The sequence below is a fragment of the Castor canadensis genome, chromosome 1, assembly GCF_047511655.1.
Source record: "Castor canadensis chromosome 1, mCasCan1.hap1v2, whole genome shotgun sequence".
Taxonomy (NCBI): domain Eukaryota; kingdom Metazoa; phylum Chordata; class Mammalia; order Rodentia; family Castoridae; genus Castor; species Castor canadensis.
In genome coordinates, this window is record NC_133386.1 from 143,104,151 (window position 1) to 143,165,098 (window position 60,948).

The 60,948-nt window shown below is 34.8% G+C and overlaps 1 protein-coding gene and 1 pseudogene across 1 annotated transcript; both read right to left on the reverse strand.

Moving 5' to 3' along the window:
- Positions 1-29,048: 29,048 nt before the first annotated feature.
- On the reverse strand, positions 29,049-32,375 carry LOC109676163 (olfactory receptor 56B2-like). The gene is made up of 2 exons (XM_020152662.2): positions 32,368-32,375; positions 29,049-30,009 (listed from the first exon to the last, which is right to left on the reverse strand). Exons 1-2 carry the CDS (start codon positions 32,373-32,375, stop codon positions 29,049-29,051), a joined length of 969 nt encoding a protein of 322 aa, XP_020008251.2.
- A 5,588-nt stretch (positions 32,376-37,963) lies between these two features.
- Positions 37,964-38,917, reverse strand: LOC109676162 (olfactory receptor 56B2-like; annotated as a pseudogene).
- Positions 38,918-60,948: the final 22,031 nt, after the last annotated feature.

Consider the following 60,948-nt stretch of genomic DNA (forward strand, 5'->3'; position numbering starts at 1 on the left):
TTCTGTACCATACTAGGTTTAAAATCCGCCTTGGTGTCTCACTGGACTGTTGTAAACAACCACGTCAGTACAAACAGTGTGGGTGTGGCACTTGAACTCAAGGCTCTAGGAAGTCTTTCCCATTCACTGCAGCACGTAACGTTCATTAGAGCAATTACTGTGAAGAATCTTCTGTTAGGGAGCATTATTGGTACTACTGCTAATGGCATTGATTAATATTTAATTTTTAAGCAAAATCTGGTTATCTATGAAAAATTACCAAAAAAATAGACTATCCTTACTAATAAGATGCTTGCTTAACTATTTTTTTTGGGGGGGGAAAGTATTTTTTGTTATTATTTTATACATTCATTAATTTTGTATCTTGTTACTTTTTTTCAGTTCATTTAATAGTTTAACAATTTGTGAGTGTGTGTTTTTTGTCTGTAGTTATTAGGGTTCCATATGGATAACAACATATTATCTGTTTAAAAAGGTAATTCTACTTCCTTTCAAATATGGGTGCTTTTTAATTTGCTTCTCTACCTTATTGCTCTGAGAGGATTTCTAATAATATATTGAATCAAAGTAGTGAGAAAGGGTAGGCTTGTCTTGTTCTTGATCTTGAAGAAATGCTTTCAACTTGTTATCATTTAAGATGATATTAGCTATGGTCTTTATTGTGTTGTGTTACGTTCCTTCTCATTTAATTTGGTGCATTTTATCAGAAAAATTGAGTTTGCTAAATGTTTTTCCTGTATCTATTGAGATACGATGATAAGGTTTTTGTCCTTCGCTCATATTAACTACATTACATTTGTTGACTTGGGTATGTTGAAACATCCTGCCATTCCTGGGCGAAATCCCACTTGATCATGGTGAATGATCCTTTTAATATGTAGGTGAATAGAGATCTCACGCTAGTTCTCTAGTATTTCACTCAGGGATTTTTGCTCTATATTCATCAGGATATCAGTCTATAATTTTTTTTTCTTTTTTCTTTGTCTGGCTTTGGTGTCAATGTAATATTGTCCTCATAAATAAGGTTGGAAATATTCTTTCCTCTTCAAACTTTTGGAAGAGTTCAAGAAGGATGGATATTAGATCTCCTTTAAGTGTTTGTAGAATTCACCAGTGAAGCCTAGATTTTCGCTAATGGGAAACATATTACTGATTGAGTTTCCCTACTCATTTGTATCTACCCAGATTTTCTGTATCTTCATGATTACTATTATTCTGCATCTCTCTAGAATTTTAGACATTCCTTTCAGTTTATCCAATTTCTAGGTGCATAAATTTTGACACCTGTCTTGATTCTTTGTGTTTTTGTTGACTTAGCTGTACCCCTGTTTATTTTTTCTCTCTTTTCTTAGTGTAGTTTAAAGTTTAAAGTTTGTTAGTTTTCTTTATCTTTTTAAAAGAGCAGGTTTGGTAATACACACCTATAATCTCAGCACTTGGGAAGCACAGACAAGAAGTTATCACTTTGAGGTCAACCTGACCTCATGAGAAAATAAAACAAACACTAATAGATAAGTTTATCTATCTTTCTGTTTTCTAGTATGTAGTTATTACTGTAATAATATTGCTTTTCTTTCCTTCTACCAAAATGGGCCTTTTTTTTTCCATTTTTGGTGGTCTTTAAAGTGTGTCATACAATTTTTTGTATATAGGTGTATATTTCTTTATATGCATATGTGTGCATATGTGTGTGTGTGCTTTCCTGTGTTGTGTTTCCAGTTTTGGTTATCTAGAACTATTATATAATTTCCATTTTAATTTTTTCTTTACTATTGGTTATTCCACAACACGTCATTTCCAAATATTAGAGAATTTAATAATTTTTGGATATTTTCTCCTCTTACTGATTCCTAGTTTCATAGCATTGTTGTCTGAATGGATACTTCATATAATTTTGATATTCTTAAATTTGTAAAGACATGTTTCATGGACTCAAGTGTGATATATCCAAGAGAATATTCCATATGCACATAATCTGTACTGGGATGCTATTGAAATGAACATGGAACATTCTCCACGATGGATAATAAAATAAGTTCCAAAACAAATTTTAAAAAATTGTAAAAATTGAAATTAAAAATTCTAAAATTCACATGCAAACACAAAAAGTCCAAATAGCCAAAATAATCATGAGCAAAAAGAACAAACTGATCTTTTGTTAATCAATATCTGACTTCAAATTATACTACACAGCCATAGTAACAATAACAGCCTGGTACAGATACAAAAACAGACTTGAAGTCCAATAGAATAGAAGATCCCAAAACAAGCCCGCAGAGCTACAATTGTTTGACTCTTGACAAAGTTCAAAAACATCCATTGGAAAAAAAAAGATAGCCTATTTAAAAGCAGTGTTTATTGAGAAAACAGCTATCCATTTGTAGAAGACTGAAACTAGATCCCTCTCTCTATCCATGTACAAAAAATCAATTTAAAATAGATCAAAGTCCTTGAAGTAAGACCTGAAACTACTAGAGGAAAACATAAATAAAACTCTTCAAGATTTGGTCATAAGTAATGAATTCCTGAATAGTACTCAAATAGCTGAGGAAATAAGAGCAAGAATTGACAAATGGGATTATAGTAAATAAAAAAGGTCTCTACACAGCAAACAATCAACAGATAAGGAGACAGCTTACAGAATGAAACAAAATTGTTGCCAGGTATTCATCCAAAGGTATTAATACCTAGAATATATAAAGGACTCCAAAAGTTAAACATCAAAAAAAGCAAATGATCCAATCAATATATGCGCAAAAGAACTGAAGAGATATCTTTCAATGGTAATGGCCCATAAATGCATGAAGAAATGTTTGATGTAAGGACATCAAACTTCAGGGAAATTTAAATCACGACCATACAGAGATTATACCTTATCCCGGTCAAAATAGCTGTCATCAAGAAAACAAACAACAAATGATGGAGAGGATGGGTTGGGTGAGGATGAGAGCAGGAACTTCATTCCTGGGGAATGTAAACTATCTCAGCCACTGGAAATCAGTATGGAGGTTCCTCCAAAAGTTAAAAGTAGAACCTCTTTATAATCCAGCCACATCACTACTGGAACTACAGACATACATTTATACCCATGTTTATTGTGACACCATTCACAATAGACAAAGTATGGAACCAGTCTAGATGTCCATCAATAGATAAATGGATAAACAAAATGTGGTGTACATATACACAATGAAGTTTTACTCAGTCATATAAAAAAGTGAAATTTTGTCATTGCTGGAAAATGCATGGAACTGGAGATAATCATGTTAAGTGAAATAAGCCAGCTCCATAATGACAAACAGCACCTGTTGTCTCTCATTTTGGGACACTAGAAGACAAAATGAAAACAAAAACAAAAACACAGTCATGAAAGTAAAAAGGAACTATTGGGGATGTGGAAGTGGAGAGGAATTTAGGAGCATGGGGTTTAAGAAATAGTGATAGAGGGAGTGAACATGACAAAAGTGCATTATATATGTATGGAATATCACAAGGAAACCTGTTACTTTAATATTTATTTAAAATTATTAAAATTTAGAATATTTGTTGAAAGAGAATCATGTGGGAAGTGTAAGGTGGTCAGTGGGAGGAGCTAGACATTGCAGCAGAGGGTAATGGGGGTTATTACAATGATTACGCATTATATTCACGTGTGATGATGCCATATCTACACCCATTGTTCCATATCTTTAGCATATGCTAACAAAAATATTTTTAAGGCCCAAAAAAGGTTTTTAATGTTTTTATCAGAAAAGCATGATAAATATTTGAGGAGTTAAATATGTTTATTTGAGGAGTTAAATATGTTTATTTAACCTGATTAGTGTATAATGTACATTCATATGGAAATATTACCTGATACCACATTAATATAGAAATTTTTAATATTTTGTGTATTAGGTAAAAATAAATTCTAATATTTAAAAAATAAAAGCCTAGATATATGCAAAAAAATGAATAAACATTAACTTGTGTTACCCAGTTAAGGTAATAGATATGTGAGGATAAAACAATGGGATGTAAGATGAATCAAAGTTATGTCAAAAGGAACAATGAAGACACTCACATTTTGAAGGCACTGAGATTTCAGTGTCATACAGATGAAATCAAGTAAAAAAGAAGAATGCATGTTCCTGACAAGTGAAACAGAAGGAGAGATTACATTCCATCTGGTCTAGTACTCAGCATGAAAACAGTACACCAAGCTGCAGAAGGTGGGGACTAAGGCAAAACAAAGAGCAAATGAAAGCCAAGGAAACATGCACTGTGGCTAAGGTGTGAAAAGATAGAATCTTATTTCAAATGAAAAACAAATGTCATGGGGAATGGAATGCAGAGAATAAAAGCTTCAGTGAGTGGTTTGGTCAGAAGCAGAGGGAGAGAGCAGAGATGAAAGAAAAAATTCTCTGAAAATATAAGTAATACTGGATTTGGTACCAATCAGATACACTATCAAGGCAGAAATGGGTCCTGGAGTTTGCATATTGCAGAAAATTCTCATGTCTTCATGTCATGGCCACCAGTGGCAACCCATTGTGTAAAAACCCTGAAATGGCAGGTTCAGGAAGTTTGAAGTCCCTGTACTATCTCTTCTCTGGAACACACAGTAAGGTGTCTCTTCACTGAGTACCGGCCAGGATAAGTGATTTAGTTAGAGCCAATTCTAAGTTAGAGATTTGGAAAGTTCCACATTGGAGTCATCACATGGGGAATCACTTCCCATTTGGCCAGAGCTCCAAGAAGCTAAATTTCTCAGACCATCCCCACAAAACATGTCCTCTGGTTGCTAAGTGAACACAAAGAAAATCAGAGGGAGCTGAAATACCAAACAGACTGCCCTCAGAGAGTGCTTTCACTGGGTAAAGAAAACCTGGTAGGCACTGATTCTGAGTTTGCACTGATGCTCTCAAGTTTGGCACTCTTGCAGACCTGGAAGACTTTTTTATTTATTAAAAGAAATCCTGTGAGATGAAGGAAAATGATAGTGGGAGTGGAATTACAGGCATGTGCCACCATGCCTAGCCCTTAATATCTAATTTCTTTGACCTGTCTTGCATTCACTCTTTTTGTGTGGGTGTTTTTGTTTGTTCTGTTTTCAAGACAGGCTTTCCCCAAAGAGCCCAGGCTGGCCTGGTGCTTCTATAATCCTTGCCTCTCCTTCTCAAGTAGTGTAATTGTAACATCCAGCATTCAACATTAAATTTTCAATCCTCTCTTTTCCCCCCTCTCCTTTCTCCTTCCATCCATTTTTTTCTTTCTGTGTTCAATTATATTAGTTTTCTCTCTGTGTTACATTTTCCTCTTTCTCTATTCCCTCTTCTCTAATTCTTCTTTATTGTTGTTGTTTTAGTTGATAATTTGTTTGCTGGGTTTCATTATTATTTTCTCCTTTTCACTTTACTAGTATCTAGATCTTCTTTATTCCCTTCTCTTGTTCATTCACCCCATTTATTTACTTCTCCATTTTCCTCCTGTATTTATTTATCTATATTTCCTTTTCTGTTCAAAAGCATTATTCCTCCTCTTTCCATTCCTTCCATTATTAATTATTGTCAACCTAGCTCATGTAATTCTATATTTGATCCTTTATGACTCTAGGTTATTGGGATTAGGGAAGAAATATTTTTAATTCATTATCACTGTGTTTCCATTGTGGTTTGCCTATCAACTGTTTACTTTTGCAAGTTTTCTCTTCTCTGAGTTATGCTGGAGATTGGGCTTGGTGCTTTGAGCATGCTGAGTAAATATCTAGCTACTGAGCAATGACGGCCAGTCTAGTGGTGAGAAATAGCACCTCAACTATGTCACCTTGTCACAAACCAGTCCTGCCTGAACTTGTGAATTCTAAATCTGAAAGAATGCAGGAGATTAAAACACTTGTTCTATTAAAAGACTATCTGAATGTTCATGGTCTCATTTGTTCTGTTAAAGACACAGGCAGGCACAGTAGACAAAAACCCCAACCATTTGTTTGGATGAGAAATGCACTCACTGACAAAGGCAAACACAGCCTTAAGTATAAGAATGGAAAAAGATATTTCAAGTAAATGGAGTGCGAAAGCATGCAAGAGTAGCTATACTCACATGTGGCAAGGCAGACTCCAACCAAAATTAGTCAAAAAAAAACAAAGATGGTTACTTCATATTGATAATGTGAACAATGCATCAAAAAGATGTAACAATTGAAGCTGATCCTAACTACTTGGGTGATGAAGGCAAGTTCAAGGCCAACCAGGACAAAGTTAGTGCCCTGATATCAAAATTAAAATGAAACAAAAAAAAAAGCTGGGGATATAGTTTAAGTTGGATAGAAGTTGCCTAGGAACTGTGAGGCCTGGAGCTCAATCTCTAGTATCACAAAATAAGAATGTATAACACTTGTAAACTTACACACAAAATATCTGAACTCCGGTTTCATCAACACTACAGGACATAGAGAACAGAATAGACGTGAACACAATAACAGTATGGGACTTCAATGATGACTGTGCCCGTGCAATTGGAAATAGTTCTCCTCAAACCATGATGTTCAGAATGAATGAGAGTTGACATTAATAGCACATAAAAAGAGCACAGCTTATAAAGGTTTAGTATATAACAGAAACCATTCTATATCATTTTAGGATAAGCATTAGAACATTTGATAACCTAATACATGATTGCAGAAAGATATTCTTGCCACATTTGAAAATATATGGAAATTGGAATGTAAAGATATGAATTAGCCTGTCAAAGTCTAGTCATTAGAAATTAATGGACAGATGATTTAAACCTTGGGACTGAGTCCAAACTCATATAATATTTACCCTCATCCTACCTACTAACTTCTGCTTTCTCCACACTGGGTCCATTTTTGTCTCACCTCTTTTTTTTCATATGGGCATCTCATGATTCTCTGGTTATAATGTACATACTCAATACACTGAGTCTTGCAATATGTCATATTCAATTCTGCCTCCCTCTCATTAAATTCAAGGTATGATTAATGATATTAACACAATTAGCAGAAGAGAGATCCAAGATGGATTATTCATCCACTTATGTTTGCATTATTTTATTTATTTCAACAATGTTTAATCATTTTAATTGTACAAACATCTTCCTTCTTTGTTTACTTCCTGATCCTGATACTTCTTGAAAGAATTTTATTCTTTTTGATGCTATTGTGAATGGAGTTGTTTTCCTTTTAAAAATTTATTTGTCATAAATTAATTATACAAGGGGGTTTCCTTGTGATATTTATATACATGCATGTAGTACATTGTAATTGTTTTCCTTATTCCATTTTCAGATCTTTTATACTTAATTCATAGGCACCCAAATGCTATACATTTGTTCATATTCATCTTTGTCCTTTGTCCAATTCATTTATTAGATTAATAATTTGTGAGTGTGTATTTCTGTATGTAATTATCAAGGTTGTGTACATATAATAATGTGTCATCAGTTTAAAAGTTAATTCTGCTTCCTTTTCTGTTTGAATGCTTATCTTTTTCCCTACCTCATTGTTCTGGGGGGATGTCCAGTAATGTATTGTATCCAAATAGTGAAAGAAGGCAGGCCTGTTTGCTGCAGATCTTATGAAAGCTGAAAGACATTCAGCTTTTCACCATTTAAGATAATGGTAGCTATGGTCTTCATTCTGTTCAGCTACATTCTATATTTGATTTGTTGAGTTTTTATTCTAAAATATATTGAATTGTTAAATGCTTTTTCTCTATCTATTGAGATGATGATGTGATTTTTTTTACCTACCTTCATGTAATTTATATCACATTTGTTGATTTGTATATGTTGAAACTTCCCAGGATGAACACCATTTTGTCATGGTGAATGGTTCTTTCATTCTGGAATTGAATTGAGCTCTCAGTTTCAGTAGTATTTGGTTCATGGATTTTGCATCTGTGTTCTTCAGGTTATCTTCCTATATTTTTTTCTTTTTTCTTTGGTTTTGATGGCAATGTGATATCAGACTTATAAGGTTGGAAATATTCTCTCTTAAAAGTTTTGGAAGAGCTTGAGAAGGATTGGAATTAGGTCTTGTTTAAGTATTTGTAGAATTCAGAAGTGGAGCCATTGGGTCATGTATTTTCTCTAATGGGAGTTTCATTATTGATTGAATTTTCCTTAGTCATGAATTTCCTTACTCATATTTGTTCTACTCAGATTTCTGTTTCTTCATGATATATTATTATTGACTATATGTGTCTGGGATTTTATACATTCATTTAGTTCAACCAATTTTAGGTGCATAAGTGCTGATAGTAGTCCTTATGATCCTTTGTGTGTGTGTGGCTTTAAGTGGAATGCCTATTCTTTGTCTTCTATATCTGTTCTTTGTGTAGCTTAAGGTTTATATATTTTGTTTATTCTTTTAAAAACTCCTACAGGGTAAGTTTGATGAAACACACTTGCAATTTCAGCACTTGGGAAGCTGAGGCAGGAGAACCACCAATTTGAGACCAACCTGTGCTAAACATAGAAAACATGATTAAGAAAAACTACTGGTGATCCTTCTTTTTTAATATCTATTTCTGTCAAGACATTTTTCCCCTCTCTTCTAACAACATGGGCTTGTTTCTTTCTTTTTTTACATGTACCATTCAGGTTTTTTTCTGATATCATTTTCCTTTTTTATGTAGGTTCATATTGCTGTAAATATTACAGCTGCTTTACTGCATTCCCTAAGTTTCCTTGTGTTGTATTTTGATATTTTTGGGAATTGAGATATTATGAAACTTTACTTTATATTTTGTCTTTACAGTTGCTTGCTCCAGAGCACATTGTTTAATTTCCACATATTAGAAAATTTACCTTCAATAATGATTTTTGGAAAATATCTCCTAAATTGAATCCTAGTTTCATAACAATAGAGTCAGAATGGATACTTCATATGATTTCATTCTTCTTAAATTTGTGAAAACGTATTTTATAGATTAATGTATGATAAATTCTAGAGAATGGCCATGTGCATTTAACTGAATAAATACTGTGATATTGTTACATTGTATATACAATTACCTAAAGCTTGCAGAAAATATGAATATGGTATAGTTTTTTTTTGACAAGTAACCTACTATTATGAACAATCCAAATCTGGTGATATTACCTTTTGTTTACAGTTTAGTTTAAGTATTAAAAATAGATGTTTACTGTCTAATTCTACAAAGTGTGCAATATTTACCTTTCCTCATTTTTAAAGGTTTCTATGTTAAAATGAAATTAATGTAAGATTTTAAATATATAGTGGGCTAAAATGATCGAAACTGTAGAGTAGAGAGTGTCTAGACATGTTCAATGACTTTATCTGAACTCAAACAATGACCTCAATTTTCATTAAAATAGGTCAAGACATTAATAAAGATATATGAAGATAAATATTTACTTTCCTTCAAATGTATTGTTTCAATTATGTCTATTTTTTAATAATTAATTTTTAATATATTTGGTTTTGGAACTTTTGTTTCAGCATTGTTTCTCAAATGTCTGAGTCAAGTAAATATCTCCTCATCTTGAACTATTAGTTCATACTTAAGAAGATGCTCTTTAAGTATGCTTACGTATGTGGGTAAGAATACCTGTGTGCTTACCCACATCAAGACTGTAAGTGTGACTCAGTTGAGTGGATTAACTGAGATTGTTCGTTTGTCTCCTTTACTTCTTCATATTTTTAATTACCATTGTTTCGCAATCAGTTTTCACTATTTAAGAAAAGAATCTACAAATATATACTTTAGGAATAAAGACCAGCTGCCAGTAGAGTAAGAGATGGCTATTGTAAAATAGAGGGTTACTGGGAATCTCACTTTTTAAGTATGAATGCTGGATTCAGTACTCCATCACTTAAGAGGCTTAATCTTTGTCCTTGTTAGACATAATGTGTATGCATTCATAGTGTTTGTTAAATTTGTCTTTCAGATGTCCTAAGTAGACATTTAACATTGTTTAGGATGATATATAAATCAATGATGTCAAGTTGTTCATTGTTCACTTTTCTACCTACTTCCTTGTTTTGTCCTGAAGCTACACACTAACCACATAAACCTATCAAAGTATGCTGCAAAATTAAATAGAAAATATCAATGTCAATTAGAAACAAAATTAGAAACAAAAGACAGTATATGTTGTGTTAAGACCACTTTTAGAAACAATAGATAAAATGGTTGTCTCAGGGTAATTAAAACTCATTGCATAAATTGTTTCATCTCCATGTTTAGTACAGATTTCCACAAGTAAAATAACCAGAAACCTTCATACTGCCTTCCTCGTTCTATGAAAATTAGCACAAAATTGAAAATTGGAGATTGTACTTAATCACAACTTATTGACTAATTCTTGGTTTCCTATTCAGTAACACTGGTATTACTGTATCAATAATTTCAAGGTTAGAAAAGTCATACAGCTTTTACTATGGATCAAAGAATAATGAGTTATAAAATAAAAAGTATTTCCTTCTATACCAAAATTGTCATCAAGTTTTTTTCTATTTGGCTGGAAATAAATATTTGCATTCAATATTACTTTTAAATTGTTTAGTGTAACTTTTCTTTAACTAAACAAACAACTGCTTTACATTTCTGTTATTCACTTTTAAGGACTAGGTTTTATATATGAGAAGAACATACAAGGTTTGACTTTCTCAGTTGGAGTTATTTTGCTTAACATGATGATTTCTAGTTCCATCCATAAAATGGAAAAAAATAAAATAAGAATTTGTACGTGCATGCAATCAAATAAACATTTAATATCATATTCATCTATAAGTTACAACCAATTACTGTGGAAAAAACTAGAAATGTTTTTTAGTAGTTGAAGTACTTATTATTGTAAAATAGGCATACACAAATGCATGTACAAAGTTAACTTGGATTAAGTTCAATGATAAACTTATAAAACCAAGAACCTACTTATCTCATGCTCTCTGATAGTCAAATTCTGCTTCTTTTCTTCCCCCAATTATCAAAGATCTCAAAAGGCTAACATTGTAGATTAATCTTGTCTTTTAATGAAAGTGTTTTATTACAAAAAAATTAAATATATACAGAACAATCAAAATAGTATACTAGAACTCCCTCTTAGCTTGGTTTTTAAAAATTCATTTAATCATATGTGCACACATTGTTTTGGTCATTTCTCCAACCTGACCCCTGCCGCTACCCACTCCCCCCGCTCACTTCCAGGCAGAACCTGTTCTACACTTTTCTCCAGTTTCACTGAAGGTTAGAAATAAGTAAGAATAAGAATGACACAGCGTTTTTGCTAGTTGAGATAAGGACAACTATTCAGAGAGATTCCTAGCATTACATTCATGTACAAATGTGTTACAACCCAGGTTGATTCATCTCTAACTGATCTTTACACTGGTTCCTGATCCTCTTCTCATGTTGACCACTGTTGTTTTAAGGTTTCTGTATTAGTTCCTCTGGAATGGGGACATCAAATGCTTTCATGTTTTGGGTTTTCTACCTATCCCCATACTTCCCGTATGTGTTCTCCCCTTGTTATGTGACCCAAGTCCAACAACATTGCTGTTTTGCCCTAGATCTAAAGACTACATATGAGGAAGAACATACGATTTTTGGTCTTCTGAGTCTGGCTAACCTCCCTCAGAATGATGTTCTCCAGTTCCATCCATTTATTTACAAATGATAAGATTTCATTCTTCTTCATGGCTAAGTAGAATTCCATTGTGTATAAATACCACATTTTCTTAATCCATTCATCAGTAGTGGGGCATCTTGGCTCCTTTCATAACTTGGCTATTGTGAATACCACTGCAATAAACATGGGTGTGCAGGTGCCTTTGGAGTAACCTGTGTCACATTCCTTTGGGTCTATCACCAGGGGTGAGATTACTGGATCATATGGCAGATCTATGTTTAGATTTTTAGGAAGCGTCCAAATTTTTTTCCACAGTGGTTGCACCAGCTTGCATTCCCACCAGCAGTGTGCGAGTGTTCCTTTTTCCTCACATCTTCGCCAACACATGTTGTTGGTGGTGTTTTTGGTGATGGCTATTCTAACAGGGTGAGGTAGAATCTTAGTGTGGTTTTGATTCTAATTTCCTTTATGGCTAGAGATGGTGAGGATTAAAATGATCACAAATTGTTGAAAAATTCAGTTCATTACTTGTTTCTACCTCTCAAAATTCTGAACAAATATGAGTTATGTTTTTGTCCCACATTAGCAAGCAGGAAAATTATGGATAACATGGATCCCATAAGCAGGGAAGGGGATTTATATGCCTGAAATGACCTGTGTTTTGTTCTAAAGGTATACCTCTTAAAAACAAATAAACATTATATTTATGTCTCTTGGTTTTTTTTATAGCTATGAATTTAATTAGAAAGTCTGGCTTTATTGTTACATTAGAAGCTCAGGTCTCATCTTTGATATGTTTAGCATCTTTCAACTAAGGTTATAAGCTCATATCGTGTAATGGGGTACTAAGGAAAATTAAAATTACACTTTTCCATTACAAATTTAAAATATATTCAATTCTATATTACCTTACTTTTCTGAAAGCAAAATAGACTCATAAAGCTGTAAGTAAGTAAATCTACTGAAGTAATAATACTAAATAAGAATAACACCATTAAAACTACAACTTAGAAAACATTGTCTTCCCTTATCCCATAGAGAAGTTTCATTCTTCACTTGACAATCCTCAAAGTTTACAACTTATGTTTCTCTCTCAATATTCCAGATGTGGCACAAATTCTATTTTGCTATTTAACCATGATCCATATATACCTGAAATACCAAGGCAAAATTCCCTTTGAACAATCAATATACACTATTAAAAACTGAAGGACAAGAATGTAAACCAGGTCCTATCTGAGGGTAGGTAGCCATGGGAGAGAGGAGGGCAAAAGGAGAAGGTGAAAAGGGTAGATGTATTTTGTATTTGTGTATGGAAATAGAATGATGAGTCCTGTTAAATTGTTCTAAGAAGGGGTGAGGAGAGATGAGAGAGAAGGCAGAGGGGTGAACCTAATTAAGACATGTTGTAAAAGCATATGTAGATAGCACAATGTATCCCCTATGTGCAACTATTATATGCTAATATGTTGTTTTTAAAAAGAAAGTAAATGGAAGAAGTAATAACTAAATCTCCCCAGACCTGAGGCGAGTGAATTACAATCTCTTTCTGAATGTCCAAGGAGATAGGTTAGAAGAACCAATGTTCTGAAATGATCGGGAAGTCTTCTCCAACCATTTCTGCTGCTTATGTGGTGATTAACTTGACTTCCAACATTTCCAATGATTCCTTGTACGTCAGGAGAAGTGTAGATATTCATAATCATCACTAAAAATGACAGTGAATTGTAGTCTGAGAATTTGGTAAATAAACTTTTCTTTAGAAAAAACAAATTTACAATGCTCATGCCTTTCAGCTGGATTTATCAAGTCAGATCTATATCTCTGAAAATATTAGTCAACTAGTATGTATTTGAACCCAAAGTGCATATTAACAAAACATCTCTCTTACATATCTACTACTAACAACAAAAAAGTGCTGAGAGTCTCTATCTGCCTTTTAATTCTCTTTATTATCTAATTTCTGGATGTTAAAGCAGCAATTTGAATGCAATCTTCTTCAGGTGTTCAAGGCATTGGTCAAAAATACCAGAACCCTACTATGTATGTACATGCAGGGTCCTCAAGCCCTAAATCCCTTGATATCTGTCCAACTGAACTGAGCTTTTAAAGGAATACCCAAGAGGATATTTCAGAGTGCTAGTGTTGCAATGCTGGTATAAGAATCAAGATGAATTATAAGGGAGGAAGAAAAAAAGTGGATCTTTCAATCTTTACCACCTCTAGGATCTGCACAAATAAGTGAATAATTTCTTCTGCACATGCCAACAGACATACTTTTGTCCCATGTACATATAGGGAAAAATAGGATGAAATTATGCTTATTTGAAAATTTGTGACTTTAATATTTTTTCAGAGTTGTTTTTTTTCTGCTAAAACCTTGTGGTACACAAAGGCATACACACTATCACATGTTCCTTTACTCATCTATGACTCGATATGCCTATTTGATCAAACTCATCTAATGTTGAGTACTCGACAAGCCAGATTAGTAACTAGGAGAAAATCATTAGATAGCATGACTCTGACTTTCTGGAAATATATTTTCAAGTGAGATGAATGATGAACATTATGATATCACAGACATACATCAACAGTTCATGTTTATTTTAATTAGTGTGTATCAACTCTACAAAGAGCTTTTACAGTGATATTTCAATATATGCATATAATGTATTCTGATTAGAAATTCATATTTATTATACATAATGAATAAATAAGTTAGTAAGAATAAGATGCCCTAATTTTGAAGTAGTAATGCGATGTGGAAAACTGCAGTGACACAAAGAATGATTCTAACATCAAATACCTTTAATTAGAAAAAAAATCCCTTATGTATTTATTAAGCATAAAATTGAAAAGAAGTTTTGATAAAAAATAGATTTTCAAATTCAATAATCTATAACTCTTGCATTTCAGAACAATTTCTATGTGTCTTTATGACAGAACATTCATGTAACAATATTTTATTTAATTACTTTTTATTTTGGTTTTACTTTTACTAAAAGAAATTATCTCTACAAAGGGTTTTCATTGTGATATTTCCATAAATAGATAGTACATGCTTAAATTAAATTCATACCCTCTGTAACTCTTCACTGTTCCCTTTTACCTGGGTAACACTATTTTAAAACATACACTTCATTATTTTCAATTGATATCATTCATCAAGAAATTGGTAAGGGTATTATTTTGCCTTATTGTGGCAGAATAGTACAAAGTACATTGTATAGTGACACACTTCTTTATCCATTTTCCTAATATTTGAAATCTACTTTTATCTCAAAGAAAACTACAGCAATTTAGAGAGAAAAAATTTAGCACTTCAAATTTTTAATTTATTTAAAAATCAGATACCATAATGTTAATCATTTTGATAATTTAAATGTAAATTTGAGTGGCTTTCAGTATCTTCAAGAAAATGTGCAAGCATCAATGGTATAAAATTCCTGAATATTTTCCACAACTTTCAATTCAATTAGTTTACTGATTGGATTATATTTGGTATTAAATATTTTTGAGCTCTCAAATAATCCGAATGCACTTCCTTTGTTAAATGAATAACTGGAAAAGATTTTCACCCATTCTATAGGATGTTTCATCATGACAATAATTGTTTCCTTTGCTGTATAGGAGCTTTCTAAATTGATGCAATCCCATTTATCATTTCTTGCATTACTTCAGATCTACTGGATTTCTTTTCAGAAAGTCATTGCCTATGCCTATTACTTCAAGTGTTTTTCCTGTTTTCCTGTAGTATTCAGATGAAAGACCTTTACATTTAGGTCTTTGATCCATTTTGGGTTGCTTTTGTAAATATTGTTCTATATATTGAGGTCCAGTTTTCCCAACACCACTCGTTGAAGAGGCTGGCTTTAACCCAATGTACTTATTAGCACTAATCTAAAAATTCAGAAGGCTCTAGCAGTGTGAGCTTAATTCTGAGTCCTCTATTCTATTCCATTGGTCTATCCATTGGTAGCCAATACCATGCTATTTTTGTTACTATGGCTCTGTAATGTAATTTAAAGTCAGATATTGTAATACTTCCAGCATATGTCTTTTTCCCCACTCTGGAATGTATAGGCTCTTCATTGTCTTTTCCACTTTTATATGAATTGTGGGATTGTTTTTTCTATTCCTGTGAAGAATGTCAGTAGAGTTTTAATGGAGATTGTTTTGAACCTGGAGATCATTATTGGTAGTATATTAATCTTCACATTTAATTTTGCTGATCTATGAACATGAGGAAACTTTCCATTTTTTATGAACTTCTACAATTTCTTTTCCAATGTTTTATAGTTTTCATTGTAGAACTTTTTGTACTCATTAGCTAAGTCATTCCAAGCAATTTTACTTTTTTTGAGGCTATTGTGACTGGGGCTATTTTCCTTATTTCTTTCTCAGCATTTTTGTTATTGGAATATTAAAATCTGACCAATTTTTTACATTTATTTTGTAACACACTATCTTGCCAGAAGTGTTTATCAGATCTCAGAGTTTCCTGGAGGAGTTTATGGGGCCTTTTAAGTACAGGATCACATCATGGGCATAACTGGTGCAATTGTTATCATTGGACTTCTTCATTCAGAATTTTTATACTTTTAATTTCTTGCTTGCATTATTACTTTGACTAGGGATTTGATCACTGTATTGAATAACAGTTTAAAGAGTGGACACTCTTGTCATGTTCCTTACTTTAGAGAAAACACTTTTAAACTTCCATATTTGGTATGATGTTGGCTATAGGTTTCTAATATATTGACATTATTATATTGAAGTATATTTCTTCTATCCCTAGGTTAGAAGAACCTATCTTCTAGGTTCAATCATGAAGTTATGTTGAATATTGTCTAATGCTTTTTCTGTATCTAATGAGATGTCCATGTCATTTTTCTTCATTCTATTCATGTGTTGTATTAAATTAATTCATATGTTTATATTATACCTCCTTTTTGTCTCTAGTATGAAACCAACATGATTTTGGTGTATGGTCATTTTAATATATTCTGAATTAGATTCACTATTTAATTGACAGTTTTGTATTTGTGTATATCAAGGAAAATGATCTACCATTTTCTTAAGTTGTGTATTTTTCTGTTTTTAGTGTCAGTGTAATCATGGCTTCAAAAAATAACATCGGTAGTATGCCTTCTTTTTTTATTTTATGGATCATGGACTTTAGTTTTTCTTTAAATTAAAGAATTCTTTAAAGGGAATTCAGCAGTGAACACATCTACTACTGGGTTTCTCTCTACTGGGAAATTCTTTATCAATGATTAGATATTGTTGCACAGTATAGATTTTTAAATTGTTTACAGCTTTTCAGTTCAACTTTGCTAAGTCATATGTGTATGGGAATTTATTTATACTCTTGAATGCCTTATGTTTTCGAATTTAGCTTTCAAAAATATTTCTTGATGGGAGAGGGACCAAAAGTACATATCTGATAGACCCCTGAATTCTTAAGTCTTCACAATTCTGACAGAGTTCTTCAGGTTCTGAGTAGCACAGGTAGAGGAAGCTGGCTATTCCATCAAGTAAGTGCCACCAACACATAGGCAGACCAAATGTACAAGGACTAACCTCAATACTAGCTTTTTATGCAAAAAACAGCCTCAGTAGCCTGAGCACTATGAAAGCCATTGTTTTGACTTTTCTCATTTTTTTCATTCGTCTTTCACTCTTGCCATAGACCAAAAAAAAAAAAAATAGTCAATGCAGAGCACTACAGAATGAGTTCTGCAAGCACCTGTGTTGTTCTGAACACACCATGATAATCTGATTGCCATCTGTGACCTGGACAGCCAACCCCAGATACCAATGGGAAGAAACTAAAAGCCATTCAGATGAGTTTTCTACACCTCCCCCCTCCCAGTGGAAATCATATACTATAGCACAGCTTACAGGGACTGAGTGCATCACTGTTGAACAAAGATGTTGGTCTAAAAAATGGAGTAAATTATCCTGCCCTCCTGGTGTCAGAGGGAAAGCACAGTCCACGACTTTATACAAAGTACTGAGCTGATCAAGTCTGTGTGTAGAAGGAACAGCCCAATCTTTGCAGCCTCTGCAAAATAATAATGCATTCAACCACATTGGAGAACCTAGTAGTGAGGTAAAACTAAGTGCCTAATGAGAGAAGAGCTTTTGGCTAAACAGCTCAACTCTAGCTCCCCGGTTTGCCCAGCAGGCAGGAGGGAGTGGCCATTGCTCACACATCAGCTCATCAGGGAACCACTTCGTTCAACCTGCCTACTCAAACAAGCTGACTCTGATTTCCCACCCCAACAAGAGGAGATTGGGCTTAAATACCCTGAGTGGAACACCTCCCAAAATGTTCGGTTAGAGTAGGCCACCATCAATTGCCAAACAGCCCAACATACAAATCCTAAGGAGGAGCAGAGACCCAGAGAAGGCCCCTGTCAAAAGGGACAACACCTAAATTAGATATTGGAGGAACCAGTGTATTCATTGAACTCAGAGGAAATCCACTCACCTCCTTAAAAAGGAAGAAATTTGGAAGAATCCAAGATGGCGACAAGGACACAGCCACAAACCTACTGACCTCCATGATCCAGGGACTTTGCCGAGAGGCTGAAAACACACTCAACTGAGGTAAAGCACCAGGGAGAGCTGAAACATCAGACTCTGAACACCTAGGTTGTGGAAGGCTTCTCCAGGTCATGATATACTAAAAGAATATTAGTCAAGCCCTTCCCCATAGGCCCACAGAGTCACTGCTCCACACGTTGTGGGATATCCAATCCTCTGGCCCTGATCCTTAGCCCTGCCAGGGCTGTGCTACCCCAAACTACCACCCCTCAGACCAGCACGATCTCCCCTGAATGAGCCCTTAAGGCCTGCCAAGCTGAGGATCTACAGAAATTCACGATCTCTTCCAGGACATGCCCTCAGGCCTGTACAGGTCTGCACAATGTCTGCTATGCTGGGCCAAGCCCCCAAGGCTGCCACACAGGAGATACACACACACACACACACACACACACACACACATGCACGATAACTGTTCTGCTGGGCCAAACCCCCAAGGCCTGCACAGGCCTCCATGATCTTCAATGGGCTGCTCCCCTCATGCCTGCACAAGACTGCAAGATCTCTGTGGGGACCATGTCCCTAAAGCCTGCCAAGCCGGCAATCCACAGACAGGCAGGATCTCTACTCTGTCGGCCTGTGCCCATCAGGCATGCCAGGCTCACACTCCAAAGGCCCACTGGTTCACTTTGAAAGGTCTCCACCTGTAGGCCCATGGGATCCCACCCACCTGCCACCCACCACAGGAGGGCTGGCTCCCAACCTTCCTAAGAGACACACACAGACAGGTTTGGATCCTAGAGGAGTGGCAGCACAACTACTAGGACTGCAATTCTGCTGTTCCAGAACTGGTGAATTTTTTTTTCCCTTCTTTAAAGAATTTGCTGCTTGGTTTGTTGTTTGATCACCCACCATCTCTCACATTCTTTTTCTTTTTCTTCTCTTTTCCTCTCTTCTCTCTTCTCTCTTCTCTCTTCCCTGTATCTTTCCATCTCTTTCTCTTTTTTATCCTTCTCGCTTGGTTTTGTTAGTGTTAATGTTGTTAACCAGCTAATACTAAATTACACATATCCAGGGATAGAAACGGTTCCTAGTGGAAATATGGGAAGAAGAATATAGGAGGGAAACCATTCTCCTCCCCAAAATAAAGTAATACAGGATTTAGAGCGAAATGAAGAAAATGGATATCCAGATCCAGACTCCAACAAAACAAAGATAAACTACACCAAGGAACACAACAAAGCCCACAAGAACACCCCAAAAGAAGAAATTCTACAAGGTATCAATGAGAATTTCATAGATATGTTACTAGACATGGTCAACCAAAACATACAGGAGGTACTCAAGAAGTTCCAAGACAACAAAAACAAAGAATATGTGAAAACCCAGAAACAAATATATAAAATCATAGAAGCCCTATATAAATGCCAAACTGAAACTGAGACCACCACAAACAGAGAGATAAATGAATTAAGGGCAAAAATTGACAGTATTAAACAGGAAGAAATCCACAACATGGAAAACCTCAGAAAAAGGAATGAAACAGAAATACAAAACAAAATGGAAGGCCATTCCAGAAGAATAGAACAAACAGAAGACAGAATCTCAGAACGTGAAGATGAAATGGCAAATAAAGGAAAAACAAAAGAACTATTAGTTAAATAACTCAAGACCAGTGAAAAGAAAATGCAAGAACTCACTGATTTCATCAAAAGGCTGAAACTGGGAATCATGGTCATTGAAGAAGGAGAAGAGATGAAAGCAAAAGGAATGCAAAACACATTCAACAAAATAATAACAGAAAATTTCCCAAATCTAGAGAAAACTATGCCCATTCAAGTAACCAAAGCCTCCAGAACACCGAACAGACCTGACCAGAATAGAACTACCCCACGATATACTATCATTAAAACAACAAGCACAGAGACTAGAGAAAGAATATTGAAGCCTGTAAGAGAGAAAAGACAAATAACATACACAGGTAAACCCATCAAAATCACAGCAGACTGCTCAACAGAAACATTAAAAGCAAGAAGAGCATGCAGTGAGGTCTTCCAAGCAATGAATGAAAATAACTTCAATCCTAGGATACTATACCCAGAAAAACTATCATTCAAAATACATGGAGCAATAAAAGTCTTCCATGATAAGCAGAAACTAAAACAATATATGACCACCAAGCCATCACTACAAAAAATTCTCCAAGGAATTCTGCTCAAAGAAAGTGAAAGCAAACAAAACCATGAAAAAGAGGGCAATACCAAATGACAGGAGAAGAAAAGGAAAGAAAGTAAAGAGTAACACTGATTCAGCTACACACATTCAAACCCTTAATCAACAAAGACAACTGCATGTCAGGGGTCACAGCATACCTATCAATACTAACAATGAATGTTAATGACCTAAATTCCCCCATCGAAAGACACTGATTGGCAAACTGGATTAAAAAGGAAGATCCAACAATCTGCTGCCTACAGGAGACCCACCTCATGGACAGAATTAAGCACTGGCTGAGAGTGAAAATATGGAAGAAGATTTACTAAGCCAATGGTTCCTGAAAACAGGCAGGGTTAGCAATATCTATCTTGGACAAAGTAGACTTCAAACCTACATTGATCAAACTAGATAAAGAAGGACACTCCATGCTAATAAAAGGGGAAATACACCAAAAGGAAATAACAATTATGAACCTATATGCACCCAATGTCAATGCCCCCAATTTCATCAATCACACTCTGAAGTACCTAAAAACATATATAAACTCCAACACAGTGGTAGTGGGAGATAGTAATATCTGCTATCACCAATAGATAGGTCATCCATACAAAAAATCAATAAAGAAATCCTAGAACTAAGTCACACCATAGATCAAATGGACCTAGCTGATGTCTATGAAATATTCTGCCCATTACACATTCTTCTCATCAGCCCATGCAACCTTCTCCAAAATTGATCATATCTTAGGGCAAAAAGCAAGCCTCAGCAAATATAAGAAAATAGAAATAATTCCATGCATTCTGTCTGTTGACAATGCATTAAAACTAGAAATCAACAACAAAAATATCAGTAAAATACATGTAAACAATTGGAAGCTGAACAACACATTGCTCAATGATGAATGGGTCATCGATGAAATAAAAGAGGAAGTTAAAAGATTCCTGGAAGTTAATGAAAAGGAAAACACATCCTACCAGAACCTATGGGACACAGCAAAGGCAGTCCTAAGAGGAAAGTTTCTAGTCATGAGTGCATACATTAAAAGGACAGAAAGATCTCAAATCAATGACCTAACATTACAGCTCAATCTCTTAGAAAAGCAAGAACAAGCAAATATCAAAACAAGCAGGAGGAAAGAAATAATTAAGAAAAGGGCTGAAATCAATGAAATAGAAACAAAAAAAATACAAAGAATCAATGAAACAAAAAGCTGGTTCTTTGAAAAAATAAATAAGATTGACAGACCTCTGACAAACCTGACTAAAATGAGGAGAGAAAAAATCCAAATCATTAAAGTCAGAAATGCAAAAGTACAGATAACAACAAATACCACAGAAATGGAGAAAATCATCAGAGACTATTTTGAGAGCCTATACTCTAATACATTTGAAAATCTAGAAGAAATGGACAGATTTCTAGAAACTTACAACCACCCAAAACTGAACCAAGAAGATATTAATCACCTGTATAGATCTATAACACAAAAAGTAATTGAAGCTGCCATTAAGAGCCTCCCAAAAAGAAAAGTCCAGAACCTGACGGATTCACTGCTGAATTCTATCAGACGTTTAAGAACTAGCACCAACTTTCTTTAAACTGAAAAAATTCTCACCATCTCTGGCCATAATGGAAATGCAAATCAAAACTACACTATGATTCCACCTCACCCCTGTTAGAATAGCCATCATCAAAAACACCACTAAAAACATGTGTTGGTGAGTATGTGGGGAGAAAGGAACCCTAATCCAAGGCTGGTGGGAATGCAAGCTAGCGCAACCACTCTAAATAAAAAGTGGGAAACTTCTTAAAAATCTAAACATAGATCTGCCATATGATTCAGCAATCCCACTCCTGGGGATATACACAAAGGAATGTAACATAGGTTACTCCAGAGACACCTGCACACCCATGTTTATTGCAGCACTATTCAATAGCCAAGTTATGGAAACAATGAAGATGCCCCACTATTGATGAATGGATTAAGAAAATGTGGTAATTATACACAATGGAATTTTACTCAGCCCTGAAGAAGAATGAAATCTTATCATTTGGAAGTAAATGGATAGAACTGGAGAACATCATTCTGAGCGAGGTCAGCCAGGCTCAGAAAACCAGAAATCATATGTTCTCCTCCTATGTGGACATTAGATCTAGGGAAAATGCAGCAATGTGGTTGGACTTGGTCACATGACAAGGGGAGAGCACACATGGGAGATATAGGAATAGGTAGAAGATTCAAAACATGAAAGCGTTTGATGTTCCCACTCCAGAGGAACTAATACAGAAACCTTAAAATGACAGATGTTATCATGAGCAGGAGATCAGGAACCATTGTAAAGATCACTGAGTTGGTGTTGAATAAACATGGGTTGTAACACATTGGTACATGAAAGCAATGTTAGGAATCTCTCTGTTTAACTCAACTAGCAAAAACCCTTTGTCTTTCTTATTATGGTTATGTCATTTCTTCAACAAAATTAGTGATAAAGGCAGAACAGGACCTGCATTGAACTGAGTGGGGCAAGAGGAGGAGAAAGGGAGGGTTGAGAAATGACCCAAACAATGTATGCACATGTGAATAAATGAAAAAAACCTATTAAAATATAACACTGATATTTTCAAAAAAAAAAAGGAAGAAATTTGGACAATATATACTCTTTTTTTTTACTTATATCTGTTTTCCTTTCTGTTGAAATTTTAATTTGCCTAGCCTTATCTTGTTCCACATTTTCTTCCCCCTGATATTTTCTTTCTTTTTTTCCTTCCTTACTTCTCTTTATCTTCCTCTTCTTCACCTCCTTTTCCCCCTACTGTCTCCTCCACACTACCCACTCACCAAGTAGTCTATTATATCTACTTTACACACTACTACCATTCTTCCTATCCTTCTGAATTTCCTGACAATACCACCATCCTCCACAATGAATGAATTACATATGTACATATTATTAACCCATAGCCCCCACATCTCATACCAATATTCTCCCTTTCCTTATCCCCCACTCCACATATCCTCTTCTATACCCAAAAGGATACAGGTGGGAAAGGGGAAAACAGAATTTCAATACTAAAAGACAAATAGATATCAAAGAAAAAAAATACAAATACTGAGAGAAAAAATGGAGGGGTTGTGAAAGGAATGTGTAAGAACTCTGCAAATCCATCAAATGGCCAAACCTATGAACCATGGGCATCAAATAAAAAGAACAAGCTAAAAGTATAGGAAACATAATCAACAAAGTAGCAGCATAAAAATTCCCGAATTTTGAGAAAGAGTTGCCCATCCAGGTACAGAAATTCTCTAGGACTCCAAACAGACATGACCAAAATAGAATCTTTCCATAGAATATAATACTTAAAACAACTAACACAGATAACAGTAAAGAATACTGAAGACTGTAAGAGAGAAAAATCAACATTTAAAGCTAAACCCATCAAAATAACAGGATTTTTTTTTCAACAGGATCCTTACAGCAAGAAGAGCTTGAAACTGAGGTATTTTAAGCACTGAACGCAAACCATTCCATCCTGCAATACTCTACTTGGTAAAGCTATGATTCAAAATTTAAGAAGAAATAAAAACCTTTCTTGAAAAACAGAAACTAAAATAATACATGGCCACTTAGCCAGCACTCCAGAAGATACTCAAAGGAATCCTACACACTGAAGATGAAAATGAGCATAGCCATGAAAGTATGGGAATTGCTAAACCTCAAGAGAAGGGTAGAAACATAATTAGAGGGTAGCATGTTATTAATTGCACTCACACAAATCCCTATACAACAAAACAACTAAATAAAAGGAATCACCACATACCTCTATATTAACACTTAATGTAAATGACCTCACATCCCCCATCAAAAGACATCAATTGGTAAGCATTATCAAAGAGAATGATGCAACAATTTTTTACTTACATGAAACTCACCTTATAAATAGAAACAATTACTTAAGATGAAAGGGTGGAAAAAGATTTACCAACCTATTGTAGACTTCAAACCTAAGTAAGTCAGAGGAGACAAAGAAGATCACTTCATACTAATAAAAGGAATAATGCATCAAGTGAAATAACAATTGTCAATTTATATGTTGCCATGTTAGTGCATCCAACTTCACTAAACATACTAGACTTAAAAACACAGATAGACTTCAACATAGTGAAAGTAGGAGACTTAGTACTCCACTATTCTAAATAGATAGGATATCCAGACAAAAACTCAAAAATGAAGCCCATGAATTGAATGCCACTGTAGGTCAAGTGGGACTGACAGACTTCTACAGAGTATACCATCCTGCAACAGAATGTAAATTATTATATTCTTCTCAGCAGCCCATGGAACTTGCTCCAAATAGATCATATTTTAGGTCACAAATCATGTTTTAATAAATATAAGAAAATTGACCTTACCCCTTGCATTCTGTCTGACTACATGGAATAAAGCTAGAACTCAACAACAAAAGACACAGCAGAAAATACTGAAACACTTGGAGACTGAACAATAAATTGCTCCATGACCAATGGATCAGCAAAGAAATAAGGAAGGAAATTATAAGACACAGTGAAGGTAGTGCTAGGGACAGACTTTATAGCCATAAATGCATAGATGAAAAACTAAGAAAACTAGGAGTTGCATATCAAACTCTTAGAAAAAGAAGAACAAGCTAAATCCAAAACTAGGAGAGAAATAATAAAAGTAAGTGAAAAAAACAACAAACTTGAGACCAAAAAAAAAAAACCATAGAATTAATGAAACAAAAAGTTGAATCTTTGAAAACATAAATAAGATTGATAAACCCTTTCAAATTTGACCAAAATGAGAGAGGAAAAGACTCAAATTAACACAATTAGAAACAAAAGCGGTGAGATCACAACAAACACTAATCTTTAGGGATTATTTTGCAAAGCTATATTCAAATAAATTGAAAAATCTAGGAGATGGATAAATTTCTAGTTACTGCTAACCAAAAAAATTGAACCAAGAGGTTATAAATGACCTAAACAGTTGTATAACAAGCTATGAAATTGAAGCATCAATAGTCTCCCAAAAAAGAGAAGTTCAGCACCTGATGGATTCACTGCTGAATTCTGCTACACCTTTTAGAAAAACTAATATCACCACTCCTCAAACTTTTCCATGAAATGCAAAGGGAAGGAACACTGCCTAAATCATTCTATGAAGCCAATGTTACCCTCATCCCAAAACTTGACAAGTACACAACAAAAAAGAAACTGTCTGTCAATCTCCTTAATGAACTTAGATGCAAAAATTCACAATATAATATTGGCACACCAAATTCAACAATAAAAAAACATCATGCACAACAATTAAGTGGGTTTCATCCCAAAGATGCAGTGATGGTTCAATATACACAATTCATTAAATGTAATATAGCACGTTAACAGAGGTAAAGACAAAACCACATGATCATCTCAATAGATGCAGAAAAAGCCTCCAACAAAAATCAACATTTTTTTCATGAAAGCTCTGATAAGATTAGTAATAGAAAGAGTGTACCTCAACCCAATGAAGGATGTAAATGACAAGCCTATAGCCAACATCATACTTGATGGGGAAATGCTGAAACCATTTACTCTAAAGTCAGGTAGCAGACAAGGTTGTCCACTTTCTTCACTATTATTTAACACGGTCTTGGACTGTGAGACAAAAAGAAGAAATAAATGGACTTTGATTAGGATAGGAAGAAGTCAAACTATCCTTGTTACAGATGACATGATCTTATACCTAAAAGACTCAGAAAACTCCATTAGAAAACTCCTGGACATCATAAACACTTTTAGCAAGGAAGTAAGATGCAAAATCAATTTACAAAAATCAGCACCTTTCTTTACACCAAAAATGAACATATTGAGAAAGAATATAGGAAAACAATTTCATTTACAATAGCCTCAAAATAAAATAAAATACCTGGGTATAAACCTAGAAAAGGAAGTACAAGACCCTCAACAATGAAAATAATAAACCACCAAATGAAGAAATTGAAGAAGACTACAGAAGATGGAAAGATCTCCCAGGCTCATGGAATCCATATTCTGAAAATGGCTATATTACCAAAAGCAATCTACATGTTCAATGTAATCCCCATAAAAATTCCAATGACATTCATCTTAGAGATTAAAAATCAACCCTAAAGTTCTTAAGGAGGCACAAAAGACCACAAATAGCTAAGGCAATACTGAGCAAAAAAGAGCAATGATATATCAAACAGCTTACTTCAAACTATACTACAGAGCCATAGCAATGAAAACAGTATGGAACTGAAACAAAAACAGACGTGAGGACCAATGGAACAGAACAAAAACTATGAATCCATACTGCTATGTTCACTTGGTTTTTGACAAAGATGTGCAAACAATATAATGGAAAAAAAGACAGCCTCTTCAAGAAATGTTGAAGGAGGATTGGGGGTGGGGTGGAGATAAAAAAACAGCAGAGTCTTCTCTTCTCCCTGAGCTGAGGGGTTTGTCCTAAAGACCTCTCATGAGATGACTCTCAGTGAGTGAGTTGGGACATGACAAAGGCCTTTTCTCCACCATCTGCTTGCAGCACAAGATGAAGATCTACTGCTTGTGTTTTACTTTTTTTATAGAGTGCTAGATGTTTATACCCAGGTTGTGCACCTGTGGGATCACCTGAGGAGGCTTTTCTTTCCTTATTTGCCTGAATCCCAGTTGTGGGAACTCATACCCTTCCCCACTATACTGGTTCAAACTTATCTTAGGGTTTTTTTTTCTTTTATACATCTAAAATTCACCATTTGTGCACTTCATTTTTCTTTGTCTACTATTTACTATTTCCTTCCCTAGTTTTTCAGGGCCACTGGCCTTTTCATCCAGCCAGGCACCTGGGCCTTTCTTTCAGGTTCACTTTCACATACAAAAGTGCTGGGTGTCTCTGTTCATCCATCTATCCATCTAGAGTTGTTTCTAACTGCTTAAAGCCTTGAGGGGCACAAGGCTAAATCATTCATGGAAAGATTTTTTTTGCCTTTAAAAATTATCAGCATAAACTAATTGTATATAATGGTTTTATTGTGACATTTATAAAACACATATAATATAATTTGTTATTGTTCACCTCATGTATATTAGTCTTTGTAAAGAAGATTTTTATCATATACACATATCCTCATATTCCTTTACTCATTTATGGTTCAATGTGTATATTTGAATAACACATTGAGGCCTTAGTACTCCCAAAGTCTCACTAGTGATTTTGAAAAAAGTATTAAGTAATATGACACTGGTTTCCATGAAATTTATTTTCAAGTGAGGTGGTTTATGAATGTTAGGACAGTAGAAAAATTCCTAAAATGTTCAGGCATATTACATGCAAAAATTAAGTTAGGAAAGCTTACATGTCCAGTTTTGAAATAGTAAAGTTAACATTGGAAATTATAATAATAAAACACAATGAATAATTATATTTTCATAAAACAAGTGCTTGTATACTACTGGTAGTCTTTGTTTCTGGCTTTCTGCATCTTGCTTATTGTTTCAACATTTATATGTATAGCAACGTGTAACAATATTTCATCATTTTTTTCACTTGTGTCTTAAAGTTTATTCTTTTCTTGTTCTTTCCTTTTTTTACTGTACAAAATTTAAATTTAATAGTTAAAACTTTACCATTCCTTTAATTTCTTAACTAAGTATAATGTTCTGAAAATAAAGTATATTTTGCTTGTGGAATTTTATAGCATTTTATTATTATACACATATAGGCAGAAAATAATTACCATATGGAAGGTTTTCTCTAATTATCTAACAGCTACTTTTTATTGAATAACGATCACACTTACAGACAGGCTTCATCGTGTTTGTCCATTCAGCAGCCTTGGTATATGTTGCATTTCTACTGTTTGACTAACAATGTGATTATGAATATACATATTACAGTACTGTTCTAAAAATTGGGTTGAAGTAGCTCAGTATATGGTAACTGGAACTAACTTAGAGTAATTGCCAACTTCTTTTCCACAGCTGCAGGACTTCATTTTGTCCCTCATGTTTTCATATACCTATAATACCAGACTGCATTTTTCAAAAAGATACAAAAGGTAGAAGATGCTGTGACAAGATATTTTCATTTGATCGGAATTTGTCTAATAATTAATATTTTCAGTTTTATCTTGATAACTTTCGTATTTTCTCAGAGAAATTTGTATTTGAATTCTTTGCTTAGAAACAAAGATATCAGATTTAATTAAATAAATAGTAAAAGTTAAACTTCTGGCTTATCAATAATCACATAAACATGAAAAGTCTAAACAATCCAGTATAAAAGTATATATAAGAAAAAAAAGTATATGTTGGTGAATATCTCCTCTAAACACATATATTCACCATTGGAAGTTCAAGCCACAGACATAGGTAACATAATGAAATGTACATTCGATGTTTATTTCCCTTGGATTCCTTAAGATGAATATCTTCATTATCTTATTCATGGTGATGAAGATTTTACTTTGACATTCAGTGGGTTCAAATAATAGTTCCTCCATTTTTGTTCAAAAGTTTCAGTCATTAATATTGATCACTTATGCTAAGAAAAGCTGAAACACTGTCCCCATGATTTACATTACACCATTTGCAATAAATGGAAAATGTAATATGTAAATACGTGGAGGGCATTCAGATGAGTATATTTTTCATGTTAGCTTCCTTTGGTGTCCAGCCTAAGCACCTTGTATAAACCCTGTCTGAGAGCCTTATTCTTGAGTGCATATACCACAGGGTTGAGGGCAGGGGGAATAACATTGTGCAGCACATTGAGAAGGACTGGGATAAGTGGAATTTTCATTCCTACAATATGAGTGATGGAAATGACAATGATGATAGTGTAGAAGAAAATGATTAGGATGAGGTGTGAAGTGCAGGTACTTAAGGTCTTGGAGGCAGCTTCCATTGAGTTTAATTTCAGCACAGATTTCAGAATGAAAGTATATGATAAAATAATCAAACTCAGATCACTTCCCATGATTGCCCAAGCCAGAATTATTTGGTTGATACTGTTGACTTTCCTGTCATCACAGGATAAGCTAGTGACTCCAAGGTTAGAGCAAAGACAGTGCTGTATTTGGTTCTGGGAGCAGTAAGATCTCTGTGCAGCCAATACAGGCACTGAGAGGAGACACAAACTGTTTCTGAGTGCCATGAACATAGTTGATTTGATCAGAAAAGATTCAGTAATTATTGATGGATATTGTAGTGGTTTGCAAATAGCTACAAACCGATCTATAGCCATGCAGACAAAGATACCTGACTCCATAGCCACAAACCAGTGGATGGCAAACATCTGAGCAAAGCACTCAGGGAGACTGATGGCCTTAGCATTGAACCATAAGATGGCCAAAATCTTAGGCATGATAGTGGTAGCCAGTCCCATGTCCACCACAGCCAGGATGCCCAGAAAATGGTACATAGGCTGCTGCAGTGCTGCCTCTCTGTTGATGATGGTCAGGATAAGGATGTTGGCAATGAGAGACAAAAGGTAGAGCATAGCCAGGGGCAAGGAGAGCCAGTGCTGCCAGCTGTGAATGCCTGGGAATCCCATCAGAATGAACTCAGAGACCTGGAACTCAGAGCTGTTGGAATCTCTGAGAAATTGGAACATCCTTCACTAAGGGGAAAAATGTTTATGTTACCACTCTTAAATTATCATTATGACATTATTAAAAATAGATTTACCTAGAATCATGATATTAAGTGTGGATTCAATAGCTTTATTGTTCTTAGCTTCTCACTCACTTAAATCAGATGTCTCCTGAAACAGGAAATCTGGTAGGTGGCACAATGTCTTTGTTAAGACAGTAATTCCTCCCTATAATGTGGTAATGTAGACCATATTTTTGAACCATCTCTTAACCTAACTGCAGAAGAACATGTTAGAGAAAATCAAGACCTTGTTCCCCATTATCCAGGTAGTAGGTCATAAAGGTAGGAAAATATGAAAATGATTTTATACTACAGTCTTGTTCTTTTTTTGGGCTCTTTGTTGAGGTGGTTGTTTCAGAGACCTAATGTACAGACTATATAGACACTCAGATCATGGACAATTGTTACATATGAGGGAAGATCACAACATATATGTAAAAGAACTTACTTTTCATGTACTTGAGACTTTGTGAAATACTGATTTCCCTTTTGTTTCATTTTTTATCTATTTATTTATTTTTGCAATATTGCAATTTGAACACTGGTTGAGATAGGGTCTCAGGAACTATTTGACCAGGACTGACTTTGAAATACGATCCTCCTGATTTCTGCCTCCTGAGTAGGTAGCATGATAGGCATGAGTCACCAGTGCCTGGCCTGATTTACCCTTTTAAATTTCTATGAATTTGTATAACACAATAAATTAGAAAATGTTATACTATTGAAACTCATGAACAATTAGGTTAATTACCTTTCTAAGCCAAAGAACTACATAAAAGAAAACTGTGGATTCAAAATCCTCATCTTTTTAATATTCCATTTATTACGTTTTTCATCAACTTACCAATCTTAGACATATTTTTGTTTACCTGAACATTCCAATGATACTATCATGAAGGTATCAGGATTGAAAACAGTTAAATAAAGCTCGTAGAAAACATTCATGTGTTATAATTGCTTTGACAAGTGAACAGTCCATATCTAAGACACTTTGGTGGTACTACCTTATGTTTGCACTGTAGTGTATTAAAAACAGATGCTTACTACATCGTCCTACCAAGTGTGCAATATTTATCTTTCCTGTTTTTTTTTAAAGTTTCAACATCAAAATGAAAACCAATAAGATTTTAAAATACTGTGGACTAAAATGATAGAACCTACCGGGTGGGCAGCATTTCCATAAACCTGTTCAGTTACTTCATCTAAACTCAAATAATGACTTCAATTTTCCTTAGAATGTGCAAGACAAATTAATAAAGATGTTTGAAGATAAATAATTACTTTCCTTCGAATGTTTTATTTCAATGTCTGTCTATTCAGTTGGAAAGTTTTATTTCAGTATTGACACTCAAGTGTCTGAATCAATTATCTGCTCATTTTGAACTATTAGTTCAAACTTAGGAAAATGCTTAAAAACCCACATCAACACTGTGAATATGTACCCACTGGGTGGATTTACTGAGATTGCCCCTGTCTATCCTCTTTGCTTCATCATAAGACTTTCTTATTCACCCTTATTTTGTAAGTAGTTGTCACTATTTAAGAAAAGCATTCACAAACATATATATTATGAACAAAAACCAACTGCCAGTAAAATAGGAGAGGGTTATTGTAAAGATAGGGTGCTACTAGGAATCTCACTTGAAAGTAGGACTGCTGAATTCAGTCCTCTACCATTTTGGAGACCCAATCTTTGTCCTTGTTAGGACAAAGAATATATATGCATTTCTATTGTTTGTTAAGTTATCTTTCAGATGCCCTCAGGGGACATATAGGATGGTGTTTATGATGGTGTATAAATTCACCTATTGTATTCTTCTCTAGCAAAACTCAAGTATCTGGAGAAGAGAAAGGAGGACCCCTTTAAAGGTTGCTATAAAGTAGAAAAGAAGCAGCCATGCAGTAAGGAATATATTTGCTGAAGGAATTAATCTGAATTATTGTATTAACATCATGATATTATAAGCATCAATTCATTGCCCTTGAATCACCTGTATATAATACAACCTTTATTTTTTGCACATATGTATTATATTTATACTTGCACCATTTTAGCAATATATTACAATTAATGTAACTTAATGTTTATGAATGAGTGAAAACAGTAAAGAATTATGAATGAAAAAATAAATGAAATTTTGAAGCTGTAAAAGAGGTAGCATGAAAAATAGAAGCACCACAACTAAGCCTAGAAACCAGGAGGATTTAGAGGATTCATTCTGTACCATAGATGTTTCCCTACTCCAAATTTAGTAGCTGAATTAGGTCATATTCATCCACAGTGCTTTGCACTGTACCACTTCAGAAACACTAAGTACAATAACATCAAGAGAGTTGTTGAGGGCCACATAAGGTCAAGGACTGAATTGGCTTTCTGTTTTTGATAATGGAAACAACAGTAGTGGGCACAGCAGTGATGCTCAAATGCACGAATACAAGCAGCAAAGGAACCACAAATTCATATCATATCATAAAACATTAAGTGCCTGAGTTGCAAGATGGCAATTGAGTTGCTAGATGGGAATTACAGACTCACATTTAATCAAAAGCCAAAATATCTCAATCATGTAATTCATGGGCTTGAAAACTCTTGCTTTATAACTTTGAGACACCAGTAGAAAGAAGAAGAGCCTGGATCCTTGATGACTTACAAGGCAAGTTTGACCAATCCCTCAAATTCACTGAGTCTCTATGCATTCAATAGAAATTGAAAGAAAACATACCATGTGAACCTGAGTAAAATCTTTGACTACAAGTCCAATAAAAGTGAACACTTACTGAAGGTCTCAATTAACATGTCAAGAATGGTAGGGCCTCAAATTAAGACTTAGTAAATTGGTGTGTACATATTATGTCTTTGAGAACTGAAAGGATGCACTAGCAGCAATGAAACTAAAATGTCTAACAAATCATAGGAAAATGTGAAGTTTCTACTCAAATTCCCATTATAAAAATGGAGAAGATAAAACAAACCTCAAGAAAGTGGAAAAATAAACTCTGGTATGGGAAATGCAGGTCAGATGTTTAAGATCTCCTACAAATTGCTGTAGCTCACTATTATATGTAAAACACATGCAAGAAGGAGATGCAGGAAGAAAACCCTACAAACAATATCCCTAAAGATGTTCTGGGACTCACCAACAACATAAACATATCAAAGTATACTGCAAAATTAGGTTGGAAGTATTGATATCCATCGACTTAGAAACCAGAGATAGTATTTGTTAGGTTAAGATCACTTTTAGGAACTATAGATAAAATATTTGTCAAAAGATAATTAAAACTGATTGTATATATTGTTTTATCTCCATGTTTAATATAACTTTCCACAAGTAAAATAACAAGAAACATTTACACTGTCTTCTTCACTCTATTGACTAATCCTTGGTTTCCTACTGAGCAACACTGATATTGACTCTGTTGATGATTGCAAGGCTAAAAACGTCATGTACGTAGAGTTACAAAATAAGAAATATTTCTTTCTATGCCAAGATTGTCATCAAGCTTCTTTCTTTCTCTCTGGCAATAATATTTACATTCAATATTACATTTAAATTGTTTGATTTAACTTTTCATTGACTAAACTAAGAACAGCTTTATATTTCTGTCATTCACTTTTAAGCAGATTTTTTTATATGAGAACATACAGTGCTTGACTTTCTCAGTCTGAGTCATTTTCTCATGTGATGATCTCTAGTTCCATCCACAGAAATGGAAAGAAAATAAATTAAAAATTTATACATGTGTACTTTTACAAATATATGTATGTGCACATATATAAACATATTTAATTTCTGTACATACAGAGTTATAACTAATTATGGAGGAGAAAATCTAGAGTTGTATTTTCACAATTAAAATATTTATTGCTATATAATATGCATACACAAATGCATGTACAAAACACTTGTGTCAAGTTCAATGCACTCTCACAAATTGATACACTTATAAAACCAAGAACCTACTTATTTCATACACCCTCCTTGCCATATTCTGCTTCCTTTCTTCCCCCAAATAACAAGGATCTCTAAGGGATAACATTGTAGATTACTTTTGTCTTGTAATCTATTTATATGTCTCCTGCTTTTGTTATAGTTATAAATTTAATTGGAAGGTTTGGCCTCTTTTTACATGAGAAATTGAGGTCTCATCTTTGATATGTTTAACATCTTTCAACTAAAGCTGCAAGCTGATATCATGTAATGGAGTACTAATGAAAATTAAAATTACACATTTCCATTACAAATATAAATGTATTCAATTCTATATGACTTTACTTTTCTGTAAGCAAAATAGACTCACCAAGTTGTGAAGAAGCAAATCCACTGAAATAATAATACTAAATACAAATGTCACCATCAGTAAACCATGGCTTTGGAAACATCATTGTCTACCATTTTCCCAAACCCCACAGACAAGTTTTATTCTTTTCTTGATGATCTTCAAACTTTACAACCTATGTCTCTCTCTCAACATGCCAGTTGGCACATAAAATTCTACTTGGTTTTTAAACTATGATACATACATGCTTGAAATACCAACACAAAATCCCCTTGAACAAACAATATACATTTTTTAAACATGAAGGATAGAAAGGTAAAACCAGTCCTATCTCGGGGTAGGTAGAAGTGGGAGAGAGGAGGTCAAAAGAAGAGGATGAAAGAGGGCAAATATGGTAGAAACTTTTTGTATTCATGTATGAAAATAGAGCAAATAAATCTGTTGGAATTGTTCTAAGAAGGGATGAGGGGAGATGAGGGAGAAGGCAAAGGGGTGAACCAAATGAACACATGTTGTGAGACCATATGCAAATATCACAATGTATCCCCCATGTACAATTCTTATATGCTATGTTTTCCTCAAAAAAGAAAGTGAATGGAAGTTATAACTAACTCTCCCCAGACCTGAGGCAAGTGAATTACACTCTTTTTCTGAGAGTAAGTGGCAACAGAAGTGTACATATTTGCAAACATCATCAAAATTGACAGTAAATTGTAACCTCAGAATTTGGGAAATAAAGTTTTCATTAGAAAAACAATCAAACTTTTATAATGCTCATGCATTTCAGTTGGATTAATCAAATCAAATCTGCGTTTGTGAAAATATAATCAACTAGCACACTCTTGAACCCACTTAACACATTAATAAAGCTTTTCTCCCACGTTTTTTGCTACTAAGAGCAAAATATTTTGACATGACTGTATTTGCCTTTGTATTCCCTTTGTTACCTAATTTCTGGATGTTAAAGCAATGACTTGAATACCATCTTGTCCAGGTGTTCATGGTATTGTTAAAAAAAACCCAGAACCCTACAATATATGTACATGCATGTTCCTAAAGCCCCAAATCCCTTGAGGTCTGTACCACTGAACTGAGCCTTTAAAGGAAAATCCCAAGAGGATATTTCAGAGCTATAGGGCTACTATGCTGGTATAAGAATAAAGATGAACTGTAAGAGAGGAACAAAAAGAGTGGAGCTTTCAATCTTTACCACCTCTAGGATCCTGCACATAAGTGAATAATTTCTTCAGCTTTTACCAATACACATAATTGTGTGTGTCCATGTATATATGGGGAAAAGAGAATGAATAATGCTTATTTGAGTGAAAATTCATGATTTTCATTTTTTTCAGTTGTTATTTTCACTCTAAAGCCTTGTGGTACACAAAGGTATACATATTTTCACATGTTCCTTCATTCACCTATGACTCCATGTGTCTGTTTGAATAAACTCATCTAATGTTGAGTACTCAACAAGCCAGATTAGTGATGAGGAGAAAATCATTAGCTAGTATGAGTCTGACTTTCAAGAAATTAATTTTCAGGTGAGATGGATGATGAATACTATGACATCATAGACTGACATGTGTATTTTAATTATTGTGTTTCAATTCTACAAGGTGCTTCCCCAGTGATATTTCAATATATGCATATAATATATTCTGATTAAAAGTTCATACCTATTTTGCATAATAAATAAATTAGCATAAGATGCTCTAGTTTTGAAGTAGTAAATGTGATGTTGAAAACTGCAATAACACAGAGAATGATTCTAACATAGTATACCTTTATTTGGAAAAATATAATTTCTTTTTTATATTTATTAACTATAAAAATTATCATAAGTGTTAATAAAAATAAATAGCTTTGTGAAGTCAATAATCTATAGGTTCCTTTCATTTCTGAATAGACAATTTCTATGCATATTTTTCTTTTTAATTTTTTATTATTCATTTATTCACATGTGTGTACATTGTTTGGGTTATTTATCACCCCCTGCTCCCCTTCCTCACCCTCTCCCCCCAGCCTTCCTCCCTTCCAGGCAGAACCTGTTCTGCCCTTATCACTAATATTGTTGAAGAGAAGACATAAGCATAATATGGAAGACAAAGTGTTTTTGCTAGTTGAGATAAGGCTAGCTATACAGAAAGATTCCTATCATTGCTTCCATGTACAAATGTGTTACAACCCAAGTTGATTCATCTCTAACTGATCTTTACACTGGTTCCTGATCCCCTTCTAATGTTAACCTCAGTCTCTTTAAAATTCTGTATTAGTTCCTCTGGAGTGGGGACACCAAACGCTTTCATGTTTTGGGTTTTCTACCTATTCCAGTATCTCCCATATATGCTCTCCCCTTGTCATGTGATCAAAGTTCAAATTTGACTTGGATCAAATTTCTATGTATCTTAATGACCAAACATTCATGTAACAATATTTTTTTCTTACTTTGGCTTTCTTTCTTTCTTCTTTTACTGAAAATATTATCTCTAAAAAAGGTTTTCATTGTGATATTACCAGACATATATGTTTTGTTCTTTGATTTGCTCTTTCTTATTTGCCTTCCCCTGGGTATGCTAACATAAATGTCATTATTTTTTATTTTCATCATTTATCAGGTAGATTGATAAAAGGATTATTTGCATGTTTATGGTCAAAGAAAAGTACATTGTGTAGTTACAAACTTCTTTATTCATCTTCCTATTGTTTAGAATCTGTTTTTTTATTTCACATACCATAATATTAATAACTTAACATTTTAAATGTACAGTTGAGTGGCTTTCAGTATATTCAGAAAGCTGTATAAGAATCAACCTTACAGAATTCCTGAATATTTTTGTCAGCTGCTTATTTAATTAATTTACTAATTGCACTATATCTTATAATTTAATTTTTTGAATTCTTAAGTAATCTGGATGTACTTCCCTTGTTAATGGCATAGCTGGAAAAGATTTCCACCCATTCTATAAGTTGCTTCTTCATGATAATAACTATATACTTAGCTGTATAGGACCTTCCTAAATTGATGCAGTCCCATTTATCAATTCATGCATTACTTTCAGATCTTTTGAAGTTCTGTTAAGAAAGTGTTTGTTTGTGCATTTTATTTCAAGAGATTTTCCTGTAGTGCTTTCTGGTGGATTAGCTTTACATTGAGGTCTTTGATCCATTTTGGGTTGTTTTGCTACAAGCAGTTTCATTGTTCCATATGGGGAGATCCAGATTTCTCAACACCAGTCTTTGAAGAGCCTGTCTTTAATCCAATGCACATTATTGGCATCAGTCTAAAAATTCAGAAGGCTGTAGCAGTGTAAGCTAATTTCTGGGTCCTCTATCCTATCCCATCGGTCTCTCTGTCTGGTTTTGTGCCAGTACCATGTTATTTTTGTTACTATGGCTCTGTGGTATAATATCTTTATTATCTTATTCTTGGTGATGAAGACTTTATTTTGACATCCAGTGGCTTCAACAGCCCCCCATTTTTTTCAGAAGTTCAGACATTGATATTGATTACTTATGCTAAGAAAACCTGGCACAGTGTCCCCATAATTTATGTTACACCATTTGCAATCAATGGAAAATGTAATATGTAAATATGTGGTGGAGGGCATTCACATGAGTGTATTTTTCATGTTAGCTTCCTTTGGTGTCCAGCCTAAGTACCTTGTATAAACCCTGTCTGAGCACCTTATTCTTGAATGCATATAGCACAGGGTTGAGGGCAGGGGAAATAACATTGTGCAGCACATTGAGAAGGACTGGAATACATGGAATTTTTATTCCTGCACTGTGTGTGCTGAAAATGACAATGATGATAGTGTAGAAGAAAATGATTAGGATGAGGTGTGAAGTGCAGGTACTTAAGGCCTTGGGTACAGCTTCTATTTAATTTAAGCACAGACTTCAGAATGAAAGTATATGACAAAATAATTAATCTCAGGTTACTTCCCATGATTGTCCAAGCCAGAATTAGTTGATTAATACTGTTGACTTTCCTGTCATCACAGGATAAGCTAGTGAGTCCCAGGATAGTGTAAAAACAGTGCTCTATTTGATTCTGGGAGCTGTAAGATCTCTGTGCAGCCAATAAAGGCACTGAAAGGGGACACAGACTGTTTCTCAGTGCCATGAACACAGATGATTTGGTCACAAAAGATTCCGTAATCATTGATGGATACTACAGTGGCTTGCAAATGGCTACAAACCTATCTTTCACCATACAAACGAAGATACCTGACTCCAAGTCACAAAACAATGGATGGCATACATCTGAACAAAGCATTTATGGAGACTGATGGCTTTAGCATTGAATCATATGATGGGCAAAATCTTAGGCATGATAGTGGTAGCCAGTCCCATGTCCACCACAACCAGGATGCCCAGAAAATGGCACATAGGCTGGTGCAGTGCTGCCTCTCTGTTGATGATGGTCAGGATTAGGATGTTGGCAATGAGAGACAAAAGGTAGAGCATAGCCAGGGGCAGGGAGAGCCAGTGCTGCCTGTTGTGAATGCCTGGAAATCCCACCAGAATGAACTCAGAGACCTGGAACTCAGAGCTGTTGGAATCTCTGAGAAATTGGAACATTCTTTATTGAGAAGAAAATGTTTATGTTACCACTCTTAAATTATCATTATGACATAATTAAAAGTAGATTTACCTAGAATGATGATATTAAGTGTGGATTCAATAGCTTTATTGTTCTTAGCCTTTCACTCATTTTACTCAGACATCTCATGAAACAGGAAATCTGGTTGGTGGCACATTCTCTTTACCTTAATTATAGGAACCAATTTAAGACAGAAATTGCTCCCCATAATCTGGTAGTTTAGCCTATATTTTTGTAGCATCTCTTAACCTAGCTGTGGGAGAAAATCAAGACCTTGTTCCCCATCATCCAGGTAGTAGGTTATAAAAGTAGGAAAATATGAAAGCAATCTGATACAAGAGTCTTACTCTTATACTGGTCTTTTTGTTGAGTTGGTTGTTTCAGAGACCTAATGTAGAGACTATGTAGATACTCAGATTCATGGACAATTGTTACATAGGAGGGTAGACTACAACATATATGTAAAAGAACTTATTTTTCATGTAGTTGAGATTTTGTGAAATACTGATTTGCCCTTTTATTTGTTTCATTTTTTATCTATTTATTTATTTTAGCAATATTGCAATTGAACTCCGGTCCTACATTTTCAGTCATTCCACCAGCCTATTTTTTGTGATAGGTTTTGAGATTGGATCTCAGGAACTATTTGCTGGCTTTGAACCATGATTCTCCTGATTTCTACCTCCTGATAATAGGAACATAATAGTCATGAGTCACCAGTGCCTGGCCTGATTTACCCTTTTAAATTTTTATGAGTTTATATAATACAATAAATTAGAAAATGTTATACTAAGAAACTCATGAACAATTAGGTCAATGACCTTTCTAAGCCAAATAACTATATAAAAGAAAACTGTAGATTCAAAATCCTCATATTTTTTATATTCCACTTATTATGTTTTTCATTAACTTACCAATCTTGGACATATTTTTGTTTACTTGAACATTCCAGACAATGATACTATCATGAAGGGATCAGGATTAAAAACCGTTAAATAAAGCTCATAGAAAACATGCATGTGTTATAATTGCTTTGACAAGTGAACAGTCCATATCTAAGACTCTTGTTGATACTACCATCTGTTCACACTGTGGTGTATAATAATAGATGCTTACTATATCATCCTACCAAGTGTGCAATATTCATCCTTCCTGGTTTTTTTTATAGTTTCAACATCAAAATGAAAACCAATAAGATTTTAAAATACTGTGGACTAAAATGATAGAACCTACCGGGTGGGCAGCATTTCCATAAACCTGTTCAGTTACTTCATCTAAACTCAAATAATGACTTCAATTTTCCTTAGAAAGGGTCAAGACAAATTAATAGATATTTGAAGATAAGTATTTATTTTCCTTCAAATGTTTTTTTCCAAAGTGTCTGTCTATATTTTTGTAATTCATTTTTATGATGTATTCAGTTGGAAAGCTTTATTTCAGTATTGACACTCAAGTGTCTGAATCAAATATCTGCTCATTTTGAACTATTAGTTCAGACTTAAAAAGATGTGTAAAAATCACATCAATACTGTGAATGTGTACCCACTGAGTGGATTTTGAGATTGCCCGTGTCTATCCTCTTTGCTTCATCATAAGACTTTCTTATTCACCCTTATTTTTGTAAGTAATCATCACTATTTAAGAAAAGCATCCATAAACATATATTTTAGGAATAAAGACCAGCTACCAGTAGAATAAGAGAGGGTTATTGAAAAGATAGGGTGCTACTAGGAATCTCACTTGAAAGTGTGATTGCTGAATTCAGTCCTCCATCATTTTAGAGACCTAATCTTTGTCCTTGTTAGATATAATGCATATAAATTCCTAGTGTTTGTTAAATTATATTTCAATGCCCTCAGGGGACATTTAAGATGGTGTTTATGATGGTGTACAAATCTACCTTTTGCATTCTTTCTAGCAAAACTCAAATATCTGGAGAAAAGAAAGGAGGACCCCCTTTAAATGTTGCTACAAAATAGAAAAAAAGCAGTTATGCAGTATTGAATATATTTGCAGAAAGAATGAATCTGAATTGCTATATTAACATCATGATATTATAAGCATGAATTCATTGCCTTGAATCACCTGTATGTAATAATACAATCTTTATTTCTTGCACATATATATTATATTTACACTTACACCAATTTAACAATGGAAACAACAGTAGTGGGCACATCAGTGATGGGCTACTTCACTAATGCAAGCATCAAAGGAACCACAAATTCATATCTTATCATGAAACATTAAGTGCTTGGGTTGCGAGATGGCAATCAAGTTGTTAGATGGGAATTAAAGACTCATAATTTATCAAAGGCCAATGTATCTCACTCATGTAATTAATTAATTAATTTTTAATTTAATTAATTAATTAATTAATGAGCTTGAAAACTCTTGTTTTACAACTTTGAGACACATGTAGAAAGAACAAGAGCTTGAATACCTTGATGAATTACAATGAAAGTTTGACCAATCACTTAAATTCACTGCATCTCTATGCATTCAGTATAAATTGGAGGACAATATACAATGTGAACCTGAGTAAAATCTTTGACCACAAGTTCAATAAAAGTGAACACTTACTGATGGTCAAATGCCTTTTTTCCCTCTGGATTGCTTAGGCTCCATTGTCTTTTCCACTTTTATATGAATTGTAGGATTTTTTTCTATCCCTGTGAAGAATATCACTGGAGTTTTTATGGAGATTGCATTGAACCTGAAGATCATTTTTGGAAATAAATTCAACTTAACATTTAAATTTTGCTGACCTATGACACAGGAAACTCTTCCATCTTTTAGGAACTCCTATAATTTCATTTTCAATAATTTATAGGTTTTTGTAGAAATCTTTGACCTCATTAGTTAAGTCATTCCTAACAATTTTATCTTTGTTGAATCTTTTTTCACTGGGGCTGCTTTCCTTGTTTCTTTTTCAGCATCTTCATTGTTGGAATATTAAAATCTGACTAATTTATTTACATTTATTTTGTAACCTGCCACTTTGTGGGAAGTGTTTTACAGATCTCAGTTTCCTAATGGAGTCTCTAAGGTCTTTTAAGTACAGGATCATATCATGAACAACTTGGTATAATTAGAGTTCTTCACTGAGAATTTCCATACCTTTTATTTCCCTCTTGCATTATTCCTTTGGCCAAGAGTTCAATCACTGTAGTGAAGAAGAGTGGAGAGAGTGGACACTCTTGTCTTGTTCCTTATTTTAGGTCTTCACCACTTGGTATGAAGTTGTCTATAAGTTTTTCATAGATTGCCTTCATTGTATTGAGGTATATTACTTCTATCCCTGTTTCTTCATAGGTGTTCATGAAGTTATGTTGAATAATATCAAATGCTTTTTTGCATCTAGTGAGATGACAATATTTTTTTCTTCAGGTGCTGTATTAAGTAGATTCATTTTTTATATTGTACTCCCTTTTCATTTCTAGAATGAAACCAACATGATTATGGTATACGATCTTTTAAATAAATACATTCTGAATTAGTATCACTACTTTATTGACAATTTTGTATCTGTGTATTCCAAGGATCATTTTCTGTTTCTGTCATGTCTTTTTCTGTTTTTGGTGTCAGGGTAATCCTGGCTTCAAAAACTAGGATTGGTAGCAAGCCTTCTATTTTTATTTTATGGAATACTTTTAGGAAAATGGGTGATAGTGTTTTTTAAAGAGAATTCAACAGCAAACCCATCCACTACAGGGATTCTCTTTGTTAGGATACTCTTTTTAATGATTCAACATTGTTGAATATTATAGATCTTTCTAAAATTCTTTTTTAAAATTGTTAATATCATTTTGACTCAACTTTGCTAAGTCATATGTCTAGGAATTCAGTACTCTTGACTTTCCTATTTATTGACTTTAAATTTTGAAAATATTCCTTGATGAGAGAGGGATCAAGATGGTAAGATAGCTGATGGACCCCTGAATTTTAAGTTCTCACAAATCTGACAGAAAACTTCAGATTTGTGGTAGCAAGGGTAGGACAAACTGGCTATTCTGCCAAGTAATATACCATCAACACATAGGCAAAACAAGTTGCAAAGATTAATCTTTAACTTAGCCTTTTATAGCAAAAAACAGCTTTAGAATCATGGGCACTATGGCTGCCATATTTTTTGTTTGCTTGCTTTTTCTTTTTTCCTCTCTCTCTAAGAAGAGCAAAAGAAATCAATACAGAGGACTGCAAAGTAAGTTCTGAAAGCTTCTTTGTTTTCCTGGATACACCAAGATTTGCAGATGTGGAACCTCTGACTGCCATCAGTGACCTGGGCTGACAACCCCAGATAAAAATGGAGAAAAACTACAAGCCATTCAGGTGAGCTTGCTACACCTTTACCCATGAAGTAAACCACATACTCCAGTACAACTTGTAGGGACTACTCCTGACAAAGCTGTTGGCCTAGTAAATGAAGTAAAATCTCCTGTTCTTCCTAGATGGGGAGGGGCAGCTAAGTCCCCAACTCTCCTTACACTCTTCTGGGCTGATGGAGCCTGTGTGTAGGAGGTGCAGCTCAGACTTTGCAGCCGGTGTGAATAACAATGCATTTGACCACACTGGAGAGCCTAGTAGGAAGCTAAAACTAACTGCTTCCCCAGAGAAGAAGTTTTGACCTAACAGCTCAACTCCATCTCTCAAGCTTGCCCAATAGGCATGAAGAATTGGCCACTGGTCACACATCACCTTGTCAAGAGACCAATTTGGAAAACCTGCCTTCTCAAACAAGTTTTATGTTTGGCTTAAATATTCTGAGTGGAACCCTTCCCAAACTGTCTGGTTAGAGAGGGCACCACCAATTGCCAAACAGCCCAACATACAAATCATAAGAAGGGGCAGAAACACAGAGAAGGCACCTGTCAGAAGTGACAATACACGATTTAGAATTGGAAGGAACTGCCCAGTGCACTCATTGAAGTCAGAGGAAATCCACTCATCTCCTTTAAAAAAGAAGAAATTTGGAAAATATATATATGTATTTTTTACTTATCTCTGTTTTCCTTTCTGTTGAAATATTAATTTGCATATACTCTCTTGTTCTATGTTCTTTTCTTCCCCCCTGATATTTTCTTTCTCTTTGTTTCCTTCCTTACTTCTCTTTATCTTCCTCTTCTTCACCTCCTCTTTCCCCACTGTCTCCTCCACACTAAACACTCCACAAGTAGCCTATTACACCTACTTTACACATTACTACCATCCTATCCCTCTGAAATTCCTGACAATAGCCCTCCTCCATAGTGCCTGGATTACACCTTACACAATGTGGTATATTATTATCTCATGGTCCCATGTTTGGTATCACTGTGCTCCTCTCTTTATCCCCATTCCGCAGCTCCTCTTTTATACCCAAGTGAATACAAGTGGAACAAGTGGAAGAAAGAATGTCAGAGTTCAAAACAAATAGATATTAAATAAAAAAAGAAGAATATTTAGAGAAAAGACCAAGGAGTTGTGAAAGGAATATGCATGAACTCTGCAACTCCATCAAAAGACAAAACCTGTGAATCATGGGTATCAAATAAGAAAAGGTGCAAATCAAAGGTGTAGAAAACATAATCAACAAAGTAACAGCAGAAAACTCCCCAAATCTTGAGAGAGAGTGACCCAAACAGGTACGGGAATTCTCAAGGACACCAAATACTGATGACCAAAAGAGAGCCTCTACATAGAAAATTATTGTTAAAACAATTAGCACAAAGAATAAAGAAAGAATAATGAAGGCCCTGAGAGAGAAAAATCAAATGATATATAAAGCTAAGCCCATCAAAATAACAGCAGATTTTTTCAACAGAATCCTTAAAGGAAGAAGGCCATGAAACTGAGGTATTTCAAGTACTGAAAGAAAACCATTTCTTCATGGCATACTCTACCCAGCAAAGCTATCATTGAAAATTGAAGAAGAAATAAAAACCCTCCATGATAAACCAAAACTAAAAGAATATATGGAATCTCAAAATTATTCTACACACGAAAATGAAAATAAGCATAGTCATGAAAGGATGGAAATTATTAAACCTCAAGAGAAGAGCAGACAATTTGTACAGGTAGTGTATGATTAATTGCACACACAAAAAAAACCCTACATAAAAAACCCCACAAAATAAAAGGAATCACCACCTTCCTCTCAATATTGACTCTGAGTGCTAATGAAATCAACAACCCCATTAAAAGACATCAGTTGACAAGCTAAATTGAAAAGGAAGATGTGACAATTTGTTGGTTAAAAGAAACTCACCTTACACATAAACAAACAATGGCTGAAGATGCAAGGATGGAAGATGACTTATCAACTTGATGGCCCCAGAAAACTTCTGGAGTAGCTACACTTATATTAGATAAAGTAGACTTCAAATGTAATTCAGTCACAAGAGACAAAGAAGGTCACTCTATACTAATTAAAGGAACAATACATCAAGAGGAAATAACAATTGTCAATTTATATATTGCCAGGCTGGTGCATCCAACTTCATTAAACATACAATACTGGACTTTAAAACATAGGAAGATCCCAATGAAGTGATAGCAGGATACTTCAATACTCCACTACCACAGATAAGCCATTCAGACAAAAAAAAAACCAATGATGAAACTTTAGAATTGAATGACACCATAGATCAGATGGACCTGATAGATATCTACAGAGTGTTCCAGCTTGCAACAGATTGTAAATTGTTACATTCTTCTCAGAAACCATGGAACTTTCTCCAAATACATCAAATATGTCATAAAGCAAGTCTTAACAAATATAAGAATATTGAACTAAGCCCTTGCATTTTGTCTAACTAATTTGAAATAAAGCCAGAATTCAACAATAAAAGAAACAGCAGAAAATACTCAGACACCTGGGGACTGAACAACACTTTGCTCCATGACCAATGGATCATCAAAGAAATAAAGGAGGAAACTGTGGGACACAGCAAACGTAGAGCTAGGGATAAACTTTATAACCATGAATGCATATATCAAAAACTAAGAAAGATATCAAATAAATGACCTGATGTTGCATCCAAACCCTTAGAAAATCAAGCTAAATCCAAAACTAGCAGATGGAAAGAAATAATAATATAAAGGGCTGAAAACAATGAAATAGGAGCAAAAAATTCCATACAAAGAATTAATGAACAAAAAGTTGAATCTTTGAAAAGATAAATAACATTGATAAATCCTAAGCAAATCTTACTAAAATGAAAAGGGAAAAGACCCAAACAATTAAAATTAGAATCAAAACAGGAGAAATCACAATAAACAACAAAAAAATCCAGAAAATATTTAGGGAATACTTTGAAAATTCTATATTTAAATATATTCGAAAATATAAGAGAAATGGATAAATTTCTAGCTACAGGTGACTAAAAAATTGAATCAAGAAGCTGTAAATTACCTAAATTGATGTACAACAAGCTATGAAACTGAAGCGCCAGTAGTCTCTCAGAAAAGAAAATTCCAGAACCTGAAGAATTTGCTGCTGAATTCTACCAGACCTTTATAGAAGAACTAATATTAACACTCCTCAAACTTTTCCATGAAATACAAAGGAAAGGAACAATGCATAAGTCATTCTATGAGGCCAATATTACACTTATTTGAAAATTTGACAAGTATACAACAACAACAAAAAATAAATATAGACCAATCTCCTTAATAAACTTAGACGTAAAAAATTCTCAATAAAATATTGGCAAACAAAACTCAACAATATATATGAAAAATATCATACACCATGATCAAGTTGGTTCATCCCTAAGATGTAGCAATGGTTCAACATATGCAAATCATTAAATGTAATACAGTGTATTAACAGAGGCAAAGAAAAAAAAAACATGATCATCTCAATAGACTCAGAAAAAGCCAACAACAAATTTTATCCTTTCATGATAAAAGTTATGATGAAACTAGAAATAGAAGAATGTACCAAACACTATAAAGGCTATATATAGCAAGCCTGTAGCTAACATCACACTAAATGGGGAAATTCTGAAGCCATTTCTTCTAAAGTCAGGAAGCAGACAAGGTTGTCCACTCTCTTCACTCTTATTCAACAGTCTTGAATTTTCTAGCTAGAGCATGAGACTGGAAGAAGAAATAAATGGAATTTGATTAGGAAAGGAAGAAGTCAAGCTATCCCTATTTACAGAAGACTTGATCATATACCTAAAAGACCCAGAAAACTCCACAAAAAACCTCCTACACTTCATAAACACATTCAGCAAGGAAGCAAGATACAAGATCAATTTACAAAAATCAGTACCTTTACATATAGCAACAATAACCAGTCTGAGTTAGAATGTAAGAAAACAATTCTGTTTACACTAGCCTTAAAATGAAATAAAATACCTGGGAATAAGCTTGTCACAGGAAATAAAGTCCTCTGCCATGAAAATTATAACCATTGAATGAAGAAACTGAAGAAGATTACAGAAGATGGAAAGATCTCCCATGCTCATGAATTGGCAGAATCAATATTGTGAAGATGGCTATATTATCAAAAGTGATCTACATGTTCAATTCAATCCCCCCAAAATTCCAATGACATTCACCACAGAGATTAAAAATCAACCCTAAAGTTCATAAGGAGGCACAAAAGACCACAAATAGCCAAGGCAATACTGAATAAAAGAGCAATGCTAGAGGTATCACAATACCAGATATCAAAGTATACGACAGAGCCATATCAATGAAAACAGGATGGTACTGGTGCAAAAACAGACATGAAGACCAGTGAAAGAGTATAGAAGGCCAGATATGAATCCATACAGCTCTGCACGCTTTATTTTTGACCAAGGTGTCCAAACCATATGATGAAGAAAAGACAGCCTCTTTTACAAATGTTGCTGGGAAAACAGGTTATCTCCATGTAGAAAACTGAAGCTCGGTACATGTCTTTCACCCAGTATAAATATCAACTCAAAGTTTGAGCTAGTGCCAACTTCTAGCATGCTCCCCAATCAACTTGCAGTAGTCATGGTTCACTCAGGATTGCACTGATGTTCAACTCTCACCTACCTTAATTTGTTGTGAATCCCATTTTCCTGAGCTCATACCAGCTCTCAACTCACTCTCCATTCAACACAATCAAAACCTTAAACAACAAAGACAACTAAATGACAGGAATCACCACATACTTATTAATACTAACAACGAATGCTAACAGACCTAATTCCCTCATCAAAAGACACTGTGTGGCAAAGTTGATTAAAAAGGAAGATCCAACAATCTGTTGCTTACTGGAGACCCATCTCATTGACTGAAACAAGCACTGGCTGAAGGTGAAAGTCTGGAAGAAGATTTATTAAGGTAATGGTCCCTGAAAACAGGGAGGGGTAGCAATACTTATCTCAGACAAAACAGACTTCAAATCTACATTGATCAAATGAAATAAAGAAGGGCACTCCATACTAATAAAAGGTGAAATTCACCAAAAGGAAACAACAACTGTCAACTTATATTCACCCAATGTCAATGCACCCAATTACATCAAACATACTCTGAAGGACTTAAAAACATATATAGACTCCAACACAGTGGTAGTGGGAAACTTTAATACCACCCTATCACCAGTACACAGGTCATCCAAACAAAAACAATCATTAAAGAAATCCTAGAACTAATCACATCACAAATCAAATGGACCTAATTTATGTCTACAGAATATTTCATCCAACTTCTGCACAACATACGTTCTTCTCAGCAGCTCATGGAACCTTCTCCAAAGTGATCATATCTTAGGGCACAAAGCAAGCCTCAGCAAATATAAGAAAATAGAAATGCATTAAAACTGGAACTCAACACCAAACACAAAAGTAAAAAAAACATGTAAGGAGCTGGAAGCTGAACACCACATTGCTCAATTATCAATGGGTCACTGATGAAATAAAGCAAGAAATTAAAAGGTTTCTGGAGGTTAATAAAAATGAAAACTTGACCTACCAGAACCTATGGGACACAGCAAAGGAAGTCCTAAGAGGAAAGTTTATAGCCATGAGTGCATATGTTAAAAGAACAGAAAGATTTCAAATCAATGACCCAAAGTTACATCTCAAATTCCTAGGAAAACAACAAGCAAATCCCAAAACAAGCAGAAGGAGAGAAATAATAAAAGTAAGGATTGAAATTAATGAAATAGAAACAAAGAAAATACAAAGAATCAATGAAACAAAAAGTCAGTTCTTTGAAAAAATAAATAAGATTGACAGACCCCTGGCAAACCTGACTAAAATGAGGAGAGAAAAAACCCAAATCAGTAAAATCAGAAATGCAAAGGGGAGATAACAACAAACACCACAGAAATCCAGAAAATGAACAGAGACTTCTTTGAGAGCCTCCACTCTAATAAATTTGAAAATCTTAAAGAAATGGACATATTTCTAGATACTTATGACCATCCAAAACTGAATGAAGAGGACATTAATCACCTTAATAGATCTATAACACAAAAAGAAATTGAAGCTGCCATCAAGAGCCTCCCAAAAAAGAAATGTCCAGGACCTGATGGATTCCCTGCTGAATTCTATCAGACCTTTAAAAAAGAACTAATAACAACCCTCCTTAAACTTTTCCATGAAAAAGAAAGGGGAGGAACACTATGTAACCCATTTTGTGGAGCCAATATTACTCTCATCCCAAAACCAGACAAAGACACCTCCAAAATGTAGAACTATAGGCCAATTTCCTTAATGAAATTTGATGCAAAAATCCTCAATAAAATAATAACAAACTGAATCCAACAACACATTAGAAATATCAACCACCATGACCAAACTTGCTTCATCCCAGGAATGCAGGGGTGGTACAACATATGAAAATATATAAGTGTAATGCAGCATATTAATAGAAGCAAAGACAAAAACCACTTGATCATCTCAGTAGATGCAGAAAAAGCCTTTGATAAGATCCAACACCACATCATGATAAAATCTTTAAGAAAACTAGGAATAGAAGGAATGCACCTCAACATTGTAAAGGCTATATATGACAAACCTACAGCCAACATCATACTTAATGGTGAAAAACTGAAACCATTTCCCCTAAAAACAGGAACAAAACAAGGGTTCCCACTATCCCCACTCCTATTCAACATAGTTCTGGAATTCCTAGCCAGAGCATTTAGGCAAGAAAAAGAAATAAGAGGAATACAAATAGGTAAAGAAACTATCAAAATATCCCTATTTGCATATGTAATGATTCTATACCTTAAGGACCCGAAAGACTCTAACTCAAAACTCCTAGACACCATAAACAGCTATGGTAATGTGGTAGGATACAAAATCAACTTACAAAAATCATTAGCTTTTCTATATACCAACAACAAAAAAACTGAAAAAGAACATATGGGAAAAATTCCATTTACATTAGCCTCAAAAAAAATCACATACCTAGGAGTAAACTTAACAAAGGATGTGAATGACCTCTACAAGGATAACTGCAAATCCCTGAAGAAAAAGGAAGAGTACAGAAGATGGAAAGATCTCCTGTGCTCATGGATTGGAAGAATCAGCATATTAAAAATGGCTATACCACCAAAAGCAATCTACAACTTTAATGCAATTCCCATTAAAATCCCAATGACTTTCATCACAGAGATAAAAAAATCTACCCTGAAGTTCATTTGGAAACACAAGAGATGGCAAATAGCCAAGGCAAAACTCAGCAAAAAGAGCAATGCTGGAGGTATCACAATACCAGACTTTAAACTATATTACAAAGCAATAGCAACAAAAACAGCATGGTACTGGCACAAAAATGGACATGAAGAACAGTGAAACAGAATAGAGGACCTGGATATGAAACGACACAACTATACTCACCTTATTTTTGACAAAGGTGCCAAAAACATACTATGAAGAAAAGACAGTCTCATCAACAAATATTGCTGGGAATAGTGGTTATTCATCTGTAAAATACTGAAATTAGATCCATGTTTATCCCCCTGTACTAGTATCAACTGAAAATGGATCAAGGACCTTAATATCAGCCCAGAAACTCTGAAGTTAGTACAGGAAGGAGCAGGAAACACTCTGGAAGTAATAGGTATAGGCAAGGACTTCCTCAATAGAACCCCAACAGCTCAGCAACTAAGAGAAAGAATGGACAAATGGGACTTCACAAAATTAAAATGCTCTGCACAATAAAAGAAATTGTCTCTAAACTGAAGAGAACACCACAGACTGAGAGGAAATATTTGCCAGCTATACATCAGAAAAAGGACAGATAACCAGAATATACAGGGAACTTAAAAAACTAATCTCTCACAAAATCAATGAACCAATAAAGAAATGGGCAACTGAACTAAACAGAACTTTCTCAAAGAAGAAATTCAAATGGCCAAAAAACACATGAAAAAAATGCTCACCATCTCTGGCCATAAATGAAATACAAATCAAAACCTCATTAAGATTCCACCTCATCCCTGTTAGAATAGCCATCATCAAAAACACCACCAACAACAGGTGTTGGTGAGGATGTGGGGGAAAAGGAACCCTCGTACACTGCTGGTGGGAATGCAAGCTAGTGTAACCACTTTGGAAAAAAAATTAGAGGCTTCTTCAAAACCTAAACATAAATCTGCCATATGATCCAGAAATCCCTCTCCTAGGATATGCCTAAAGGAAGGCAACACAGGTCACTCCAAAGGCACCTGCACACCCATGTCTATTACAGTGCTATTCACAATAGCCAGGTTATGGAAACAACCAAGGTGCCCCACTATCGATGAATGGATTAAGAAAATGTGGTACTTGTACACAATGGAATTCTACTCAGCCCTGAAGAAGAATGAAATCTTATCATCCGCAAGTAAATGGATAGATGGGGAAAACATCATTCTGAGTGAGGTTACACTCTCTTTTTCATCTTCCCATCATTCCACTTGGTACTGTTTCTGTCCTTGGTCTATGTGCAATTTAGAATTAGCTAATTTACAATAGTAAAATTAACAAAACCAGGAAAGAAGGAGATAAAAGAAGAAGAAGAAGAAAGAGGGAAAAAAATGAAGAAACAAAGAAATCAACAGGGAGAAATGGTGAATAATAAAACAGCAAACAATACAAACAAACAAAGAAAAGAAAAAAAAAATGAAAAAAGAAAAAAAATTCCAGGTTCAGGAACAATAGAATTTCAGTTTTAGTAGTTCTGGTGTTATTCCTTTAGTATCCAGTCCTGTTTGTCTGCATCTCCTAGGCATGTTTGGAGCCAATGTCTGGTGGTGGTGAAGCCCTCCTGTGGTGGGCAGTGGCCAGTGTGCTGGTGGACCATTGGGCAGGTGCATCCTCATACACTGGTGTGCCAGTGGGCCAGCGGGCAGGCAGCATCCTGGCAGGCTGTCAGAGAGTCAGCGGCCCATCTCTTTTTTCAGTGTATCGTGATGTTAAGAAGCCTTTCCCAGTCTAGGGATAAGCATGCTGAAGTTTCAGCTTTCCCTTGTGCTTTACCTCAGCCAAGCATGTCTCCAGCATCTCAGCAAGGTCCCTGATTCATGGAGCTCATACAGTCTCCCTCTGTGTCCCAGTCACCATTTGAGTCCTCTTGTGGTATATTTAAATAGAAGCTTATAATAAACTTAATTATTTCTCTGGGGATTTTCCAAGTGAATGGATAAAATTTGGGGGGTGCACTGCAAGTTGGGGTCCCATAGGTCTCTGATGGATAAGATGTAAATTTAGCTTTGTGAAAACTAGATCTGTATTTAGAATACATTTGTACATAGTGAAACAATGCTCAAGTTTTCACAACTTTCCCTAGTGGGTCATGTGCACAGTGTCTAGTGCCTATGAATTGTAAATGGAATTATATTTGACTCCTCAAGCCTTGTCAACTCCACTTTCATAACTTTTGTGACAAGTTTATCACCATGACATGCATGCTTTCAAAACTTTTTCAAAAGTATTAAGTAAACAATATTAAAACATTTGATGTTAGAGGCTCATTAAAGTATATTTTCAGCAATGCATCCACTTTGCATGTTTATTTGAAACATTGCTCTTGTTAAACATACTGTTTTCTGTATCCCTTCTCCTCTCTACCTCACTCTTTACAGTTGTAAATCCATATGCAAAATCATGATCATATTTAAGGAAGTGTAGAAATCTGGACTGAAATTCCTCCAAAGTGAGCACATTTCTGATAAGGACACAAAGAATATCATGACCACAGTTTAATAAATCTTTGTGTTTGTAGAATTGATTCCTGTCTATGGTGAGGTACAAACAGTAAGGTGGAATCCATTGTCATGGTTCTTTTTTCTAGGACAGCTAGCTACCTGGGCAGAAAGCCAGACAATCTAGACTTTTATTTTTGACAGAGAACTAGCCCACTTACAAAACCATGTAATTCAAGCAAGATCATGCCATTGATCTTCACCCTAGAGTAAGAGTCATCAGTTATTAGAAATGCAGAATAGTACAGCTTCATTGGAGAGAAACTACAAAACTAGAGGCACATTCTCTTCTTGAAATTTGCTGAGCTATAATAATAATAGCATTTGTTAAGCTAATACTTAAATAAACAATTCCCCTGAAAATGGATGACAACATCCAAATCTTAAAATCTGCTAGAAAATTTCTGAAATCAGAAATTCTACATGACAATGTTTTTAATACTCCTTTGTTTTCGCTTTGTCTGTTTTCCAATGAAAAACCATGTGAAGCACGTTTATCTGGCATTATGTTTATAATGTATTATATGCTTATGATATAATAATATACAGGTATGAAAGGTTAAAACAAAGTCTGGTTATCTGCATATGACATATAATATGGGCATAAGCAGGGGTTTATTCCATTTTGTGTCATCATGTCTAGTGAAGCCTTGATTATATTAATGAGTGCACCTAGAAAGTGAAACAGATGAGAGTTCCAGTACAAGAGGAAATGAAGCCAAGTTTGGTGGCACATGCCTGTAATCCCAGTAATGAGGAAGCTAAATTAGAATGATTGCAAGTTTGAGGCCTAGCTGGGCTACATAGTGAGACACTGTCTCAAAAAAATGGGAATTAGAAAATCCATTTCCTAATACACAGCTGGCAATAGTTTTAATACTGCATAAATGAAGCAAAACGGATGTGAGAGAGCTTAGGAATTTATGTGACTGTTACCTTCTTTGAGAAAGCCTCCCTGAGTCTGGCTTGACTTGAAATTCTCTGCCTGACTACCATGCCTGAGATCCTCAGATGATCAAGAGATTTTTCCAAGGTTTTATTACCCAAGAGCTCTGTGACAGAGGTGACACTCCTCAGTCTGTAGATTGTGGAACAGACACTGGGATTTAATGATATGTCTTCACATGAATGAAGACAAAGGTCGATGCAAGGCAGCTGTGAGTAAGTCTTTTTTTTTTCTTTTTGATGGTACTAGAGTTTGAACTCACTTGCTAGGCAGAAATTCTTTTGCTTGAGTCACTCTGCCAACCCTTTCTTCCATTAAGTATTTTTGAGATAGGGTCTTACAAACTGTTTGCCCTGGCTGGCTTTGAACAGCATTCCTCCAGATCTCTGCCTCCTGTGGAGCTAGAATTACAGGTGTGAGTCAATGGCACCGGCTTTAGCAGATAATAGACTTTAATTTTAGTACTTCTGTTCCATTTAAAGTCTCTAAGAACTTTGTAAATGCCACAATGTACCCCTACCCAGCAAAATAATAAAAAAAAAAAGTAACTGAAATGTCCAGGTAGAAATATAAAAAAATATATAAATTACATTAAGCTTGTTACCATCTATAGCCTTCTATTAATACTATATCATTTTAATCACTGTATCATGGTAGTGTTTTTCTCAAGGTAATATTCCTCCTATTAAATAAGATAATTCATCTAAATATCATCATGGATTTTTTTATTCTATTAATATCAAAAAGAACATTTGTAGATGTTTAAATATTATCCCAAACATTTCTAAGATAAATCCCCACTGGCCATGAATTATGATCTTTTTAAGGCATTGTTAGTTTCAATTATTAATATGAATATTTTGTTAATATTAATAATATATTAGGCTATAAATTTTTTTAACTTATAATGGCTTTGTATTATTTTGGTATTGGTGTTTTATAGTTTTTATAAACAGGTTTAGAAGTATTCCATCTGTCTCTAGATTTTAGGGGTGTGTGTATCAAACCCAAGGCTTTACACATACGAGGCAAATACTCTACCACTGAGCTATATACCCATCTGTTTTATTTAGTCTCTAAAATGGTTTATTTCTTATATAGATATTCAAAAGAATTTATCATTAATGCCATCTAGACATGGGGATTTTTTTAACAAAAAGGATTAACTATTCTTTTTCTATAACAGATATAGACCTCTTCAGAGTTTTTCTATCTTCTCTTTTCACTTTTGGTTATATAATATACTATGTCATACATGTTTTAAGTTGAAAGCTTTTTGTTTTTTATTAGTGTATATTAAGTGTTAAAAATAGTGGTCTTCACAGGCTCAGAAAGACAAGGATTACATGTTTTCTCTCATATATGCAAGTCAGATCCAAAAGACAAACATATGCACAGAAATAAACATGATCTTATACAAATTTATATGTAGAACATCTCTGTAATAGTGGAATTACCCTGTGGAACTTAAGGGATGAAGGAAAGGTAAAAAAGAATACTAGATAGCCAACAATATTGAAATACATTACATCTGTGCAGGTATAGGATATAACGATATGTATTGAAAGTTGTTGAAGGGGAAGGGGTAAGAGAGATTAATAGAAGGGGTTTGTGAGTAAATTACACTCACAGTGGGAATTAATCAAGAAACCCCTTTGAACATTGACTTTGGAATTAATAATGAAAAGACTGTAAAATAGGTAAGTGGTGGGGTATGGAGTGTGAATGGAGGAGATAAAGGTAAGGGAATATGGTTGAAGGCTTCATATACAGATACAAAATAGAACAATGAAATATGTTATAATTGCTTTAAGTGAGAGGGAGAGGGTTCAGGGGAGAAGTGGTGAGGACAATCTAACCAGTGTACAATGTAAGGCTATTCAGAATTGTAACAATAAATCCCCCTTGTACAGCAAATATATCCTAATAAAAATAAATATATAGAAACTAAAAAAATCCTTGTGTTCATTATGACATTTTCACTCATGAATAAGATACTTTCTCTATATTTAGCCCCCTGTTATCCACACTTGCCCCCCTCCCCTTCCCTTAGGTCTTCTTCTTATTGTCTGACAATTCTCATTCTACTTTCATGTCTTTTTTAAGACTCCACATGAGAGAAAAATGCAAGACTTGTCTTTTTGAGTTCCAGGGAGATGCCATATGTTAGTGGCTGAAAGTTCCAATACCCAAGGCCCAAGTGCTGTATCACTAGCTACTGTTAGGAGCTGAGGGTGCTGACACTTAGGGCTTAAGAGCTATAACACTGATTCTCACCTGCTGGTGCCAACAGCAGTTGTGTGAGCCATGGATCATTGGTTGCTGGTGGGAGACACTGATAGTTAAGTCACAGAGCCATAAGCCTCTGACCTGAGCATCCAGATCTATAAGTCTTTGAGTTCTAGAGCTTGGAGCCATAGCTTCTAATTGTCAGAAACCAGAACTATAGTAAGCCTCTAGGTTTGTTGGTCCAGACTGGGCCCTTAGGACTCAAGAAAACACCAACACTGAAATAACCACCTTTTGCATATTCACAATTTCCATCCAGATATAGCAAAAGATCCCTAGACAGATGGTTAGTAACAATATTGGAAGAAAGGGAACATATTTCAGATGATTATCTATAAAAATCTGTAGCAAACACTATATTCAATGGTTAATCATTTGTTGTTAATCCATGATTATCTTACCCATAATTAATTATACTTTCTTAAAAGTCCAAGACATATATTTCAGGGTATATTAAAAATGCAGGTGAGTTTTATCAGTCACCTTACATATATCATTACAAATTAGTGTATGTTACTATAAGCACCTAGCTGTGTATGATTAATTTTGAATAAGGGATTTGCTTTTATTTCATAATATATTTTCATTATTACGCTAGCTGTGCTTCTTCACTATAAAATAAGTACATGTCTTCATAAGATCATTCAGAACCAGGTTTCTTTGCTCCCTATATACTTCACTATACACAGTCATATGCAATGAAAAATCTTTTATCACTACTTCTGGTAAATAATCCATAGGAGAGAGATCCTAGTCATTGCAATAAGGAAAGAAAAATGTATTAAAAGTAGGAAAAGAAAAAACAAAATGTTATCTGTAATACCATCTAGCGGCAGAACCTGGGTGACTGAAGCCATAAAAAGATGAGGGGACTACTGAGTCCTACTCAATAGGCACTTTAATGAAGTATACATTGCTTTTTATAAACTCCTTTTACACAGAGAGCATTTGGTCAGAAAAACATGCCAAGTATTACATGTCAAGGTAACATTAGCACAGGGAAGCACAGTTAAAATTAACTCTTTGTTATGTCTCCTTTAAAACAGGAACAGAGAAACAGGAGAAGCACACAGTCAACATAACTTTCTTATTTACATCTGAAGGACATGAAGCCATCTGGGAACCTTAAATACTGTTTTTCTGGACGTCTGGCTTTTTCACAAGAAGAGACACCAACTCACACAGGCAAGGTCTGGTCTGAGACTTTTGCCCCAGTTCCTTGGAGCTTTCTCACAAGGCCAGATGTCGACTCACACAAGCCAGGTCCCACTGCTGGCTCTGACATTCATCTTTCACAGACACCATAATAGAATGCATCTAGATAATCCCAAACAATCTACACAAAAACTGCTATAATTAATAAACAAATTTATCAAGGACATTAAATACAGCATCATATGTACAATTCAAATATCTGTATACCCAAATAATTTAATTTTTTCAGTTTGAATTACCTGCATGACATAGTGCTAAAGTTTGAAAAAGCTAATAGAAAGATGTGTACCCTATGTGGATTTATAGGATTCAAATCTGTATAGTCTCTCTTCTACCAATAAATGATTATGTTCTTAGGACTTCTAATTATGAGGAACAAAATTGTTCCTCAGAAAATTCTTAGTCGCTCAGCTAATGTCCTTAGCATTCAGTTATATCTGATTCTTAAGTTTCTTTTTTTCCTATTGCAAACATGCACACAAACACAGGAAATCACTTCTCACCTTCCCCTGCGTGACTCTGAGAATGTGAAGAGTCAGGGTAACAAAGGAGAGACTATACTCCAAATAGAAAAAGGGAAAAAGGGCATCAGAAATCATGAAAGAGGTGACAAGATAGCTGAAAACATAAAGAAACAGAAAGGTAATATACCGAAAAGTAGGAAATAGTCCATACTTCCAACTATGGGTCTTTGGTGAGGGGGAGCAAACTCCAGAAACACAAGGTAAGCCAGGAAAATCTGATGACAATAGACTGACACAGTGAGTTGCAGACAAGCCCACACTTCCCACAAGACTTAAATCCTGTGTGGGAGTTTACTGTGACAGCGATTCTTTCCATGTGTTAGGCTAACATTGGAGAAAAAAATGTTATTTTTCCACTCCTTATATCTTGGAGAGATAAGGGCAGGAACTATTTTGAGAAGGGGCCTATTGTTTGAGAATGAACTACAGTTTGGACCTGAAAATAAGGAACAGTTGGAATTCAGGGAGCCTGTGGACACCCAGTCACAGTATTTGGATGGAAAATGACCTGAAGAAGTGGTTATAGAGAATGAAACAACTAGAAATTTAAGCTGCAGGGAGCTTGGGCAGTGAATGGCATAGTGGTCCGTGGCAAGTAGTGAGCCCCATCACCTGAAGGTAACTGCAGAAAAAGAGCTCCAAGCCCAGGCTGGATTGCTGGGCCTCTGGGATCTTCCTCCTGCCTTCATGTAGCTTGTTGCCAGGCAAGACTAAGAGCTATGAGCCCAAATCCCAGGAATCACTCAATTTCCCAGCCTCTTCTCTCTCAAAATGTGGTTAAATGCTTGCTGGGGTCTAAAAGTACTAAGACTGGCAGACATAGTGACAAGCTCCTTCAATTCTCACCCTCCAGTGCAGAATTCAGTGCTCTGCTTACTTATCCCACTTTTCAATAGGATTTGAAGGAAACCTGCTGTTCTTAGAGGCACAAACTGAGAGAGTGGCTGTGGAGAGACTGGAAACCTATTCAGCCCAAGAGCTGCAGTGCTCTTTGGGTGTAGTGTAGCACTTTTCATTGTTACATGATGAAAGGAAGTTTCTAAAGTGAATGCAGCCCTAAAGTTGACAACTTACCCTTGACTGGTCTTTCTCTTAGCTAACATACAGCACCAACTTGCACACTAGGAATGACAAGAAGCTGTAGCTAGTTTTTTGTTTCTGAGTGGGGCTGGGGATCATGCTGGTGACCTGAACATATGGGAGAATATTTGGCTTCTGAACAACACTCCCAAGCCAGTGGTGAGAAACTGCACCTCAACCCTGCCATTTCACAGTCCTACTTAAACATTGAGGATATCTCAACTGAAAGAATATAGGTGATTGACCCTCCAAAGACTTCACCTCTGATAAACAAAATTCCAATGCAGAAACACAAGAAATATGAAAATAACAAGTAACATGACTCAAAAACTCAACAGTGCCACAACAATGTATTCTAATATTAATGATGTGGGTGAAATCCCAAACAATTCAAAAGAGAGGTTATAAAAATGATTAATGAAATCAAAGCAGATGTGAATTAACACAAATAAATTGCTAAATGAAATAAGAAAGACAATTCAGGATATGAATGAGAAATTCAATAAAGACATAGAATGCCTGAAAAAAAAGAAATCAAAATTCTTGAAGCTGAAAGTTAATAATTCAACAAAAGGACTCAGTTGAAAGTTTCATTAACAGAGTATTTCAAGTAGAAGATAAATATAAGGGCTTCAGGTAAGGTAAATGTACTAGAACATTCAGACAGTCAAACCTATGAATCATGGGCATAGAAGAAAAAGAAGAAGTACAAAATAGAGGCACAGAAAATGTATTCAATAAAATAATAGAATATAATTTCACAACTCTTAGGATAGAGATGGTTATCTAGGTATAGGAGGCTTTTAGAATACCAAACAGATATAACTGAAGCAGGGAGGAGGACTGGAAGAGAAACAGACAGTCTGGTTTCTGATAATGAGGCAAGGGGAAGGGATGGCAAAGCAGAGAGATAAAACTTAAACAATTGAAACATGAAGAAGGCCACATAGCACTAGGGGAATGAAATAGCCAATGAAGTCACATGCAGCCATATGTGGGTTGAACTTTGCTTTTTGTTTCTGTAACCTGCTTGCAAGGGTATATAAGGTGAGACCTCTTTGTTCTCGGGGCTCAGTCTTTGGACACAAGTTTGCCAAGTCTGTGCCAGCACAATAAAACATTGCTTCCTGTTAAAGTGCCTCAGTATCCCATATCTATGTCTGAGATTCCCACAATATAATCAGAAAATAGTCTTCCCACATCATATTGTTGTTGAAATGAAAAATAGACAGAATAAGGAAAGAATATTGAAAACTGAAAGAGAGAAGAACCAAGTCACATATAAAGCCAAACCGAGCAGAATGACAGCTGAGTTTTCAACAGAAACTTTAAAAGGCAGCAGTGCATGGAATTATGTACTTCAAACTCTGAAAGAAAATAGCTACCAAAAAAGATTTCTAATCCATCAAATCTATCCTTCATAGTTGAAGGAGAAATAAAAACTTCCATGATAAACAAAAGCTAAGCAATTCATGACCACTAAAATAGCACTTCAAAAGGTGATTAAATGAATCCTGAAAACAGAAGAGAAAGATGAACAAATCCCTAAGAAAATGGGAAGGAATAAATCTCCTTAGATGAGTAGATAAGCAAATGAGGTTAGAAAAGAAAGAAACATTACAAAAACAACAAAATGACAGAAATTAATACATATCTTGCAATAATAACTCTGGATATTAATGGTCTCAATTATCCAATTAAAAGAAACAGACTGGCAGATTGGGTTAGAAAAACAAGACTCAACAATTTGTTACCTACAAGAAACACCCTTGCTAAAAAAGACAGACTTGG